This window comes from Ornithorhynchus anatinus, chromosome 7 (genome assembly GCF_004115215.2).
Source record: "Ornithorhynchus anatinus isolate Pmale09 chromosome 7, mOrnAna1.pri.v4, whole genome shotgun sequence".
Taxonomy (NCBI): domain Eukaryota; kingdom Metazoa; phylum Chordata; class Mammalia; order Monotremata; family Ornithorhynchidae; genus Ornithorhynchus; species Ornithorhynchus anatinus.
Window position 1 is genome coordinate 55063576 of NC_041734.1, and position 71821 is coordinate 55135396.

At 45.9% G+C, this 71821-nt stretch overlaps 1 protein-coding gene across 1 annotated transcript; it reads left to right on the forward strand.

Annotated features, from left to right (window-relative positions):
- The first annotated feature begins 7065 nt into the window (after positions 1–7065).
- Positions 7066–56671, forward strand: TSPAN2 (tetraspanin 2). The gene is made up of 8 exons (XM_029069868.2): positions 7066–7225; positions 29346–29448; positions 37096–37193; positions 43376–43450; positions 46239–46337; positions 48339–48410; positions 49288–49371; positions 55198–56671. Exons 1-8 carry the CDS (start codon positions 7157–7159, stop codon positions 55261–55263), a joined length of 666 nt encoding a protein of 221 aa, XP_028925701.1. The 5' UTR covers positions 7066–7156; the 3' UTR covers positions 55264–56671.
- The last annotated feature ends 15150 nt before the right edge of the window (positions 56672–71821 follow it).

A 71821-nucleotide genomic window follows, 5' to 3' on the forward strand; every position in this document is an offset into this window, starting at 1 on the left:
ATTTGGGAATGGCTTCTCATTTCACCTGTCACTCTTTCCCTGGGTGAATCCAAGCTAGGGCCTAAGTATGCCATGCCTCTGTTTCCCCTTCCGTTCAATGATGAAAAGAATAGTGGCTGGTTTGTGATGTGCTTGTAAGAAACTCAGAAAAGTCCCATCCTCCCAAAACCATACAAATCTATGAACAAGATCGGGAGGTGGCCGATATTAACTTCAAGTCACCAGGGGAAGATCGACATAGCCTATCAAACAGTAATATTGATCGAGTGACTATTGGCCACAGAACATTGCGCTAAGCCCTGGGGAGAGCACAGTAGTGTTTGTAAACATGGTCTCTGTCCTCAAGGATTTTACAATCTATCGGGAAAGATGGACCTGAAAGTAATTTACAGAGAAGAGGAAGAAGGATGAAAAAGTGCCTGAACTAGAGGTGTATGTGTATGTAAAGGGTATGTGAGATATACAAAAGTGCTATGGGAGGTTGTGAGTACACAAGTGCTCGGGATAGCATAGAAATGCTGTAGGGGCCTTTGGCGGAACACAGCCGGGGGAGAGTAGAAACTAAGACGCCTCCTAGATGAGATGCAATTTGGGGGCCCAGGTGAGAGTTTTGAATATGGGAAGAGCTATGGTCTGTCATAGTTGCAGGGAGGGGGAGTTTCAGGCAGAGGGAAAGTTGAGGGCAAGAGTTGGCAGGGGGATCAATCAGTCAATCCAATGGTAGCTATTGTGCATTTACTGTGTGCAGAACACTGTACTAAGTGCTTGGGAGAGTACAATATAACAGAGTTGGTAGACCCGTTCCCTGCCCATGAGTTTATAGTCTAGAGAGGGAGACAGGGATTAATGTAAGTGCTGTGGGGCCGAGGGAAGGGTGAATAAAGGGAGCAAATCCAAGTATAAGAGAAAGGTGTGGGAGGAGAGGGGGAGAGATGATATTGAGGCAGGGTGAATAGGTTAGCTAGAGAGAATCCGGGATCTACTGGGGGAAGACATTGATTAAAGTAGGAAAGAGAACTGAGTGCTTTAAAGCCAATGGTCAGGAACTTTTGCTTGATGTGGACAGGAATGGGTAATCATTACAGGTTTTTGAAGAGTGGGTAGCTGAAGGCAGAACATTATAGGAATATATGGACACAAGAATCAAGTATAAACTAGAAAAGGGAGAGAGACTGGAGGCAGAGAGAGCAGTGGCTGATGCAGTAGTCAACAGGGAAAAAGCTTTCCATCACCTTGCCCCCTCCTACCTCACCTCCCTTCTCTCTTTCTACTGCCCACCCGTACACTCCGCTCCTCTGCCGGTCACCTTCTCACCGTCCCCCGTTCATGCCTGTCCCCCCGTCGACCCCTAGCCCACGTCCTACCGCTGTCCTGGAATGCCCTCCCTCCACCAAACTCTCTTCCCCTCTTCAGAGCTCATCTCCTCCAGGAGAGCTTCCCAGACTGAGTCGCCCCTTTCCCTCTGCTCCTCCTCCCCTCCCCTCCCCTTCCCCTCAGCACTGTGCATATTTGTATATATTATTTATTACCCTATTTAGTTTGTTAATGAGGTGTTTATCTCCATAATTCTATTTATCTTGATGATGTTGTTTTGTTTTGTTTTGTTCTGTTTTGCTTTGCTGTCTGTCTCCCCCGTTTAGACTGTGAGCTGGTCATTGGGCAGGGATTGTCTCTATCTGTTGCTGAACTGTACATTTCAAGCGCTTAGGACAGTGCTCTGCACATAGTAAGTGCTCAATAAATACTACTGAATGAATGAATAATTTCCTGCACCACCAGGGTGGCCTTTGGATGGAGAGGAAGGGACAGATCTTAGAAATGTTGTGGGGTGAAAAAAAAAAAAAAGACAGGATTTATTCACAGAAATTGAAAGAGAGGGTGGACTCAAGGGTTATGCCAAGATAGTGGGTTTTAGGGATGAGGAGGATGGTAATATATAGCCAAGATCACCCACTCCCAAACTGGACTCCTAAAGGCATTTCACCAGGCTGTCCCCCTTCTCTGCCCCACTTAAGACCTAGAACTCAGAATCTCCTACCCGGTAGAGGGATGGTCCATGCCAAGGTCGGGAAAGCCAAACACTGCAGTCTAATGAAACCTCTGGATGAGACATTCAGTGATTGAGTACCACAAGCATCCTCCTTAGAAAAAGAAAAGGTTGAGCCATATGCTTAGGATAAAAGCTCTGCTTCTCCTTTCCCTAGCCTTGTTTCCCTGTGGCTTCTGTCCATTTCTCGAGGGCAAGAAGAAGGGTGACCCCCATTGTACTTCCCCAAGGACAAAGAAGATGCATTCAAGTATTGACTTTTCTATTTCATGCTGAAATATTCATACAATTCAACTTCCTCCTAAATCCTTATTTCTCCTTCTGCTCCCCCTCTTTCAATCAATTATTCATGCATAATTTTGTCTGCCAGTCTCTCGCATTACTTTTAAGATTTCCCGAGGATCCGGGGCACGTGTCTTGCCTCTGTTGTACACTCTCAAGTGCTTAGTACTCAATACTAAACTACTTGTGGGCAGGGAATTTACCTACCGTCTCTGTTGTAGTGTACTCTCCAAAGCACTCAGTAGAGTGTTCTGCACATAGTAAACACTCAATACTAAACTACTTGTGGGCAGGGAACTTCAGCTGCATGGCTCAATGGCAAGAGCATGGGCTTGGGAGCCAGAGGTCGTGGGTTCTAATCCCGGCTCCGCCACTTGTCAGCTGTGTGACTTTGGGCAAGTCACTTCACTTCTCTGTGCTTCAGTTCCCTCATCTGTAAAATGGGGATGAAGACTCTGAGCCCCATGTGGGACAACCTGATTACCTTGTATCTACTCCAGAGCTTAGAACAGTGCTCGGCACATAATAATAATAATGTTGGTATTTGTTAAGCGCTTACTATGTGCAGAGCCCTTTTCTAAGTGCTGGGGTAGATACAGGGTAATCAGGTTGTCCCACGTGAGGCTCACAGTCTTCATCCCCATTTTACAGATGAGGGAACTGAGACACAGAGAAGTTAAGTGACTTGCCCACAGTCACACAGCTGACAAGTGGCGGAGCCGGGCGCTTAACAAATACCAACATTATCATTTTATTATTATTCAGCACTTAGAACAGTGCTTGGCACATAGTAAGCCCTTAACAGATACCATCATTATTATTACTATCTCTGTTGTATTATACTCTCCAAAGCACTTAGTACAGTGCTCTGTACCTAGTAAGCACTCAGTAAGTACCATCGATGGACTGATGATTACCACTCGATCGATGAGTACAGAGTTCTGCGCACAGAGGCTCCATAAATTCATTCAGTCGTATTTATTGAGCTCCTACTGTGTGCAAAGCACCCTACTAAGCGCTTGATAAGTACCTCTGATTGATTGATTGGGCCAGTCCAACAATTTAAGGAGTTATTTCCCTCCTCCCACCCTAATCCCGGACTGTGGGAGAGGCAGGATGTTGTAATTGTAAGCAACCTTGCAAAAGCATCTCGCAACCCAAGTGGTCACCATGGAAACGACAAAAAGCCCGCTGGATCTCCCAGTTTGTGCCAGCAGGGCTGGGTCTTCGGATTGAGGGAGAGCCGAGAAGCGGCCTGGCGGACTGATAGTCACAAGGTCATGGTTTCTAATCCCGGCTCTTACACTTGTCCGCTACGCGACCTTGGGCAAGTCACTTCACTCCTCTGGGCCTCAGTTACCTCATCCGTAAAATGGGGATCGAAGCTGTGAGCCCACGTGGGACAAGGGGCTGTGTCCAACCTGAATTCCTTATATAATAATATTGATGGCATTTGTTAAGCGCTTATTATGTGCGAAACACTGTTCTAAACGCTGGGGGGGATACAAGGTGATTAGATTGTCCCACCTGGGGCTCACAGTCTTCATCCCCATTTTACAGATGAGGTAACTGAGGCCCAGAGAAGTGAAGTGAGTTGCCCAAAGTCACACAGCTGATAAGTGGCGGAGCGGGAATTAGAACCCATGACCTCTGACTCCTAAACACGTGCTCTTTCCACTGAGCCACGCTGCTTCTTCTTTTAAAAATCAGGTCTCACGAGTGTTGGTATTTGTTAAGTGCTTACTATGTGCAGAGCACTGTTCTAAGCACTGGGGTAGGTACAGGGTAATCAGGTTGTCCCACATGAGGCTCACAGTTAATCCCCATTTTACAGATGAGGGCACTGAGGCAGAGAGAAGTTGAGTGACTCGCCCACGGTCACACAGCTGACAAGTGGAGGAGCCGGGATTAGAACCCACGACCTCTGACTCCCAAGCCCGGCGCTTTCAACTGAGCTTCGCTGCTTCTCTGTCAATCCATCCCGGCGCTTAGTCCAGCGCTTACAACGGTGCTTGGGACATAGTAAGCGCTCAACAAATGCCATCATTATTATTACAGCGCCGGGCACATAGTAAGTGCTTAACAAATAGCATCAGTATTATTGTTATTATTGGCTCAGTGGAAAGAGCACGGGTTTGGGAGTCAGAGGTCGTGAGTTCTAGTCCCGGCTCCTCCACTTGTCATCTGTGTGACCATAGGCAAGTCACTCAACTTCTCTGTGCCTCAGTGACCTCATCTGGAAAATGGGGATGAAGACTGTGAGCCCCACGTGGGACAACCTGATTCCCTTGTATCTACCCCGGCGCTTAGAACAGCTCTTGGCACCTAGTAAGCGCCTAACAAATGTCATCATCATCATCATCGTCATTATTATTATTATTATCATTACTCTCCCGGCGCATCCGCCTGGGTATAGGGGCCCAGACCCCGACCTTTGTGTCCGTGCAATGGAGACGCTGGGGAGGCCGCGGGTGACCGATTGTCCCCCCACAAAGCCTCGGCCTGGTCACTTGCTTTGCTCGTGGCTCAGTGGAAAGAACCTGGGCTTGGGAGCCAGAGGTCATGGGTTCGAATCCCAGCTCTGCCGCTCGTCAGCTGTGTGACTGTGGGCAAGTCACTTCACTTCTCTGTGCCTCAGTTCCCTCATCTGTAAAATGGGGATTAACTGCGAGCCTCACGTGGGACAACCTGATGACCCTGTATCTCTTAGAACAGTGCTCTGCACATAGTAAGCACTTAACAAATACCAACATTGGCTCAGGGGAAAGAGCACGGGCTTTGGAGTCAGAGGTCATGGGTTCGAATCCCAGCTCGGCCACTTGTCAGCTGTGTGACTGTGGGCAAGTCACTTAGCTTCTCGGTGCCTCAGTGACCTCATCTGTAAAATGGGGATTAAGACTGTGAGCCCCACGTGGGATAACCTGATTCCCCTCTGTCCACCCCAGCGCTTCGAACAGGGCTCGGCCCATAGTAAGCGCTTAACAAATACCGACATTATTATTATTATTATCATTGCTGGACGAAACCCGGCCCCGGAGGCACGGCTGGACCTCTCCTGGACGCCACAGCCTGCGGGGCACGGACCTGGGGGTCATTTCTTCATTCCTTCATTCCTTCATTCGTATTTATTGAGCGCTTACTGTGTGCAGAGCACTGGACTAAGCCCTTGGAATATACGATTCGGCAACAGAGTCGGAGGTCGTGGGTTCTAATCCCGGCTCCGCCTCTTGTCAGCTGTGTGATTTGGGGCAAGTCAAGCAGCGTGGCTCAGTGGAAAGAGTCCGGGCTTGGGAGTCGAAGGTCGTGGGTTCTAATTCCGACCCCGCCACTTGTCAGCTGTGTAACTTTGGGCAAGTCAGCTCACTTCTCTGTGCCTCCGTTCCCTTATCTGGAAAATGGGGATGAAGACTGTGAGTCCCAGGTGGGACAACCTGATTGCCTTGTAAACCACCGCCCCCTCCAAGTACTTAGAACAGTGCTTCACACATTATAATTGCTTAACAAATGCCATCATTATTATTATTATTATTATTATTATTCACTTCTCTGGGCCTCAGTGACCTCATCTGTAAAGGGGGGATTAAGACTGGGAGCCCCACGTTGGGACAACCTGGTGGCCTTGTATCCCCTCCAGCGCTTAGGACAGTGCTCGGCACATAGTAAGCGCTTAACAAACGCCGTCATCATTATTATCATTATTCACTTCTCTGGGCCTCAGTGACCTCATCTGGAAAAGGGGGGTTGAAGCCTGGGAGCCCCACGTTGGGACAACCTGATAATAATGGCATTTGTTAAGCGCTTGCTATGTGCCGAGCACCGTTCTCAGCGCTGGGGGAGATACAGGCTCATCAGGTTGTCCCACGTGAGGCTCACAGTTTAATCCCCATTTTACAGATGAGGTCACTGAGGTCCAGAGAAGTGAAGTTGGTATTTGTATTTGTTGAGCGCTTACTATGTGCAGAGCACCGTTCTCAGCGCTGGGGGAGATACAGGCTCATCAGGTTGTCCACGTGAGGCTCACAGTTTAATCCCTATTTTACAGATGAGGTCACTGAGGTCCAGAGAATTGAAGTTGTTATTTGTATTTGTTGAGCGCTTACTATGTGCAGAGCACCGTTCTAAGCGCTGGGGGAGATACAGGCTCATCAGGTTGTCCCACGTGAGGCTCGCAGTTAATCCCCATTTTACAGATGAGGTCACTGAGGTCCAGAGAAGTGAAGTTGGTATTTGTATTTGTTGAGCGCCTACTACGTGCGGAGCACCGTTCTGAACGCTGGGGGAGCCACCAGGGAATCAGGTTGTCCCACGTGGGGCTCACAGTCTTCATCCCCATTTTCCAGATGAGGTCACGGAGGCCCAGAGAAGCGACCTGCCCACAGTCACCCAGCCGACAAGCGGCGGAGCCGGGATTCGAATCCATGATCTCTGACTCCCCAGCCCGGGTTCTTTCCACCGAGCCCCGCCGCTTGACTTGCCCCCGGCCCAGCGCCTAGAACAGTGCTTCGCACAGAGTAAGCGCTTAGCAAATGTCGTTATTATCATTATTAGCCCCCTCCCCTTTCGTCTGTCGGTGGCCCCTGCGCGTTGCCCCCGCCCTCGGAGCTCGGCCCCGCCCCTCCCTCCCTCCCTCTCTCTCTGTGTCTCCGGAGCGGCGGCCGCCCCCTCCTCCTGCTCGTCCTCGTCCTCCCTGCTCCTCCCTGCTCCTCCCGGTGCTCGTCCTCCTCCTCGTCCTCGTCCTCCTCGTCCTCCCCCTCGTCGTCGATCCTCGTCTCGTCCCGGTCCGCCGGCGGGCGGCGGGCGCTGAGCTGGCGGTGTCGGCGCCGCACCATGGGGCGCCTCGGCGGCGGCCTGAGGTGCATCAAGTACCTGCTGCTCGCCTTCAACCTGCTCTTCTGGGTGAGAGACGGCGGGACCGACGGCAAGGGGGCTGCGGGCACAGGCTGGGGGGCTGCGGGGGCTGGGGTTAGGGGCAAGGGGCAAGGGCTGCGGGGGCTGGGGTTAGGGGCAAGGGCTGCGGGGGCGCCATCTGGGACTAGGGGCAGGGGCGGCAGGGGCGGCAGGGGCGGCAGGGGCACAGGGTAAAGGTCGAGGGCAGGGAGAAGGGGTCGTCCGAGGAGCGCTGGGGGCCGAGACCTCCGCCGCCCGCCCCACTTTGCCCCGCGGAGGGCGCCGCCCGGGGGGGGAGGGGGGAAGCCGTGGCTGCGATCCAAGGAGCCCCCTCCTCCTCCTCCTCTCTCCTCCTCCCTTCTCCTTCTCTCCTCCTCCTCCTCCTCCTTTCTCCTCCTCCCTTTTCCTTCTCTCCTCCTCCTCCCTCCTCCTCTTCCTCCTCCCCTTTTCCTCTCCTCCTCCCCTCCTCCTCTTCTCCTTCTCCCCTCTTCTCCTCCTCCCTCGTCCTCCTCCTCCCCTCTTCTCCCCCTCCTCCTCCCCTTCTCCCCTCCTCCTCCTCCTCCTCATCCCCTTCTCCCCCCCTCCTCCTCCTCCTCATCCCCTTCTCCCCCCCTCCTCCTCCTCCTCATCCCCTTCTCCCCTCCTCCTCCTCCTCCTCCTCTTCCTTCCCCCCTCTCCCCTCCTCCTCCTCCTCCTCCTCTTCTCCTCCTCCCCTTCTTCCCTCCTCCTCCTCTCCTCCTCTTCTCCTCTCCTCCTCTTCTCCTCCTCTCCTCCTCCTCTTCTCCTCCCCGCCTCTTCTCCTTTTCTCCTCTCCTCCTCCTCTCCTCCCCTCCTCCTCCTCTTCTCCTCCTTCTCCTCTCTTCTCTCCTCCTCCTCCTCTTCCTCCTCCCCTCCTCGTCCTCCTCCTCGTGTGCGCTGCGCCCCGCGAGCCCGGGGGAACGAGAGGGACAGGGAGAGGAAAAGCGCGTTGTGTCGGTGTTTGCTTTTTCGCAGCGCAGCCCCTGGGAGGTCTCAGCTGTTTCTCCTCCCCCCCCCCCCGCCCCGCAACCCGGGCAGCCAGGAAGGCCCCCAGAAGGCAAGGGGCGGGGAAGGGGGGAACCCTTGGTGGCAGGAGGGGACAGGACAGGACCGTGGGAGAAATGCCTATCGAGACCACCCTGCCCAGACTCCCTGCGGAGCGCTCTCCGTTCTCCCGAGAGCAGGGGCTGCCCTCTGCAAGTATCAGTGTCAGTATCTAGAGGCTTGATTAACACCCCTCAAAAAAGAACAGATTCATTCGTCCAGTCAGTCGTATTTTTTGAGCGCACACTGGGTGCAGAGCACTGTACTGAGCGCTTGGAAAGTATGCTCTCCCGGCCCTCGAGGAGCCTACGGACAAAGGTGGAAAGGCGATCTGACCCCGGAGCTGCGGTAGAGTCCGGGAACTTGTGCTAATTCTGGGAAAGGGCAGTCCCTAATCACTGAGTTCACTGACGATGTACAAATTGTTACTAATCTCCCGGATCTTGTCTGGCTCTGGGTGGAGACTGGGCCTCCAGTTTATTGGAGGCCCAGAGTGAGTGGCATCTTCTAGCTCCAGACAGCCAGCCCCCAAACCCTGCAGTCTCCCCGAGTAATTATTCTCCAAATTCATTAAGCAGCTTTCCAGGAAAAATTCGGATTTCTTTTGTTTGGGGCTGATTTTTTTCTTTTTCGAGGATGCGGGTCCCAGTGATGGAAAGCATTGCAGCCCAAGCACTTAGTAGAATGCCCTGCACATAGGAAATGCTCTGTAGATATCGATCGATCGACTGGTTGACTCCTAGGTCATTCAACTAGCCCGAGGCACAACTGGAATTAGGATTAAGAGAATTTGGTTTCCCAAGGGCCCCATCCCAGGCTGTGATCCTGAGAAAAGGGTTTAGGGGTTAGCATGTACGTGGTCTGCTATCAAACCAGCCTCCTCCACTTGCGAATGAAGAGCCACTGTTAACAGCTGACTGCTCGACTGGGCTCGGCTCACCTCCGCCAAAATCATCCTGGCAGATGCGACACCGTGAAGGTGAATTCCCAGGAACTCCACATTCCAACCCGGTCTGGGTTAACCTCTGCTGCTGACTCCAAGCAGCGTGGTTAGGGAATGGGGTGGCTCACGTTGCTACCTCCCAAAGTAGCTGAAGTCCACGATTTCAGCCCATCTAGGCATCAGCACTAACCTTATTTTAGAACTCAGAGCACCCACTGTTCTTTCAAGATGTTTCTGTTTAATTTTCACAGGATTTGGGGAACAGATATGGTTGCCAAATCACTGGGCCTGATTTTGTACAACTTGCTCTGATTTTCTAAGGCTTTAATCCATCGATCGTATTTATTGAGCATTTACTGTGTGCAGAGCACTCTTCTAAGTGCTTGAGAGAACAGTTGATAGTTACTTCATGTTAGCCAAGACTGAGCCGAGGAAAACGCAGGAACTACAGGGATTCTCCTGGGTAGGAGAAGGCCATTGTGTTGTATTGGAAAGGATGTGGATTAGGAATCAGGAAACCCAGCATTCTAATAATAATAATTGTGGTATTTGATACCGCTTGTTAGATGCCAAGTGTGTTAAGCCATAGGGTAGATATAGGATAATCAGGTCCCACGTGGGGATCACAGAGTAAAGTAGGACGGAGAACAGGTATTGAATCTCATTTTGCAGATGAGGGAACTGAGGCACAGAGAAGTTTAGTGAGTTGCCCAGATCACATAGCAGGGAAGTAGCAGAGCCAGGATTAAAAGCCAGAGCCTCTGACTCCCAGGCCTGTGCTCTTTCTTTTGGGCAATGCTGATTCCCTCTTCTAGACTTGATTTAATCACTGATCTTCTGGGTGCTACTAGGCAGGCCCTGTATCCTCTCTGTGTCTCAGTTTCTTCATCTTTAAAATGGTGGTAATAATCCCTGCCCTTTCTGCCTCAAAGAGTTGTGGTGAGAACAAATGAGATGTGATGTGAAACTGCCTTGGGCATAAGTGTGATATCCATTCCCACAGAGTAGTAGTAATAACAATAATAATAATAATAGTAACATTTCTTGAGTGGCCACTTGGTGTGGTACACTTGGGAAGCGGCAGAATAACAAAATGACACATTCTGCACCCCCAAGGAGCTTACATTCAAATGAGGGAGACAAACCTAAAATATTCACTCAACTGGTCTAAGTAAATAAAGTGAGCAGACATTTATACATAAATGCTACAGAGAGTGTTTCTTAGTAAGTTCTTAAGTGCTGGGTTGGCTGGGGGGATAAGAAGGGCCAGGGACGCTGAGAAATTCATCAGGGAAGATCTGTTAGAGGAGGTGGGATTTTAGGAGGGTTTTGATTAGAAGGACAGCTTGAGATCTGTCTGAGGTGAGGAGGAAGAAAGTTCCAGACTGGGGAAGTGATGTGAGCTAGGGAATGGAGGCTGAAGAGTCAAGAGTGAGGTACAGGTAGATGGTTTTTGTTTTCGTTTTTCTAATAATTGTGGTATTTGTTAAGTGCTTACTCTAGGTGCCAGATACTGTACTAAGCACTGGGATGGATACAGGCAAATTGGGTTAGACACAGTCCCTGTCCCACCTGGGGCTCACAGTCTTAACTCCCATTGTACAGATGAGGTAGCTGAGGCCCAGAGAAGTGAAGTGACTTGCCCGAGGTCAGACAGCAGACAAGTGACAGAGCCAGGATTAGAATGCAGGTCCTCCGACTCTTGCTCTTTCCACTGGGCCATGCTACTTCTCTATTCCCAAGAATGTCTTGATCAATCCAATTTGCTTGTATCTATCCCAGTGCTTAGTACAGTGACTGGCACATAGTAAGTACTTAACAAATACTTTAATTATTAATTATTATTATTAATAGTAAGTGAGAGGGCAGATAGGTAAGGTGAAGCCAGATGGTGAGGAGTTTTGAGGCCAATTTTGAGGAGTTTTTGTGTGATGCAGAGAGAGAACTGTGGAAGGTTTTGAGAGGAGGAGAAATGTGGGCTGATACTTGAGGAAAGTGATTCACGTAGCAGCCTGTAGTATATTAGAGGGGGAAGTCTGGAGGCTGGGAAGTTATTGAGGAGTGTAATGTAAAAGCTTAACTAAGACAAGACCAGAGCTTTTATTAGGGTGGTAACACTTTGGGTGGATCCAGGATATACTGGAAAAAAATGATAGGATTAGGCAGTAGGGTTGGATGAGAGTGAAAACTTGAGATCGACACCAAGGTTGTGGGCTTCTGGGATAGAGTAGTGTTGTCCACTGAGATGGATAAGCTAAGGGGAGGAGTAGGTTTCAGGGAAAAGATGAGGAGTTCTGTTTTAGACATGTTGAATTTGAGGTGCCAGGCAGACACCCATGTGAAGATGTCCTGCAGGTAAAAGGATTACAGATTAGTGAGAGGTCAGGGTTAGAGAAAGATGGATGTGGGAGGCACCCACATAAAGGTGGTGGTTGAGGGTTTATGAGCAGCTGAGCTCTCCAAAGGAGAGGTGATCGGCGTTAGGTAGAGTCCTTTGGATCTGGCTATAAGAGGTTCATTGAAGAATGCAGACACGGGAATGAAGGGGTCAATGTCCGAACAGTAGAGTCGAGAAGACAGTTTGTGAAGAGGGAATTAAGGCAAAGGATGTATAGGTCCTGTTCTAGGAATCTGGTTAGAAAAGAGAACCAGGAGATGGGACCGCAGCTAGAGGGTATCATGGGATCAAGAGGGAGCTTTTTAAAAACAGACTTCCTAAAAATTAGATGAGTTTAAAAGGCAATCAATTCATCGTTGATATTTACTGAGCACCTGCTCTGTGCAGAGCACTGAACTAAATGCTTGAGGACTTGAGAAACACAATCCCTGCCCTGCAGGAATTTACAGATTAGGCAGGGAGAAGGCCAAGGGCAGAGAACCATTGGAGGTTGAGAGGTTGAAGAGGTGAGGGGAGGAAAGTAGGAACAAGTGATTTTTGGAGGTGGGAGGGTTTGTTTTTATGAGATGTTCTTCCCCTTGACTCTATTTATTGCCATTGTTCTTGTCTGTCTGTCTCCCCCGATTAGACTGTAAGCCTGTCAAACGGCAGGGACTGTCTCTGTCTGTTGCCGACTTGTTCATTCCAAGCGCTTAGTACAGTGCTCTGCACATAGTAAGCGCTCAATAAATACTATTGAATGAATGAATATAGAGTCAGAAGCGCAGATAGAGGGGGTGGATTTAAGGAGCACTTAGGATATAGCTGGGAAGCAAGAAGAAGTGTTCCAAGGGGTGATGTGGAGAGTCTCACAGAGAAGTCTCCACATTGGCCCATTCCATGGAATCACACAGCAGTAGTGACTAGCTACTTCTCAGTGGCCATTATGCACATTTGCCATCAGCTTCCTCGCTTCATAAAGAGAGAGCTCTTCAGTCTGTGTATTTTTCCCTCAACTCCGTCATCAAATCTGGGCTGCGTTGCCACAGCAAAGTGGAATGCTAAAGCAAATACTTCAGTAATTTGGGGAAGAGCACTTAATATATGCCCCACCCACAGCCCCACAGCACTTTTGTAAATATCTGTAATCTATTCATATTAATGTCTTTCTCCCCCCCCCCCCGAAATGTGAGCTTCTTGTGGCCAAGGTAACGTGTCTACCAACTCTGTCTTACTGTACACTCCCACGCAATTAAGGTGGCGTTCTACACACAGTAAGTGCTCAATAAACACTATTGATTGAAGAGCCTTTGGGGGAGAATGAATTATCCAGCTAATGACCTCATCTGTTTATTTCCCTGCACTCTGGAGACCCAGATGTAAAAAGCCTTGATCTGGTTACAAAGTGTTGCTTTCCTGGAGCAAAGTGTACTGTGTTTGGGGGAGGGATTTGTGGTGGGCACTGGCAGTTGTCTTCCTAGAGAGAAGTTAGCTGTAGATGTAAAACTGTTACATGTACACTTGCCCTGGCTCTTCCTCATGAAGTGCCTTTTTGAGGTAGGCTCATTTGTCAGCCACATAACTTCCTTTTCAAGATCTCAACGGTAGGCCCTGTCTGTGAACAGCAAGGGCCAGCGGGCAGGCATTTTCTGATCCATAGTTTACCAGTACCTTCACGGACTCCTTCGGGAAGTTGAGTTTAGGTTTCCCTAGGCTGCGATCCTGGTTTTATAAGCGTTCAGTTGTGTCCTGCCAGTCCTTACAGAGTAATCCCTCCGAGAAAGCTTCTAATTTGAATTCACTGTGGATTGTTTTCAAAAGCAACAAACACCAAATGAATCTCTGATATCATACTCCGTCTCCAACAAACACACCCCTCCCAAAATTTGGCCAGGCTAAATTCTAACCTCACCATCAGATAGGACAAAGTATTCTTGTGCCCTTGATGAAAATCACCTTTTTTTCCCCTCGTTGCCTAGCAATAGAAAATAAACCACTTTGAACCTCCCCAGCCGCTTAGGTTGGTTTTAACGAAAACCCTGGGACCTGTTTATTCCTTAGGGTTGTTATATTGTGAGCTTTTTCCTAGCATTGTGCTGCTGGCCGTGCTGAAGCCGCAAGCTGCTGCTCTACATTCTGACCCAACAGGAAACAGGGTTTCTCTTTGTTGAAAGCTCAGCACCATATATGGCAAATGTGAAGCCGTTACATTCGACTAAGCTTTATGGGGCCTACTAGGTGAAGTCATTTATCTTGGTGACTTGAGGGGGAAGGAGGCTTGTGCCCTGGATAACCAAGGACTGGGGAGGAGAATGGCTCCATTGAAGAGTCATTTTCCTTCCACTGCCACCCAGTTGCAGTTAAAGCGGGAGACTGTCCCCGTCTGCATTAGAGCTGTGACTTTGCAGTGAACTTAGTGAAATAAACTGCCCCCCAAAAGGGTATTTCTGAGCTGTCATTCACTTCCACATGACAATCTCATGATTCAAAGCTACGATAATAATTTTGGTCCTTGTTAGGCTCTCACTATGTGCCGAACACTGTGCTAGGTGCTTGGGGAAGAAACGAGATAATCAGGATGGACTCAGTCTGTCCCCTTGGGGCTCACAGCCTAAGTAGGAGGGAGGACTGGTATTCAACCCCCATTTTACAGATGGGGAGGAACAGAGCGATTAAGTGCCCAAAGTCACTCAGCGGACAAGTGGCAGAGTCAGGATTAGAACCCAGGTCCTCCGACTCCCAGGCTTGTGCTCTTTCCATTTGGCCGTGCTGCCGAGTATGTGCTGGGAGAGGTCTGTTCTACCTGTAGGGTAGAGAGGGGAAGGAGAATTTTTTTTAAAATGGTATTTGTTAAGAGCTTAATAGGTGCCAGGAACTGTACCAAGTGCTAGATTAGTAGATACCACCTAATCAGGTTGGACACAGTCCTTGTCCCACATGGGGTTTACAGTCTTAATCCCATTTTGCAGATGAGGAAACGGAGTCACAGACAAGTGAAATGACTCGTCCAAGATCACACAGCAGACAAGTGGTGGAGCCGAGACTAGAACCCAGGTCCTTCTAACTCCCTGGTCCGTGCTCTATCCACCAGGCCATTGCTGCTTCTCATCACTTGCAGCCATACACACCCCAGCTTCAGTGCAAAGCATGCTTCCAATTCTTAAGTCTGCCTGACAGCCAGTGGCTGCCATCCGCTGCCGTCCAGCTGGACCATTTGGGTCACTGAGTTAAGATGGAGGAGTGCATACTGGGGACTGCAGGAACCTGGAGTCACCCCTCTTCCCACTGATACAACTCCCCCCTCTTCCCTCCACCCCGGGGAGCAAAGGTGGTGGAGAAAGATGTTGTCAGGTAGATGAAGAGTTCCGCCTAACCCTGCTGAGATGTACTGCTCACCCTGGGACATAGTGATCTTTTCAGGCAGCAAACTGACACGGAAAGCCCTCCCTCTCTCGTCAGCAGCCGTAATTGGGTCACCTGAGCCTCCGTCCAGTCTTAGAATAATAATAATATTTCTAAAGTTCTTACTACATACCACGCAGTATACTAAGCACCGGGTTGGATACAGGCAAATTGAGTTGGACGCAGTCCCTGTCCCGAATAGGGCTCACAGTCTTAAGCCCCATTTTGCTTGCAGTTGAGATAACTGTGACACAGAGAAGCAAAGTGACTCGTCCAAGGTCACACAGCAGATAAGTGGTGGAGTCGGGATTAGAATCCAGGTCCTTCTGTCTCCCAGACCTATGCCTCTGTCTAGTCAGCCACGCTATTTAGAAACCCTGGGACATTCTGCCTGTGTGGCAAAATCAAATGTTGTTCGCTAAAGACCGAGACTGCGTGGATCACAGTGGAATTACTGTTCTTGTGCCAGGAGCTGTCGACGAACTCGGCCTGTCCTGAGCCCATGGGTTCACCACCGTCAGGAAAGTTCATGGGCTGTAGCTGCTGGAAAGAGGGAGAAAATCTCCTGGCTAAACAGGAGTGGACTTGTTGGTTTGTTTTCATTTGCCAATGCTTTCAGACCTTCCCTAGCCTCTTTTTTCTAATGGGGGATGGTGGAGTTGAAGGCTTTTATTTTTAATTGTAATAACTGTGGTATTTGTTAAGCACTTACTATGTGCCAAGCACTGTACTAAGAGCTGAGGTAGATACAAGCATATTAGGTGGAACACAGTCCCTCTCCCACGTGGGGCTCAGTCTCAATCCCCAGTTTACAGATGAGGTAACTGAGACACAGAGAAGTGAAGTGGCTTGCCCAAGGCCACAGAACAGACATATGGGGGGGCCGGGATTAGAACCCATGACCCTTTGACTCCCAGGCCTGTGCTGTATGCATTTCACTCTGAAATGGTATTTGCCAAGCACTTGCACTAAGCACTTTCCAGAACATGGGAATTGTGAGGAGGAATACCAAAGAAAAGTATAAGGATTGGCAAATGGGACGGCAGATCATCCTGGTGGAAGAAGAAAAGAACCTGGAGTCAGAAGACCCGAGGTTCTAATCCCACCTCTGCCCCTGGCCTGCAGTGTGTCTTTGGACAAGTCACAGCGTCTTTGAGCCTCAATTTCTTTATCTTTCAATGGAGATAAGATATCTGCTCAACTGTCAGTTCTGGGTGGGAATGATAACTGTATCTGATCTGATTATATTTATCTACCCCAGAACTTAGCACAAAGCCTGGCACTTAGTAAGAACTTATTAAATACCGTACATAAATAAGGGAGCCTTAGAACAAAGAGACTGTGGTCCAAAAATGGGCATAAAAGTGGGACTAAGTGGAGAACACGAGATGATGCATATATTCTACCATTTCCCCTTTCTGTAATTTATTGTAATGTCTGTAGCCCCTCTGGACTGCAAACTCCTTGTGGCATGGATCAGATCTACCAACTCTGTTGCGTTGGACTTTCCCAAGTGCTTGCTTAGTACATTGCTCTGCACATAATATTCAATACAATTGATATATGGATAAAATGCGTGGGCTGTGAGAAGTGGCATGACATATTGGAAAGAGCATAGACTTTGCCACTTGCCTACTGTGTGACTGTGGGAAATCACTTAATATCTCTAGGCCTCTATTTCCTCACCTCTAAAATGGAGTATAAATATATGTTCTCTCACTCCTATAAATTGGATTCCCCTTTGTGGGACAGGGACTCTGTGCAACCTGACTATTTTGTACCTAATCCAGTGCTTAGTACAGTGCTTGGCATATATAAAGCACTTAAAGGTATTATTATTATTTTTATTGTTATTAGAATGGTGAAGAAAGCAAAGAGAAGAGTTACAGGAAAGAGCAGAATGCTTGAGGACTTAGATATGGTATTGGAGCTTTAAGTGCAAGTTGAGGAAAGAGCATCTCTTGAAGAGAAAGCACATAATCAAAGAAATGAGATGAGAAAGTCATTTTAGCAACGTCACTTTGCATGCCTACAGAGAGAAGAGATGAGAGTCAGAGGAACAGGCACAAGAGGCCACAGTAGCTGAGGTCTGATTATTTGCATCTTGGATTTATTTTTTTGCAAGGTGAATGTCAATTCTGGGTTGCCTGTATTTTCTCTGTAAGGCCAATTTGCATATTGCTTTCTTTAATTCTGCAGAGGATTAAAATGAAGGGGAAACAACTTGTTGCTTCAAAATTTTGGAAGTTCAAGAAGGTCTGTCACCCGAAACAAAAAATATACTATCCAGGGTTAGAAGGCCAGACTACTTGTATTGAGATTCCCATTTTACAGAGAAACAAATTTTCATCATTCAATATTGCTTTATGTTGTCTTTTTTTCATTATAGAGTCTTTAATATTATCCAGGGTAAGGGCCCTGGTAATCAATTCAAATATCACAGGGAAGCAGTTTAGTCAAGTGGCGCAATCCCCAGAGTAAGAATCGAGGATCTGGCTCAATCCCCAGAGTAAGAGGCCTAGGCCTGGCTCTGCTCCTCTCTCGACAGTGAGTACAACTGTCACTCGGTTCTTGTAAGGCATTTTATGGACACTGAAGTTCCAGATGCAGTTCACTCCCATTGTTCCTCTGTCTGTAATATTCTGATTTAGATGCTTCATAAAAACATCCATGTCCCCTGGAAAAGTGGGGTGTCACTGGCACTTTGCCTACCCAGTGGTAGGGGCATTAGGAGAGGAATAGTTTTCCTCTCCCTCTCCTCCACCCCACACCAATGCTGGTCTCTATGCAGTATCACCAACTCGAAAGGAAACAGAACACAGACAAGTGGAAATTCTAGGGGCCCAGGCCACTTTATGCATTTGCCCTAACTCCACGTCACGGCCAGTGGCTGGGAGCTGGGCCTTGCCCCACATGGAAGCATGGCTCTCCAGGGTCCTTTGCTGTTTTAATATGCCTGAGTTATTATTGAGGGGAGGGACAATGTCTCCTGAGTCCCCTCATTATAATGCAGGTATAATGGATATGGTTAGCCAATATTTTCTAATGGATTTCACACCTCAGTTACTTTTTACACGATCTTATTTCTTAACAGTAAGAATCTCAAGTGAATTAGCCCATAGTTCATAGTTTTAAAGGAGACCCCCCCACAAAGGACTTGCTCTTTTAATGACTTTTTTCTTCTCAGTGATAAGTTTTTACTAAACGTAGAAGTCAGTTCCCCAAAATTTAACTACAGTAAGTTCTCTACATCCTCACCTACATTATCCACCCTGTGTATTATATTAGGTGGCAGATTTCTAACTTTCATAGGAATAATAATAATAATGATAATTACGGTATTTAAGTGCTTACTATGTGCCAGGCACTGTTCTAAGCACTGGAATGGATAAAAGATAATCAGGTTGGACACAGTCCGTGTCCCACATAGGGTTCACAGTCTTAACCCCCATTTTACAGATGAGGGAACTGAGGTAAAGAAAAGTTACTTGCCCCAGGTCACAAAGCAGACAAGTAGTGGAGCCAGTATTAGAACTCATGAATTGTGTGCATAAGAAATGCCTTTGTTTATCAGATCCGTGATCCATCCAGTCTCTGACAGTGTCCACAGAATGCCTTACAAGAACCAAGTGACAGTTGTAGTCACTGGCATCCATCCCACATCCAGGCATATATCCAAATCCTTCTTGAACCTTCCAGTATTTTTCAGCTAGAAAGTATACAGAGCACTGAGGGATGAAAAGAGGTCAGGATTAAAAGGGTCTATACTGTAAATTCCTTGTGGGCAGAGAATGTGTCTGTTTATTGTTATATTGTACTCTCCTGAGTGCTTAGTACAGTGCTCTGCACGCAGTAAGCCCTCAAAAAATACAATTGAATGAATGAGACTTCGGAAATTAGAGAGGCATGAATTCTTGTCTTACAGAATTTACAGACTTGAGCAGAAAAAGTGAAATTGCAAATCCAAGTCACTTCTTAATAATAATAATAATAATGTTGGTATTTGTTAAGCGCTTACTATGTGCCGAGCACTGTTCTAAGCGCTGGGGTAGACATAGGGGAATCAGGTTGTCCCACGTGGGGCTCACAGTCTTAATCCCCATTTTACAGATGAGGGAACTGAGGCACAGAGAAGTTAAGTGACTTGCCCACAGTCACACAGCCGACAAGTGGCAGAGCTGGGATTTGAACTCATGAGCCCTGACTCCAAAGCCCGTGCTCTTTCCACCGAGCCACGCTGCTTCTCAGCTGCTTCTTCTTACTACTATGGGACAGCAAAGCCTCTGGTTTTCTTTCCAGTGTCTCATCTGCTGCTGCAGAGATTTTGTAGCCAACCATCTTTTGAACCATTTGCTAGAGACTGGTGTCAAATAAAATTTTCATTTAAATCAGGTTGTTCTGCAGTGTGCTTATTTCCCCCCCTCCTGAGCCACCTGGAGAAAAGACTTGACAATACTGTAATAAATTTTTAAAATTATAATTTATTTCACGGATATGATTTAATTAAATTCAAATTAAATGTTTTTAAATAGATTTAAATTTAAATGACTTAAATATGTGATGTATTTGTTTATAAATAAATGCTGTCATAAATAAGTAACTACTGTAATAAAGCAGTGGCTTTCGGCAGAAAGTCAGGCTGACATAGATTTTTGTTTTCATAGTACACAAAATGTAGTGTATTGTAATCAGCTGCCCTAGAACTGCTTTACACATAATCAGTTCTTGTTACACCTTGGTGGTCTAGCAATTCTCTGAGATTTTGTTTCTCGTGTTTTAGTCCTACCACAAAGGGTTGGGTTGTGAACCATTATCTGTTCTGTCTGTTCCATTGAGTGAAAAGGAGGTGTTACTTTCTCTCTCTCACTTTCTTCCATTTCTCCTCCTAGGGTCTGAACTCTCTGATGCACAGAGCTCACTTTGCCCTCACCCTGATCTCAGCATTCGCGTTTCCGACCAGGGCCCCTCTCACCCTGTCAATCACAACCTGCTGGGTGGAACTCTTACAGCAGAGCAGAATCAGGACTGGAGATGTAGATTTGGGAGTGATCCATATACAGGTAGTAATTGAAGCCATGGAGGCTGTTGGATTTGGCAAGAAGATAATTGGTGACCTTTGAGAGGGCAGTTTCTGTGGAGAGAAAGGGACAGAAGCCAGATTGGAAGCAATCAAGGAGAGAATTGGAGGAGAGGAAGTGGAAGCAGCAGGTGTAAACCTCCCACTCAAGAAGTTTGGACAGGAGTGGTAGGAAGGAGATGGGGTAGTAGCTGGAGGGAGCCATGAGGTCAAGGGAGGGGTTTGTTTTTTGTTTTTTTTCAGGATGGAGGAGAAATAGGCATGTTTGAAAGCAGTGGAGAAGTAACCAAGCAGGATCACTATCCATAACGCTGTTTTTTCTTTGTGGAATCATGGATACGTATGGAAATAGAGAAGCGGCGTGGCCTAGTGGATAGAGCAAGGGCTTGGGAATCAGGAGGATAAGGGTTTTAATCCCGGCTCTGCCACTTGTCTACTGTGTGATCTTGGGTAAGTCACTTCTCTCTGCTTCAGTTACCTCATCTATAAAATGGGGATTAAGACTGTGAGCCCCATGTGGGACATGGACTGTGTCCAAGCTGATTACCATGTATCTACTCCAGTGCTTAGAATTTAACAAATACAAAAAAAAAGAAGTCTCTTAGCTGAAGCTAAGAGTCTCACATCATGAGTTTTTTCAAAAGAAGACTAGTGGTGAGGCTAATACTATGGTATTTGTTCAGAGCTTACTATGTGCCAGGCACTGTACTAAGAACTGGGGTAGATTCAAGCTAATCAAGTTAAACACCGTCTGTGTCCCACATGGGACTCGTACTATTAATCCACTTTTCTACAGATAAGGTAACTGGGGCAGACAGAAGTTACGTGAGTTGACCAAGGTCACACAGTAGACAAGTAGCAAAGTCAGGATTAGAATCCAGGTCCTTCTGACTCCCAGGCCCGTGCTATATCCTCTGCTTCTCATATTCTTGTTCTCCCTCCTACTTAGACTGTGAGACCTATGTGGGACCTGGACTATTTATGTCCTGATTATCTGCTATCTTCCCCACCCCTTAATACAATGCGTGACAGCGCTTTACAAATTCCATAATTATCATTATATGGTGCTGCAGATTATCTTCCTGAATCATTGCTCGGTCCACTTCTCTCCTCAAATTCCTCCATTGGCTCCCTTTTTCTCATTGGAGCAAACAAAAACTCCTCACATTCATCTTTGAGACTCTCCGCCCACTGACCCCACCTTACCTGTCTCTTCACCTCCCTGGCCATTACCCAACTCGTGGGCTTCATTCCTCCCAAGGCAACCTTCTAGCTGTATGTTGCTCTTGAACCTCCCTACTTTGTTCCTTGCCCACACAGTTTCCCCAGCATGGAATTCCCACCCTCCCTACATCAGACAGATCACAGCTCTCCCTCCATCCCAGTATCACAGCTCTCCCTACATCCTAATCCCTCCTAAAATCCCACCTCCTCCAACAGACTTTCTCTAAGTAATATTCCAATGCACAACGTCTTGTATAGATGTCCAATATGATCACTTTAGTAAATATTTTTATGTTCATCTTCCTGTTAGCATGTAAGCTTTTTTGATACCATATCATGTATCTTGTACATCATAAGCAGTGTGGTCTAGTGGATAGAGCACGGGTCTGGGAGTCAGAAGGATTGGGGGTCTAATCCCTTGCCACTATATGTCTGCTCTGTGACTTTGGGCAAGTCACTTCACTTCTCTATTCCTCAGTTACCTCATCTATAAAATGGGGGATAAGACTATGGGCCCCAGGAGGGACAGGGACTGTGCTCCACCTGATTAGCTTGTATCTACCCCAGCACTTACTACAGTGCCCAACACATAGTAAGGGCTTAACAAATACCAATTAAAAAAAAACACCTAATTAGTGGACTGCACCAAAAGGGTACTTAAATGATACTACTACTAAATAATAATAATGGTACTTTTTAATCATATTATGTGCTAAGCACCGAGGTAAATACGAGTTAATCAGGGTGGACACAATCCCTGTCCCAGATTAGGCTCATGCCTTTAATCCCCATATTTTACAGGAGGTTACTGAGGCACAGAGAAGTTAAATGACTTGCCTAAGGTCATACAGTAGACAAATGGTGGAGTTAGGATTAGATCCCAGGACCTTCTGACTCCCAGGCCCGTGCTTTATCCACTACATCATGCTGCTTCTCTATGACTGATGGAGCGAAATGATCAGAGAAGGGATTAATCAAGGAGTGCTTCCTAATAAAGGAAGTAATTTTTATAAGACTCTGAAGGTGGGAAGCATTGTGGTTTGGTGGTCCTGACTTGGGAGGGAGTTCCATGACCAGGGGAAGACATGAGTAATTAATCAGCCATGGGGGAGTCAAGAGTGAGATACGGGTTAGAAGGCTAGCTTGGGAAGAGAGAAGAATGTGAGCTGGAGCTGGAAAAGGGAACGAATAGGTAGGGAGACAGCTGGTGGAAAGCCTTAAATCTAATGGTCAGGAGTTCCCGTTTGATGTGGCAAACTACTGGAGGCTCTGGAGGAGGGGGTTGATGGGTTCTGAATGGAATTTTAAGAAACTGAGTAAACGAAGAAAGCACCTTCTGAAATTAAATGTTTAAAATGGAAAAAGAAAAGTCATTTCTCCCCTTGATTTTCATTTTTAGTCTTTGCCAGGATTGGTAGCCAGCAGGTTATTATAGCAGGAAGCTCAGGGGGGCAATTGGAACATTGTATCAAATATAATAATTGGAGCAGAGGCCAGTCTCCAGCTTCTTCAAGGAAAAGCTCATAATGCAACCCTCAGTGGTTTGGAGGCTGTGGGAAGTATCTTTCTGCAGCAGCCTGCTCTGCAAGTGGAACCTCCTGCAGCATCTCTGAGCCACCCCCTTCCCTGCCTGGAACAGGGTGGGAAGGGAAATTCTGACAGTAGACAAGTGACAAAAGGAGGCAGTTGAAGATGCATTAGATTGTAAGCTTCCTGAGGTTAGGACCAGCATTTATTGCATTTGATTTTTTTAAATATTTGTTAATCACTTACTATATGCCAGGCACTGTTCTAAGCACTGGGGGAGATACAGGCTTATCAGGTTGGATAGTCATTTCCCATATGGGACTCATAGTCTTAATCCCCATTTTACAGATATTGTAACTGAGGCACAGAAAAGTTAAGTGACTTACCCAGGGTAACACAACAGACAAGTGGCAGCTTCGGGATTCAAACCCAGGGCTTTCTGATTCATTCGTTCATTCAGTTGCATTTAATGAGTGCTTACTGTGTACAGAGCACTGTATTAAGCACTTGGGAGAGTACAGTACAACAATAAACAGACATACTCCCTGTCCACAATAAGCGTACAGTCTAGAGGTGGGGGAAACAGACATGGATACAAATAAAGAAATTACAGATATGTACATAAGTGCTATGGGGCTGACTCCCAAGCCTGGGCTCTCTCCACTAGGCCACACTGCTTCTCACGCTGCTTCTGGTGTCCACTTCTTAGTACCATGCTTTGCACGTAGTAGGCGATCAATAAGTATTACTTACCCAGTGAAGGTGTTCTTAGCACTTGACTTATTTGACAAGTCACTGTACCCTGCTATTGCCACTAATGAAGTATTCTGGGCTGGGTAGGCCATTGGTCTGAGCCAGGAATGACATGTCTTATGTTCTTATTTCTGATATTATCCTGATGCCCTCTGGAGACTGATGCTGCAGAATATCCTTTTGCATATGCTAATAATTGTGGAGGAGTAGGAATATAAAGTTCACCCCACAGAGACTCCCTATTGCTCTCTTTTCATAGCTGGGGAAAATGGTGTAATATTTTTACACAGATTTTTTCACTGGGTAGAGCTTACTGTTTATATATTATCTGGCCACAGGTGCACCACACTACTTTTTCAGTGGGAGGTGTTTGGTTTCAACAGCATGTAACTTTGGGATGTAGAGATCCAATCAGTTGTGGATGTTCTCTGAAAGTGCCTCATAAAGACATTTCCTTTGATTTCCATGACCCTGATTGTTCTATATCATCCTTGCCACCGTTCAAAAATGTTTTAATAAAGATACCTTACTGTGCTTTCTTATAGCAAGGATGGAGGCCTTCTGCACAGCCAAAACTATACCGATTCACCCTGGGAATGTCCCAGAAAGATTCTACAATCCATTCATTTGTACATAAATTAGAGGTTTGCTGTTGAGTTGAAGTAAAGAAGATAAAATGAATCGGCTCAACAAACCCTTACTTATTAGCAGAGCAAAGGAGGTGTTTCATATTTCTGGTGATTCATAACCTCTCCAGGCCAACTCGACATCACTGTATTTACATTTCTAGCCACTGGGCCTACTTTATGGGGAATCCTCCATAGAAGGGGAGAAACCTCTAGTTAACTAAAAAAAGAAAGCTTTAGAGGTCCTCGTGTGACTCTGACAAAGGAATCATTATTACAGAAGAGTTGATTCAGTTCTTTCTGGAAACCTGCTTAATCAAGCTTAGTGAATGAATAATGTCCACTTTTCTAGGCTTTCCAAGTCATGCCTGGAGTTCTTCCATATGCTTTTTGACTTTTTGAATATGAAAAATTATATCTAAAAAGACATGTGCTTGCAATTTTTAATTTCATAGCCTGCAAATCTGCTGGAATATGGTTAGCTACTGAAATTTCCATTGAACCAGCTCCCTATGAATGGCCTGTGGAAATACACAGTAGTCTCCAGTGCTTTTGTTTTTTCTGTTCCTTTCCCCTGACAGTTCTGGGACTATCATCTTCTGGATATAAGTCTGGTGGAGAAATCAGAGGGAATAGGGTGAGATTCCTCAATAGGTAGGGCCTCAGAGTCTGAGGGGCAGAGGTCTGCAAGAGACTCTTAACTGCTGTTTGTTTGGGGTGTCAGCAAGTAGTGGTAGACTTTTTTTTTTTAATTCTCCCCTCTCCATGAATCTTTGCCCAGCCAAGATGTTCACTCTCCTGAAGCTATTGTTAGTGTTTGCCAAGCACTCTGTGAGATAATCTCTTCCCTCTCTTATAGAAACATGTGAACTAGGGTACCCAACAGACAAAGAACCCTGGTCCCTCTAAATACAGAAGAAGAAGGAGTGAGGTGATTTGGTAGACAGGTGGGGAAGGGATCAGTTCAGATAAAACTGTAAGACTGCACGGTACAGATTCTGAAAAGCCATCGGTTCAAATGCAGCGATTAGTCACTCTCTAGGCCTTTCTTTGATATCTTTGATTCATTTGCCCCACAGTTTTCCTACTCCGTTTTTAAGTGATGGAAGCACAATTCTCCTTCGCATAGTTTTGTCCATTCAATTTTCAAATGTTGACCCTTGCAGGAGGGCTTTGGGAGACAACTAGACATCAAAGTAGGCAGTGCTCTGCACCTAGTAAGTTCTCAAAAAATACCACTGATTGATCCTTTATGTGTGAATCATGACCTAGTGACAAGAGAATGGGCCTGGGAGTCAAAGGATGTGGGTTCTTAATCCTGGCTCCGCCACTTGTCTGCTGTGTGACCTTGGGCAAGTCCCTTAACTTCTCCGTACTTCAGTTACCTTATCTGTAAATAGAGATTAAGACTGTGAGCCCCATGAGGGATAGGGACTATGCCCAACCTGATTACCTTGTATTTACCCTAGTGCTTAGAATAGTGCTTGGCATGTAGTAAGTGCTTAACAAATACCATAATAATTATTATTGTTGTTATTATTATTTTTGAATCGCGACCCCAGTGGCCACAACCGAGGTAAACAAACTATAGGTTTTACTTGGCCATGATGAAGAGACAGAAATACTTCTCTAAAGAGCAGCATTTCTGTTCATACTTTTCTGCAGGAGCTCAACAGCGATGAGAGCTGGAAGCAGCAGACAGATTGTTAATTTCCAGTCACACTTGCTTTGTTCTTGACTAGATTGTGATCAGAATGAATTTTTATCAATCTACGTCATGGTAGATTTGATGAGCCCCACTGAGAACTGGCTCTTTTTTTCATTTTTTTGTTTATTTGTTTTTTATGGCATTTGTTAAGCATGTACTATGTGCCAGGCACTGTTCTTAGCGCGGGGTAGATACAAGGTAATCAGGTTGGGCGTGGTCTGTATCCTGCGTAGGGCTCACAGTCTTAATCCCCATTTTACAGATGAGGTAACCGAGGCATAGAGAAGTTAAGTGACTTGCCCAAGGTCACACAGCAGACAAGTGGTGGAATTGGGATTAGAACTCAAGTCCTTCTGACTCCGAGGCCCATGCTCTATCCACTAGGCCATACTGTTGCACTGATTTTCATATGTTGTCTGCATTAAATGTTTGGAAATTATCAGAACCGGGCAAGAACCAAGTTATCAGTGGATACTTGTTTACAAATATCATCTTCCAGGAAATTCCCTTTTGTCCTTCATCTAAAGTAAAGGCCCAGGTTCTAACTTTACCATACGTACCCTTACTCAGACCAAAGAACAGGTCATCCCAGGCTCCTTGCCTTCTGAATGACGATAAAATTTCTTCCAGTCACAGTTTCCTTTACCCAGAGGGAAATCCATGTGGTTTAGAGGAAAGGAGCTGGTCTCTCATTGCCCAGTGGCTTTAAATTGCAACCTCTCTTCTAATTTTCCATTCTGCATCAAATGTGTTTCCACCAGTGCTGAATAAACGTGTTCCGTCTGGGTGGAATTATTCCAGACAGCTATAAATTACAGTGTGTGTGTGTGTATATGGAGATTCCAAAAATGTGGCCTCGTGGCGGGATCTCCCTGGGACTTGCCATGTTCTCCTCTTCCTCCTTCTCCCCAGGCTGTTCAGGGTCTGTAGGTTTTGGCTTCAAGCCTGATTCAATAGCAGTTGTTCTGCTTTGTATTTGGAAACTTTGCTTTTCCCCAAAATAGCTGCAGAGGCTAAATCTGTTGGTTTTGGCTGTGAGGCTTTGTCTGGCGGGGTTGATCTGAGCAGCCTTGCACCATTGCCCAGAGGGGCTCTCCCCTCGGGCACCAGTCCCGAAGTGACCAAGTGACCGTAACAAGCAGAGCGGGCTTGGGGGAATCTTTCTGATTAAGCTTGACCAACTGGATTCTGATGTTCTCCCTCTTCCTGGCGTTTGAAAGCGAATCATCATTATCTTTGTCACCAATACAATCAGCGTCCCACTGACACCCTTAAAAAATAAATCCTCCAGAGATCCCCAAAGGATCTTGAAAACAAGCCCGGTCACCTCACTTAGCTACCCCTTCCATTATCCAATTGATTCTTTCCTCTTAGTATTGGAAAATGTTAGTTATTACATACTGGAGAGTCCAACTGCTGAGCTTCTGCTTCAGGCAGATTTTCTCACTCCTTCTGAGAATCCTGAGACTCTTCACATGCAGAGGCTGTGAATTCTCCCTTCCCCACCCCACACCTCTTCCGATCCCACATTTCTCTTCCACTGATCCCTCCTTGCAGTAGTTTGACTTGTGGGGCAGAGGTGAAGCTCTTCGCCTTCAATTTTTTAGAGTACTAGAGCTTTCATATGAAGGATGGTGCATGGAGATAATATAGTTAGAGTGTATATTAAGGTATTACTCTGTGTTGAGCACTGGGGAAGTTACAAAATAATCAGACCGGACCTACCCCTTGTCACAAAAGTGGTTCACGATCTAAGAGGAAGGGGCAAGAGAGGAAATGTGACTTTGGAGGTAGCAGGGCCTGGGATGGAGAGACGGGCAATTCGGGTCTGAGTCCCAGCTCCATCCCTAGCCTACTGCATGACCTTGGACAAGTCACTTAACTTTCTGGGTTTCAGTTCCCTCCACTGTAAAATGGGGATAAGACAGGTTGGGAAGCCCTATGTGGAACAGGGATTGTGTTCCATCCTGTTACTTGCTATCTACTTCAGGGTTTATTTTATGTTTTTTTAGTGGTATTTGTTAAGTCTTTACTATGTGCCAGGCCCTGTTCTAAGCACTGGGGTAGGTACAAGGTAATCAGCTTGGACACAGTCCATGTCCCCCATGGGCCTCACAACCTTATTCCCTATTTTATAGATGAGGTAACTGAGGCACAGAGAAGTGAAGTGACTTGCCCAAGGTCACGCAACAGACAGGTGGCAGCCCCGTGGCAGCCCTGGGACTAAAAGTCCTTCTGACTTCCAGGCTCTTGCTTTAACCCCCAAGGCCACGCTCCTTCCATGTATGTTTAGCACAAAGCAGTGCTTAATAAATGCCACGTTTGTCCACCATCACACAACAGGCCCATGGCAGAGCTAAAGCTAGGGTCTCCTGCTTAACAGTCCTGCATTTTCTGTTAGGCCACCAATGCCTCCCAAGAGGTGACATCTTGTGTTTGCTTTTTCTGCCAAATTAGAGAGGGCATTTGCAGAGAGGAGGCTGTGAGCTTGGAACGGCCTCAACCAGCCTGGCCGGCCACTCTGACCAGTCTGGAGAGGTTAGTTGTATGTTGACAGGAACGTTTTCCAGCTTTAGTTCTAAAATTCAGCCTCCCCAAAGCCTTCAGAATTTGGTGGAGGAAAGGAAGTGAAGTGATTGCTCTACCATCTGCTGACTCTGCCCCAGCTGCCCCTCAGCCAGTAGCTAAGACTCTGCTTTGGGTAACTCGGCAGGCAGACTGAAAACACCTCTCACTGAAGTTAATCAGTCGTATTTATTGAGTGCTTACTGTGTGCGGAGTACTGTCCTAAGTGCTTGGGAAAATGCAGTGTAACAGAGTCGGTAGACACGTTCCCAAGTGACTTTCATCGGGAGCGTAGGTCAACAACGGTAATCTGACTGGACACTCTCTGCCTATAAAATCATGACTGGTCAATGCCAGGACATGAAAACCATAGATAGAGTGGGTGTTGTGGACTAAAGAGTTAATAAAACCTACTTTGGAGGAAACTCTCTAAACAGAGATTGCAAATTCCTAAAATAACTACCTTTAGTGGGTGGGTTTGTTTTCTTCCGATACAGAAATGTCTAAATTGATGTATAATGGAAGGAAACAGGGTTCTCTCTCAGGACCCTGGGTTTTGCCTTTCTCACGGGGACCCAGATCTAAAACCCCATCCAGGAATACTTCTCATTTTGTGATGAACCTGTATGACTGCTGCCCAAGCTGCTATAGCTGAGTGAAGAAGCTTTTGCACGGTGAGAAGCCTAGGAATGTTGAATGAAAGAGTAAGCAGGCAACTCTAACATAGAAAGATGCTTTAGCTTTCCAAGCTGCAATTTGAATTCTCCACAAAATGTGAGCTGACCTTACATGCCCTCTCCAGGTTTTCAAATACTTTCCAAACCTTTACAAAGTAAATACGAAGATGTCGTTGTTTGCCTTTCAGTTGGCAGGATCTGCTGTTATTGCCTTCGGCCTGTGGCTTCGGTTTGGCGGTGTGGTAAAGGATTTATCTTCAGGAGACAAATCCCCAGAATATTTCTATATGGGTAAGTGAACTCAAGCTTCCTGTACTCAGCCCTGCTGATTTTTGACTAATGTATAGTTCTTCTGAAGTCGGAACGCTGAGTTTGTTTTTTGCTTTTTTTAATGGTATTTGTTAAACTTGTATTCTGTGCCAGGCAGTGGACTAAAGCACTGGGGTAGATGGAAGGTAATCAGGTTGGACACAGTCTCGGCCCCACGAGGGGCTCGCTGACTTAATCCCCATTTTGCAGTTGAGGGAACTGAGGCACAAAGAAGTTAAGTGACTTGCTTAAGGTTGTACAGCAGACGTGGCAGAGCTGGTATTAGAACCCAGGCCCTCTGACTCCCAAGCCCTTGCTCTTTCCACTAGATTATGCTGCTTCTCAGATGGGTCTCATGTGTTCACTTACTAAGTGCTTGAAAGGAAATGTCTAGGACACACCAGGGGCACAGTGACTAAACAACAGGATGCAAACCTGGCAGCCAGTGGTTCTACTGCTCTCCTTCGGTCTTATTGGGTGACCTTGAATAATCCTGCCTCATGATTGCCTTTCTGTCAATAGCAACCCCAAACTCACTTTCAAACCTATGTAAAGAATGGCCAAGGAGAGATTGCAAAACACTGAATAACGTTTAAAAAAATGCTTTATGGCAGGTTGAAACTAAAGCTCTGAGACTGTTTGAGCTAGTAAAAGCTTTTGAGTATTAATTAGCTGTTAAATCTCTTCTGAACAGTGCTCTACATAGCCTGTATATGGACTCTTCTCATTCTGTTCCATTTCATGAGCCACATTTCCAAAATGTATGTGTATTCAGTTCGGTTGGTCCAGTAGCGATTGTCAGTCCTAGGTGATTTTTTCTAAAAAAAAATTGAATATCATCAATACTCGGTGTTATTTTTCTTTTTTTGTTGTTGACCTCACTCTATTTTGGCCTTTCCTTTTTCCCTCTCTCTTTTTTGAAAGTATTTGTTATCATGGTATCACTTGTTTGGTTTTTTTTTTTTTGTTTTCTTTCTCCTGCCCCATCTTTATGTATCTTTGTATTTCTCCTTTTCCTTCCTCCACAAAGCAGAGGGCAGGATAGTTAGCTCAAGATGGGTGCTTCCTTGGGTGTAGGCAGTTCAGAGTGTGCTCATTCCAATCTGTCAACATAACATGCCTGCTCCTTAGCTGGAGGGTTGAAGGAGCCACAATCACCTCTCCCCTCTCCTCCTGCCCCCAGGCGTGGCATAGCTGGGAAGAAAGTATTGGGAATCAAGAGCAATGAGGTCAGACCTCTGAAAGTCAAACATTTCCTGTTTCGAGATTTCCTTGTTTAGAAAATATCAGCTGAGCAGCTGACCCATCCCACTGGGGAGAAGGGAGCAATAGACCTCAAGAGGTTTTTGTTCCCCGCACCTGTATTTCCACGTGTAAAACCAGGGCAGCATAATTTATCCCACAGACCCATTCCCTAAGAAGGATAGTAGATGTTTCCAAGCGAATATGTACTAAGCTGATTTCTAGATACCCAACAGGACTGGCCAAGGCCCAAGTTCCTGAGAAGTCCCAAGCATTCCTGATCCTCTGAGCAAGGGGATTTGATCTGTCCACCAGAGATCACTTTTAACTGCAAAAGCAAATGGGGTGTTTTGCCTCTGCCAAGCCAGGCTACAATTTCTTGCATAGACAAGGTTGATTTGCTATTGTAACTTTACGGGCCATTCTCTAGCTGATGTGTTGTTCATCTGGCCTTTACTGGAAGGTGGTAGGGATAAACACTGGGACTGCCCAAGTGGTCATATTTTTGTCATTTTGTGTTCCTGGCCACGGGCGCCAGGAATTCCCAGCATTCAGTTCTGCTGTGAACTGCCCTTAAGGGCCAAAGCCTGTTTCTCTCTCCCTCTACTCCCACCCCCTCCCCTAGTCCCTCTTGGTGGCTAGCCCCTAAACAAGGAAAGCAGATTGCTCATTGTAGCAGAAAAGTTTTGGCTCGGAATTCGGAAGCCTTTCCCTAACTTACTTTATGAGAAACGCTTAAAAACAATTTTCCAAGCAGAGGAGCAAAGAATGCCAAATGTTGGTAAACAGACTTGCTAAGAGACTGGCCTAGAACTGATCAAGAGAATGATCAGAAACTAAATGGTGAGAATCCCACAGTGCACAGGCGCCGATGCATTTCACCTAAGAGGTCTGGTCATCGTGCCCAGACTGTGACTCACCCATGTTTGTTTTTATAAATAATAAAAAATGATTTTGCTTAGCAGTTAGCGATTCTAAGTTTGTAGTTGGGAAACTGAGGCCCAGAGTTATTGTGATCTAGAACACACCCAGTGGGTCAGGAATGAGCCGTGGTCAGAAGCCAGGTCTTATGGGTAAAAGCCAAAACCATCCACTAAAGGGAAAAAGTCACTGAAACCATGTTTCCTTCTGTTTTGAAAAATAAGTTCACAAGGCAGGAGATGTATTTTTTTGTAGCAATGAAGTGAGTTAATCAAAAAACAAGATATAATTCACAGTATTTAAGGAAGTATGAGTTGGAAAACAGGACTGTATTGGAAAATCCAGAAATCAGTAAGAGCTCTCACTGAATACAGCAGGGCTCCCTTTACTAATCAGTAGGATGAATATTCTCAGCAAAATCCCATCCCAAAGCAGTACAGTCCTACCCGTTAAGAACTCATTGCCACTCTATTAAAGTGTGTTTATATGAGCTGCTCGTTAAAATGGCCTTTTGAGGAAATTCTACATGTCTGTGGCCTTCCCATCTGTGTGCTGAAGAACTGGTTGTGATCCCTTCAGTCCTTGAGAAGCTATAAAGGCAGCACATGCTTTAGTATATGAAGTCATGTCTGCAGCAGAGGATATTAGCAGAATTTCTCCATGAGGAGGGTGCCCGGGCCTGGCACAACTAGGTCTCATATGTTGCAGCTGTCTCTTTCAGTCCTGTATCCCAAAACCAAGCTGGGTTTTGATTGGGCCTAGGTGTCGTGGCTTAGTGGAAAGAGTCTGGGCTAGGGAATCAGAGGACGCAGGTTCTGATCCCAGCTCTGCCCCGTGTCTGCTGTGTCCGTTGGACAAGCCACTTAACTTCTCTGTGCCTCAGTTGCCTCATCTGTAAAATGGGGATTAAGACTGTGAGCCCCACATGGGATAGCCTGATTACCTTATATCTAGCCCAGTGTGGAGTGCTTGGCACATAGTAAGCACTTAACAAATACCATCATTATTATTATGTGATCTGATTCTGAATCTTGCTGGGAAGGGTAATCCCACCTTTTTAAGAGTCTAATGTAATCCCAAGACTCAAAATTTCACTCCTTTTAAGACCAAAAGTTGGTGAGGAGTGTGGACGGGCATAGTTCCGTGTAAAGGAGCACATAGAAAGAGATGGGACACAAGTAGCTTGGATGCCAAGGGATGGAGCAGGTGCTTTCATCCTCTGTTTTCATTAGAAACAAAATAATATCTTGATTTTTTTTTCCCCCTAACTCGATCTCAGACCTTAAACCTATTGAAGTTCTGATTCCCAAGGAACCTTTCTAAATAATGAGAAGCAGCGTGGCCTAGTGGAAAGAGTTCAGCCCTAGGAGTCAGAGGACCTGGGTTCTAATCCCAGCTCTATCACTTGTCTGCCGTATGACCTTAGGCAAGTCACTTCACTTCTCTGTGCCTCTGTTATCTATCAGTCAGTCAGTCAATGGTATTTACTGAGTGTTTACTGTGTGCAGAGCACTGTACTAGGCACTTGGGAGAGTACAATATAACAAAATTGGTAAGCACATTCCTTGCCCATAATAAGCTAACAGTCTAGGAGAAACTAAATGACAGGGAAGCAGTGTGGCTTAGTGGATAGAGTCTGGGCCTGGGAATCAGAAGGACTTGGGTTTTAATCCAGGCTCTACCACGTATATGCTGTGTGACCTTGGGCAAGTCACTTAACCTCTCTGTGCCTCAGTTACCCCATCGGCAAAATGAGGATTAAGACTGTGAGCCACGCTTGGGTCATGAACTGTGCCCAACCTGATTATCTTATATCTACCCCAGCATTTAGTTCAGCCCCTGGCACTTGGTAAGCACTTAAGAAATACCATAAAAATAAATAAAATTACGAAGAGATGTTTTTTAAGCTTGGGCATGTCTAAGAGGTAGGGATTAAAATTGACCTTATTTGGTGAAGGTGGGGACAGATAAGGTGGGTAGGGGTGGGGCCTCTAAGGTAAGTGGCCAAAAAGGCAAGAGAGAGAAAGAGGAGTGGAAAAGAGGGCAGGAGGGTGGAGTAGAGAAGGAGAGAGGAAGAGAGAGAGAAAAAATATCATGGTATATGTTAAGCGCTTTCTATGTGCCAAGCACTGTTTTAAGTGCTGGGGTAGACACAAGGTAATCAGGTTGTCCCACGTGGGGCTTATAGTCTTAATCCCCATTTTACAAATAAGGGAACTGAGGCACAGAGAAGTTAAGTGGGTTTGCCCAAGGCCACACAGCAGACAAGTGGTGGAGGCGGGATTAGAATCCACATCCTCTGACTCTCAAGCCCATGCTCTTGCCCCTAAGCCATGCAGCATCTCTTAAGAAAGAAAGAAAAAGATAGACAAGTGGGACCCAGTGAAAGTATAGAGGAGGGGACATAGAGGAAGATAAAACAGAGGGACACACTCACACACAGAAACACAAACACACACACACTCCACCTGACCCCACCCATTCACCAAGCCTGCTTCTGTTTCCTCTGCTGAGTTCCACCACAGCCCATTAGAATCACTGTTGTGGCTGCTAAGGAGGAAGGTTGGGCATCCTGACTTCTCCTCCTCCATCTCTCTGATAATGCCCTCACCCCCATGATGTCAGATGTCATCTTGCCACTCCAACCAAAAATGGGGTCCCACTTGTGGCTTTTCAGATAGCAAGTAAAACCCTCCCAAAATTGTGATTATCCTACATTATGAAAGTTGTCTAGTCACTTTATGAAAGCTACTGAAATGCATGAAGAAGGGGAAGAAAAAGGAGCTGTTTTAAAATGCAGTGTTTATATAAACAAGGCTTTTGGTGCACTTTGAAGTAAGCTAACATGCCCTACTTTCTGAAGAACAAAATTATTTTGATGCCATACTGAAGATTGTCTTTAAAGAGAGAGATCTGAAGCAGAAAGGAAATCGATGACATGGTTACAGGTGGGAAGGGGTTAGGAAGAATTCAGATAATAGTTTTTGCTAGAGAATTGTATTAATTACAGTGCTGCTTCTGGGAGCTACTTTAATTTGCATTTATACAATAAACCTGCTTGATAATAATAACAATGATATTTTAAGCTTTTCCACTGTCAAAATTAAAGTTGGATTTAGGGAAAATGAGCCTCAGACAGAGCAAGTGACAGAGTCTAAGTTAACAAACATATCAAATTCAGGCATGTTGTTAGAGAATAAGATTACATAAAAAAGTTCATATCTTGAAATTATACTCACTGGGGAATCACCTTAAATGGACTTGTATACATCTTAACCAAAATTTGCCTGTAACTGTAAAACAGAAAAGGGAGAAAGATAGTTGATATGAGAAACAAGTGGATAATACAGTGAAAAGGAGCAGAGGCTTTAACTGAATTATCTAGATAATTATTTACAAATTATACAGATTATTTTACTCCAAAAAAATTTAAATTATCTCGATTCGTGGGGCCTGAAATATCTGGATAATGCAAGCCAAAGTCTCGGGTTTAGCCGGGTTTAGAACCCAGGGCCTTCTGACTCCCAGGCTCGTGCTCTATCCACTGAGCAACACTGCTTCACAGACCATCAACATCATTTCTGTGGTTTTGTGATCTGGAGCATTTGCATATGCAGACTCGTACTGTGTCCTTTGACACTCTTTACTGAGCCCAGCATATTGTGGGAACTCTGTGAGAATAGCAGGCGTTAATCTTTCCCAGCACAGAACTCTTAAAAAGGCTATGGGTAGCTGCACTCTGGGTATAGTTTGCCTCTGTGGGAAATAGCCCTCTCCTCCTGGAACATCTCAGATGCTGTAAATCCTCAGTGAAGGATGAGGGGATTGTAATTTAAGCCATGCTCCCCGTCCCCTCCCCATCAGACCTAGCCTTTGCTTTTCATCAAATGCCCACTGGGCTCTCTAACCCCACCTGGGCCACTCTCCACAGGACACTTGTCTTTCCTAAAAAAGGAAGAGGAAAGAATGTCAAAGCATGAGCTGCAGGCAATGAGGAGCTTATTCTGGCAATAGGAGAGAGGCACATGCCCATTCTCTAGAGCAGATGGTGTTAATAGCATTTGTGTTTATATGACACCATTCTCTTCAAAGCCAGAAGTGCTGATGAGAAAAGTCTCACAGTTCAACATAATAGTGCCTTTTGTCCTTTTATCGTGTAGTTTCCTGGCCATCATTAGTATCAACAGTATAGTTCTAACCTAACCTTCATTCCACATTTTTTGGGTACCTGGAAGGATACCAGATGGTTTAGCATTCCAAACGCCAACCAGAGTTCTGCAAACATATGTGGCCTAGGTCAGAGCAGTGCTTTCAGATGTGACTCATACAAATCGATTCTTAAAGGTTCAGCCACCGAACCAGGTAGGAATCTAAATGTAATTAAAAATCTTCAGCATGCTCCAGTCACTCCAATTCTAGAAGTCAGCAAGAGAAGGAAGATGATAGTTTTATTTTGTCGCCGGCTTTGATTTCTGCACTTCCCCAGATGTATTTTTCACTTGGGCATTTTGATCTTTCTTTGACTGTACTTTTTTCATCTCTTCGGTGCTAACCCTAGAGTGGTCGTTCACCTTGTTTTATGTTAGAATGGGTTTCTGGACTGGTCTGCCCAGTACAGGCTCGACCGCAGATGCTTTTATGCCCGGTATTTTTAAGTGTGTGACCTCTCTCTGTCTCGGCTCCTGCCACTGAGTTCCATGGTTTGGAGGTGGTGCCCAGGATCTGAGGAACCTGGGAAGAGATCGCAATGGCTCGGGAGAAGGGGGCTTTGGAAGGGACAAGTCTAGTGTCATATGAACCGGGCCAGCTTCCGCAAAAGGGTCTCTATACCTCCATCTTGTTTCACTTTTGGACTGCGTATCTGACATAACACATGTAACACTGGGTACGCTTGTGTGTCCGGTATCCTCTAGGGCTACGGTAGCCACCGCACCTAAACCATACCTGATGCCATTCAGCCTTTGCTTCTCTCTCACTTCCTCCTGGTAAACTGGCAATTTTTCCAGCCTCCTGGCCTAGACTTCAAACCATTAAAATGATCCTAATGTCCCATGAAGCAGCATGGCTTAGTGGATAGAGCACAGGCCTGGGAGTCAGAAGAGCCTGGATTCTAATCCCAGCTCCCCCACATGCCTGCTGTGAGACCTTGGACAGTCAGTTAACTTCTCTGGGCCTCGCTTACCTCATCTGTAATATGGGGATTAAGAGCATGAGCACCATGTGGGACAGAGACTGTGTCCAACTTGATTACCTTGTATCTACTCCAGCGCTTAGAACAATGCTTGGCACACAGTAAGCGCTTAACAGTACCATTATTATTATGATATGGTCCTGAAAAAACAGCCACTTCCAAGGATACCTCTAGCTGGGAAAGCTTCGGAGAATTCTCCTTTGCTTTCCTCTTGGTACATTTGTTGGCTTGAAGTTTTCCCTTCCCTGCTCTCTGGGTTTGCTTTTTGCCTGTAGGACTGTACGTGCTGGTTGGAGCCGGGGCCCTGATGGTGACGGTGGGTCTCTTTGGATGCTGCGGAGCTGTCCGGGAATCCCAGTGCCTGCTCGGATCGGTAAGCCAAGGGCACGGAGATTGGAGGAGAGGGGAAAGGAGAAGATTGTCCTTTGGAACTCAGTGGCCAAATCTGCATAGCCCAGGGGAGTTTTTTGAGCAGCTCATCTCAAACCTACCTCCAGGCAGAACGAGGCCTTGGACCAAGCAGACCTCCGGGGAGGACCTCCAGCAAGCCTGCTGGGTGGACAGACTCTTCCCTCCTGAGCCCAGCTTCTTGCTTTGCCATTCTGTATGCCTGCCTTGCAGCCACTGGTAAATGGGGAGCTTCTCTTCCAGGATCCCATTCTTTCCCTCTCAGCTCTTCCATTGCTGCTCAAGCAAGAGGCCCCTGACCCTCCCAAACACCCTTGCTGCAAAGCCATCTCACTCCCTTCTCAGGTCTCTCAGACCCTGGGTGCCATCTCCCACTGTCTCTCAGAACCTTGACCTCCCTTCTCACTCTCTTGCCATGCTCCCCGAGGGAGGGAAGGAGAAAGGAGAGATAGTGCAAAGAGCGTGTGGAGCTCTTCCAAGTGCTTAGTGGAGGACTCTGCACACAGTAGCTGCTCAATAACCTAGAGGTTGGGGTCCCTGCCACTGCAGACGGAAGTCTGCTCCCAATCCCCCTGACTGCTGCCCCACTGTCCCTGAGACTCCCTCAGTCCTCTTCCTTCCTAGGAGAGGAGCTTGAAGATCACGTCTGCGGGGTCCTTTCACTCCAGCCTGGGCTCGGAGAGGCCTGGTAACTCTCTGAATTAGTTCTAATACTAATTGTGTTATTTGCTAAGCGCTTTCCACACATGAAGCACCGAACTAAGTGCTGGGGAAGATAAGTGACAATCCAGTTGGTCATAAGCCCTGCCCCATGCAGGCTCACAGTTCAAGGGAGAGAGAGAGAGCAGATATTTAATCCCCATTTTACAGATGAGGAAACTGAGGCACAGGGAAGTAATTTGCCCAAGATCGTACAGCAGGCAAGTGGCAGAGCCAAGATTAGAACTCAGGGTCCCTAACTCCCAGGCTAATGCTTTTTTCCACTAGGCCATGCTACTTCCCTGGAACATTCTAGAGTCAAGCCCGAGGACGCATACATTTATCTAACAATTTTCTGATGTATAAGTTGCAGCAGTATCTGCCGTAGAGCATCCTGTCTCCACTGTGTTGAGAACAGAGTTGGGGAATCGTAGGTTTATGGAAGTTTTCTTCAAATGGTTACATTCAGTTCTCCCTTAATGTGAAGCCTGCTTGACTGCAAGCCCTGGCATTAAGGAAAAGCCACACTGTCAAAATCACCCTTTCCCCTGCCCCACTCAAGAACCATTTCTTCCAACACCGGGGCACACCGAATCTAAACAGGCTCACAGCATTCTAGCCAAACCACATAGTTGAAAGATGATAGAGTCTCCCCTCAGGAACGGCAGATGAGACTTCAGAGACGAAGCTCATTATGGGCCGGGAGAGCATCTATAGTAATAGTAATAATAACTGTGGTATTTGTTAACTGTGTACTATGTGCAAAATACTGTTCTAAGCTCTGGGGTAGATACAAGGTAATCAGGTGGCACTTGCATCTAGGATTTAGATCAGGTGCAGGCAGGATTCTACCTGGAGTTCAGTTGTCACCCCACTGTGCAGGGGTTAAAAAACAGTGCAGAAGACGTGAGTACATTAGGTTCTAGACCTCTGTTGCTCTTGGTGCCTGAGGTTCCAGACTCTTGAGCTTCTAGGTTCTTAAAGTTTCCATCTACTGAGTTTCTGGCCTCTTGGAGTTCCAGTATCCTGAGGTTCTGGACCCGTGAGGTTCTAGATTCTTGAGGTTCTAGACTCCCGAGGCCCTGAGTTCACGGCCTATTGGGTTTTGAGGTTCTGGGTCACTGAGGTTCTAGATTCCTGAGGTTGTAGGTCCCCTGAGGTTCTAGGTTCGGTCCAGCCTCTGGAGGTTCTAGAATCCTGAGTTCCCATCTCCTGGGTTTCTGGTCTACTGGGGTTCTGAGGTTCTAGACTCCTGAGTTGTAGGTCCCCTGAGATTCTAGGTTCATTCCAGCCTTGTGAGGTTCTGAATTACAGAGGTTCTAGATTCCTGAGGCCCCAGTTTACAGACTCCTGCATTTCTGGACTCTTGGGGCTCTGAGGTTCTAGGCCCCCTGAGGTTCTAGATCATCGAGGTTCTAGTTCTAGAGTTTTTAGACTCATGATGTTTTAGACTGCTGAGGCTCTAGGTCTCTGAGGTTCTAGACTACTGAGGTTCTAGATTTATTCTAGGTCGACGAGGTTCTAGGTTCATTCCATCCTCCTTCAGTTGAGGTCCCTGAGGTTCTGAACTATTGATGTTCTAGGCTCCTGGGGCCCTAGGTTCCAGGGTCCTGAGTTTCTGGCCTCTTGGGGTTCCAGCACCCTGAGACTCCAGCTCCTGAGGTACCAGGCTCTTGAGGTCTTAAGGTTCTAGGTTCCTGAGGTACTGGACTCCTGTGGTTCTAGGTTCCTTAGGTTCCAGGCTCCTGAGGTTCTGGACTCCTGAGGTTCCAACTTCCTGAGTTCCCAGGCTCCTAAAGCTTTGGGATCCTGAGGTTCCAAGTTCTCGAGGTTCTGGGTTCTCAAGGTTCTGGGCTCCTGAGGTTCCAGGTTCCTGAGGTTCCAGGCTCCTGAAGTTCCTAGCTCCTGAGTCTCTGACAGTCCCTGTCCCACATGGGACTCATAGTCTTCATTCCCATTTTATAGGTGAGGTAACTGAAGCACAGAGAAATGAAGTGACTTGCCCAGATCACACAGCAGACAAGTTGGCAGAGCTGGGATTAGATTAGAACCCCAGTCCTTCTAACTCCCAGGCCCTTTAGGCCATGCTGTTTACCAACTCTGTTATACTGTACTTTCCCAAGTGCTTAGTACAGTGCTTTGCACACATTAAGCACTCAATAAATACCATTGATTGATTGAGAATCTATGCATTAAATTGAAATCTATGCATTAAATTGATTATAGTGATAGCGGCTTGTGCCGTGCCAAACACACTCTCCGCTGCCAGTCACGTTCCTGCTGGAGCATGGAGTAAGCAGGCAGAAGGGCCTGTGATCTTTGCCCACGTTAACCAGCTTCAGGTAGATCAGGGACTAGAACCCAGATCTCCTGAGTTCCAGATCAGTGCCCTTCGCACGGGACCGATAGCAGGGCTGCATCATGAAAACACACGATATGGCAGAACTCGATATACTTGTTTTGCCCCTCAAGTCTCAGCCAGTGAACAAGCTATTCTATTGAATTAGGAACCATGTTATGATTTACAAGAACAGCTCTTCTGTGCAAAGTCAGTAACTGAGCAAAATACCCCTCTGGAGGATTCATCTAATGAGCTGTCTTTTAAAAGCAAGAATAAAATCATTCTAGTGAATATGCTACGAGTAGGGTCACACCACCTGAGATGAGAGAGAATGGAATTTCTCCATTTCCCCATAAGGGAGACAGATCCTGCAGTCTTTATTGGATGCTTTCTATATTGGAGCCAACCTTTGGGTTTTTTTGCAAAGTTGTTTCTTATGTGAGCCACTTTGGACACTTGATACTCCACCCCCATAGTACTTATGTACGTATCTTTAAATTACATATTGTAAATTCTTTATTCATGTTAATGTGTGTCTCCCCCTCTAGACTGTAAGACAGTTATGAGCAGGGAACATGTCTGTTAATTCAGTTGTACTGTACTCTCCCAAGCGATTAGTACAGTGCTCTGCACATAGTAAGTGCTCAATAAATACGACTGATTGATAGAACCACCGTATGTTTGAAGTGATGTCTGTGCCTGGTTGACACTTCCTGTTAGTATCTCCTTTTACCAATACCTTTTAGTAGGGTTCTCCAATCAATCAATCAATCAGTATATTAATGTCTGAGACATGAAAATAAATAAGTTAAGGATATGTGCAGAAGTGTTATGGGGATGAGGGAGGGGTGAATACCAAGTGCCCAAAGGATACATATCCAAGTTCTCCTCCTTGGTTATAGTCATCGGCTAGGTTAAATTGTGCTAGGACTTGGCAGCTTAACACCGACTCCTACGGGAAGCAACATGGTGTCCAGCATGGGCCTGGGAGGCAGAAGGTTATGTGTTCTAAACTTGCCTCTGCCTCTTGTCTGCTGTGGGACCTTGGGTAAGTCACTTCACTTCTCTATGTCTCAGTTACCTCATCTGTAAAATGGGGTTTGAGACTGTGACCCCCCACGTGGGACAGGGATTGTGTCCAACCCGATTTGCACTACAGTACTTAGTACAGTGCCTGGCTCATAGTAAGTGCTTAACAAATACCATTATTTTGAGAAGCAACATGGCATTGTGGATAGAGCATGGGCCTGGGAGTTAGAAGAACCTGGGTTCTAATCCCGGCTCAGCCACTCGCCTGCTGCATGACCTTGGACAAGACATTTAACTTCTCTGTGCCTCAGTTATGCCATCTGTAAAATGGGGATTGAGACTGTTAGCCTCACATAGGACACGGACTGTGTCCAACCCAATTTGCTTGAATCCACCCCAGCGCTTAGTACAGTGTCATGCACATAATAAGCGCTTAAGAAATCCCATAATTATTATTATCGTTATTATTATTATGGGCATCACCCAGAACCTATAGCCATAGAGAAGTAGCAAGGCCTAATGGATAGAGCACGAGCCTGTGAGTCAGAAGGACCTGGGTTCTAATCCCAGCTCTGCTACTTGTCTGCTGAATGACCTTGGGTAAGTCATTTAACTTCTCTGTGCCTGTTACCCCATCTTAAAATGGAGACTAAGACTGTGAGCCCCATATGGGACAGGGACTGTAACCAACCCGATTTGTTTGTATCCACACCAGCACTTAATACAATGCCTGGCACATAGTAAGTGCTTAATAGAGACTGCAATTATTATTATTATTATCATCAATCATCATTATTATCATCATAGCTCTGAGACTCAGAGGAGTAATCCTGAAGAAGTATGACTCCCCCATCCTGTACCCAGTCCTTGGCACATAGTAAGCGCTTAAAAATACCATTATTATTAGTACCCACATAACCCATCCCCTTCTAGTCTTACACCTCCTCCTCCACTTATTTTCTCTGTGTTCAAGATGATGGCAGTGGAAGTGTGAACAGCTGTTAGAAGCTTGGACTTCTTCTGGGATTAGTTAAGTACTGATCACTGGACTGTGGTGATGAACTGTGCGGTGAAAAAGAGGCCCTAGCAAAAAATATAGTCAGAGCAAATCTTCTTCCCCACAGTCTTCCATTCCCTCCTCCTCCTCCTCAAGTAGAAGTAGTAATTGTATTTATTTAAGAGCTTACTCTGAAAAGCACTGTACTAGGCTCTGGGGACAAAATCCAAGAAGGAGGGAGAGACACGGTCTCCCGCCCCCCCAAGGGGTTCACAGTCTAAGAATGAAGAGGGGATTAGGGGACTGGTGACAGATACATATAGAAAGGGAAACAAAAATATGAAGGGCAAAGATAAAGACTCAGTGGCACAGATCCAGGAAATCCCGGAAACCACACTCTCACACACTCAGGAAGGACCGGACACTTGCTTTCCTCCTCTATGCCAGTCTTCTCACTGTACCTCTATCTTATCTATCTCGCCGCCAACTCCTCACCCACCTCCTGCCTCTGGCCTGGAATGCCCTCCCTCCCTCAAATCCGACAACTACTCTCCCCCTCTTCAAAGCCATATTGAAGGCACATCTCCTCCCAGAGGCCTTCCCTGACTAAGCCCTCCTTTCCTCTTCTCCCACTCTTTTCTGCATCACCCTAACACGCTGTTTTTATTGATCCCCCCTCCCAGCCCCACGGCACTTATGTACATATCTGTAATTTACTTATACTAATTTCTGTCTCTCCCCCTAGACTGTAAGCTCATTGCAGGCAGGAATGTGACTGTTTATTGTTATATTCTACTCTCCCAAGTGCTTAGTACAGTGTTCTGCTCACAGTAAGCACTCAATAAGTATTGAATGAATGAATGCTGGAGCACTGCCTCAATCAGTGGTATTTATTGAATGCTTTTTGTATGCAGAGCGCTGTACTAAGCACTTGGGAGAGTACAATACGACAAGTTGGTAGACACATTCCTGGCCCACAATGAGCTTCCTCTGCAGGGTTCTGGGAATCCGGTCTAGAGAGGAAATGGTGTCCAAAGCGAAATATGTCTCACTGATCAAGTCTGTCTTCATCTTTTTACAGTTTTTCACCTGCCTCCTGGTGATATTTGCTGCTGAAGTTACTATTGGAGTATTTGCATTTCTGGGGAAAGGGATGGTAAGTAAAAATGGCCTTAATAGTCTGTATTTAAAGCACCCTTCTCGAGGGCTCCAGTGTAAAATCATCAGGATCCACATGAAATTAAGGAACCCACATCTCATTCAAATCTGTCTCTATCCGCACACGGCAAGCATGTGTTTTGAAACAATTTTTTTCCACTGAAAAAACATGCTGTTGACCCAGATCTGCATGAGGTAAATCTAATGTTTGTCCCAGATCAACAGTGTGGGAAAGATGCTGTGAGGTATTGTTTGTGGAGGCTTGGAACAACAAACCCCCTCCAGAGCTCACGCTGAGAACCCTGCTGCTGTTAGCCTGCCTACCCCAAGGCAGAGGAGTTTGGGGCTTTTCTCTGTCTCTGCCCCCATGGCTTACCTAAAAGTCTGGGCAGGAGGACAGTGGGTTAAGGGGAACAACACAGGCCCCCTCCCAACCTTCATAGACAACAACTAACAGGCCGTCCCCAGGCCTAATTAGGAGGCACAAACAGCAGCATATCATTGCAAGCCCCTCTGCCCTTGTCCACATGGAATTAAACAAAAAAGCCTTTCAGACCATCTAGAATGAAGAGAAATGACTAAGCAAGAATTGGTTTTACTCTTCCTTTGGCTCAGTTGGGAAAGGGCTTTGCCCAGGCATCACTGAGAAACATGCGAATTGATCTAATCCCGGCTCTGCCACTGGTCTGCTCTGTGACCTTGGGCTAGTCACTTCACTTCTCTGAGCCTCAGTAACCTCATCTGTAAAATGGAGATTGAGACTGTGAGCTCCACGTGGGACAGGGACTGTGTCCAACCTGATTTGCTTGTATCCACCCCTGTGCTTAGTACAGTGCCTGGCACATAGTAAGTGCTTAACAAATACCATAATTATTATGTTTCCCTAAACGAGAATTAGTTTGCCCTGAACAGTCACGGAGATGATCCGGGATTATCTCCAACTTGTTGAGGTGAGGGTGTTCTGTTCCCTGCTAGGCTCTTGATCCCCCTCATGGTTGATTCTAATGGAGATTACTCTTTAGGATGTTTCCAGCAGAATAAGATCTGATGAATGTTATTGGGGGAAGTTTTGTTTTTTTTTAATGTACAATGTGAAAGAGACAGTTAACTCTAAATCAGTCCTGTCCACTACCTGAGTGCCATCATTGTCCATATCAATCAGTCATTGGTATTTTTGAGCACTTATTGTGTGCAGAGTACTGGTACTAAGTGTGTGGGAAAGTACAATACAACAGAGTTGGTAGATGTGATCCCTGCCCAGAAAATGCATGCAATCTATGAGGAGCAGCGTGGCTTAGTGGAAAGAGCATGGGCTTGGGAGTCGAGGTTGGGGTTCTAATCCCGGCTCCTCCACCTTTCAGCTTTGTGACTTTGGGCAAGACACTTCACTTCTCTGTGCCTCGGCTACCTCATCTGTAAAATGGGGATTAAGACTGTGAGCCCCACGTGGGACAACCTGATTACCTTGTATCTACTCCAGTGCTTAGAACAGTGCTTGGCACATTATAAGCACTTAAACAAATACCATCATTATTATTATTACAGGGGTAGTCAGGCATTAAAGTAAATTTCAAAAGGGGGAAATAGTTGATTATAAGGATCTGTCCATAAATGTTGTAAGACTAGAGTGAATGCTTAAAGGGCACGATTGCCAAACACACAAAGGAGAGCTTCTCACAAGAGCTGTGAGGCACAGACCCTATCCAAATGAAGACTGAGGTGTTTCTTCTCACCCGCAAAGTAAAGAAAAGGGGATAAAGAAAAGGGGAAAGAGAGTTATCTGATTGGGATTGTTTGAAGTGTAGGACTGCTTGGAGGCAGGGAGATGGACTAGATGAACTCTCTCAAGATCCCTTTCAGCCCTGGAATTCTATGGCCTTATGTGGGCAAAGGATCCCATAAAGAAAAAGTCTTTATCTTCATTATCTCTTGTGATGGGCCGGCCCCACTGCCATGTTGTACAGAGCCAAAAAGGAGCCGAATAGAAGAAGAAATGTTTCCGCTTCATGAAAACTGTGATTGGTTATTATTACTGGATAACCGTCCATTCCAACATGCCTGGGAAAGCCTCAGCTCTGGGAACTTCCCATTATCCCTGGTAGTTGCCAATAAAATTTTGTAAAATCCAGGCTGAGAGCTGTGGGTCTTAGAGCTGGAGCTGAAAAATGGTGGGGAAGCATATTTCTATTTTAAACTCGCTCCTTTCAAAGTCCTTCATTTTTGAGGGACAGCAGAGAGCCAGGGCCCTCTCCCCACCATCCTTACTACCTGGAATACCAGACTTGAAGTAAAGAATCCACCACCGTCACTGTCCCGTGCCCTCCCCGGCTGACGCACTTCCCAGAAAAACACTGGATTCAATCAGAATTTCCAGATCTTTACGAGGCAGTCATAGCTATTCTTAAAAGTGGTCACCTTTGTTATTGTACATTTCAACCTCAAAATACATGTGTGGAACTCCAGAAACTTATTCTGGCACACTGGGTGCTTGGTTGACAAGTTCCTTTCAACTGTAAGCTCCTTTTGAGCGGGAATCGTGTCTACCAACTCTTTATATTGTACTCTCCCAAGTGCTTAGTACAGTGCTCTGCACACAGTATGCGCTCAATAAATGCCGTTGATTGATTGATTGATTCATTCATTCATTAGTAGCCACATAAAATGCAACCAAGCTTAAGGAATGCAGTTGCACATGTAAACTATTTTTGCTTCGGGAATAAGGAATTGACTTGGATTTCAGAGAAATGTTAGAAACCACCCGTTGAATTTGATTGTCATTTCTTCAGGCTATCCATGAAGTTCAGGCTATGTATGAGGAAGCATATAATGAGTACCTGAAAGATGAGGGAAAAGGAAACCAGACTCTCATTGCCTTCCACTCCTCTGTAAGTATTTTCAGCAACTTCCTACTCCCATGTTTGCATCAATTAGAAAAGCTTTAACCTGAATTGACTATCCGGAAACATGAACGATGAAAAGAAGCAGAGCAAATTTACATTTTGCAGCTGTGTTTCTTGAAATGTGATTTCTGCTTTTCTCCCTCACAAATTTCAGTGAAATTCCTGCCGGGCCATTACTAGGTTCTGGGAGTCCTATGATCTTCTGGACTGCCCCCCTCCTCCCTTTACCAACAAGTTTGAGATTGACAGGGAAAAGTGTACCTATATGCACTAAATCAATCAATGGTGTTTATTGAGTGCTTACTGGGTGCAGAGCACTATACTGCTCCGAGAAGCAGCACGTGGCTTAGTGGAAAGAGCCCGGATTTGGGAATCAGAGATCGTGGGTTCTAATCTCAGCTCTGCCACTTATTAGCTGTGTGATTTGGGCAAGTTACTTCACTTCTCTTTGCCTCAGTTACCTCATCTGTAAAATGGGGAATAGGACAGTGAGCCCCACATGGGACAACCTGATTACCTTGTATCTACCCCAGCACTTAGAACAGTGCTTGGCACGTAGTAAGCACTTAACAAATGCCATCATTATTATTATTATTACTACTAAGTTCTTGGGAGAGTACACTAGAGTCAGTGTGCTGTGCTGGGAATTGCCTGAAGATGTGCCTGAAGAGGCACAGTGGTGGTCTCCTAATAATAATAATAATAATAATAATATTTGTTTAGTGCTTACTATGTGCCAAGCACTGTTCTAAGCACTGGGGAAGATACAAGGTAATCAGGTTGGATACAGTCCCTGTCCCACATGGGGCTCACAGTCTTAATCCCCATTTTAAAGATGCCTCAGTTACATAGAGGAGAAGTGACTTGCCCAAGGTCACACAGTGGACATATGGTGGAGCCAGGATTAGAACCCACATCCTCTGACTTCCAGGCTCTGGCTCCTTCCACTAGACCAGGCTGCTTCCGGAGCAGAGTTCATCTGCCCCAGTTAAAGAGCCTTTTTACTGCCTCCTCTTTGTAGCGCTAGTTACTGATTGTTCAGGAACAGACTGTTATTACTCTTAGCCTCTGAAGTTCTTTGTTTTATGTACGTGTTAAGTGCTTACTATGTGCCAGGCACTGTACTAAGCACTGGGGCATCTACAAGCTAATCAGGTAGGATACAGTCCATGTCCCATTTTACAGATGCAGGTAACTGAAGCCCAGAGAAGTTGTGACTTCCCCAAGGTCACACAGCAGCAGGTGGCAGAGCCAGGATTAGAACTTGGGTCTTTCTGACTCCTAAGCCTGTGCTCTTAACCACTACGCCATGCTACCTTTGAGACATCCATAGATGTGGCCTGGACTGAACTGGGTGTGCCACAGAGAACAGCCGTTGGCAGCTTTACAAACCTTTGCAACAATTGCCCAAGTAAAGATAATTTTCCACCGTTAAAACTTGATATCACACAGGCTTCAAAGTGGCCACTGGGGGAAAAACACCTAGGTATGGTAATCTAATCCTTTGCCTCTGGGACAAAAAGTGTACTGGAACAATTTCAGAACTGCTTCTCAGGATTGAAGTCATTACTTAAGCTCATTCAGAATTTAACCTCGGCTCATGTACAGAATAAGTCAGCTTATTTCAGCCCAGCAGGGTTTCTGAATACCTGGAGAGGGGGAATTTAGGCTGCACTTGACAGGTGACTTCCTGGTTGATTAAGTGCCCCTGATTCATCTTGTGCCATAAACGTTCTTTGCAACTTCAGAGAATATCTTCTTGCAACGTGATTCGGTTGGGGCTTTAATTTTTCCCTTGTAAATTTAACTTCCCAAATGCCGGCCCATTTCTCATTTGACTCCATCCTTCCTTTCTCTTTCCATTTATTTGAGTAACCGCTACATTGACATATTGCAACCTTGCCTTCTACGCCATTGGCAAAGTTGCCCGTGCTTAATCGACACTCTTTTCTGCTTTTCCTAAAAGTCTCTTTTCTGACTCTCTAGCTTCAGTGCTGTGGTAAGGGAAGTCCAGAGCACGTACAACCCACATGTCCAAAGGAACTCCAGAGGCATAAAGTGAGTTTCCTCTGTTTGGTTTGCTTCCCTACTGACCTGTCTTTGCAGCAAGGCCTCTGGTGTGAAATTAGTCGTCAGTAACAGCTCAGAAAACTAGGACTGGGACACAGAAGCTAGTGTGTGTCCCCGCTCCCCGCTCTGAGGCCCTGGGAGACATTCTGCCCTTAGATCCAACCTCCCTAGGTGCCCATTGAGAAATAATGATTGGCTGTGTTGCTGATAAGCTGGCAGACGGGCCTGCCTCTTACAATGCACGTAAGTTATGTGTCCCCTCTCCTTAGCTAATGGTAGGGAAAGCCAAGGAGAGAGAGAAAGAAGGAAGAAAGAAGGAAAGAAAAGAAAGAGAAGGGAACTCAGAAGCAGATAAAGTTAACCCTGCCAGGTGGGAGGAAACCTAATAATAGTAACTGTGGTATTTGTTAAGCATTTACTATGTGCCAAGCACTGTACTAAGCTCTGATGTAGATACAAAATAAAGCTTCTATTTGATGCCCATTTCTCCTGGGAACCATTTTCCTTCTTCTGGAAAGGTGCCAGTGGTGAGACAGGGCTATCGCTTGATATGATCCTCTACCCTTGCTCATAAGTGCTTTTCAACCTCAGTGGTTGGCACGGGTCATGATTAGGAAAAACTAAGGACTAGCAAGTGGATACCTTTTTTTCGGCAACCTGCTTGGCCACTTAACCCATCAAGGAAGGGTAGTTTCTAAATCAGAGGAGTGAGTCGGGCGGGCGGGAACTGAGATTTCAGAAGGTCCAGGGTTTTTCCCTTCCACATCAAGATATTTATCAGAAAAAAGGAGTCATGGGGGGACATGTTCCCAAATCATTCTCTGATAATGAAATTCCATTGTTATTCCTATCTTTTTCAAACTAGAATTGCCTAGTTGAAATTCACAGTGTAATCGATGCTAAACTTCAGCTGGTTGGAATTGTGGGAATTGGAATTGCCAGTGTCACGGTAAGGACATGTTTGAATATATTGCCCCATGGTGGGGTTCTGGTCTGGGTGTGTAAGCCCGCTGTGACCTTGTCCAGTCCAAATCATTTGAGTTGTCAGATAAGAGTATGCTTAATACAGTGCTCTGCATATAGTAAGTGCTCAATAAATATGATCAATCGATTGAGTGTCTTATTAATGTTTTTCATGTGCTACCTCTGGAGATTTAGTTCAAAGGATTTTGCATCCTCATACTCGGCACCCCTTGGAAAAACTCCCCTCCCTAAATGTGGAACACATCTGGGATCGGGACTGAATTTTCTGGATGAAAACTCTCCATAGAACAGAAGTTCTAAGTCGTTCAGTAGCACTGTGGAGCCAAAGCAGTTTTGGAATGCCCCCCATCCAGATGCATTGGAAACTCTAGAAGCTTTCAATTCATCATTTCACCTGAGATCTAGAAGCTGATTTCTGTCTACTTATTTTGAAAGCATTATTATCCGGGGATGATTTTTCAGGAAATTCTCATGTGAAAGCTAATTTATCAGATTAGGTGATTTTCATTAGCAGTGATGAGTAAAAAACAGTTTTTCAGGGGCTCTACCCACTCACTAGTCAATCAGTTAAAATAATTTGTTGAACACCTACTGCATGCAAAGCACTGTACTGAGCACTTTGGAGAGTATAGTAGAATTAGTAGACATAATCTCTGCCTTCAAGAAATTGATGATCGTAATGGGGGAAACAGATCAAAATCAATTGCAGGAAAGAGGAAGAAATAAAGTAAATATATATACCTAAGTGTTATGAGGTTGAGGAGCTTGGAAGGGCTGAAGTCACAGGTCTCTAGTGGGGGTGACAGATTAAAATAAATTGCAGCTAGAATGAAGCAATAAAATATAGATGTACCTAAGTGTTATGAAGTAGAGGGGCTTGGAAGGGCTGAAGTGACAGTGGGGGAGAATTTAAAGTGGTGAGATTAGAAACTCATCTGAGAAGGACCCCTCAAGGAGATGTGATTTTAGAGAGACTTTGAAGATGATGGAGAGATGGGGAGTGCACTAGTCCATTGGATGCGAAATGGGAGGGAGTTCCAGAAAAGGGAAAGTTGCAGACAAAATGCTGGCAATGGGGAGAGGCAAGAACGAGACAAATGGTGAATAGGTTAGCTTGAGAAAACTGAAGCTTGCAAGCCGGGGTGTAGTGGGAGAAGAGTGTGAATAAATAAGGGTGACGGGAGCTGATGGAAGGCCTTAAGGCCGAGGCGGTAGAGCAGAAAGTCAGCAGAGTTGAAGAATGAGAGAAATCGGGGCTAAAGATGATAGAGAATGCACCTAGTGGACCTACTGATCAATAGACCTAGAAAGCTGTGGTAACAAATCCAGCTCTGGAGTAATTTTGAGTTTGGCTCTCAATTAGATCTGTAAATATACAGATTTTAGGGATAAACTACTGTTTATGCAGGGGAGAGACACAGTTGGACGCAGGAAAAAATCATACACAGAGTTGAAGACACCTAGAACGAGGAGATGATTGATTAACTGAGTGATTAGTGGGAAATTTGGTCCCACAGAGACATGGACCTGCCCCTATGGGTGATGGCAAGACTGTGGTAGAGAGAGCGGGGAGTGCCCAAGGAGCAGCTGGCAAGGAGAGGGCTTACCTACATCCCCAGAGCCCTTTTCATTGCAACTGTGTTCTCGACTGTAGCTTGTCGTGGGCAGGGAACATATCTACCTACTCTGTCATATTGTATACTGCCAAATGCTTAGTACAGTGCTCCGCACATAGTAAGTGCTGAATAAATACGATTCATCAATGGCTCAGAGGCGAGGACAGATGGGCGAGAAATATGATGGTGAAGAGGGAGCCACTTGTGAGTCAGTCAGAGCATAGAGAGGCAGTCAATCGGTCATATTTGAGTGTTTACTGTGTGCAGGGTACTGTACTTTGGGAGACTACAATTTCCACTGAATTGATTGGTGGAAATGTAATTTCATTGACAAATAGTCAGGAAACCACCAGAATATCTATGATGATTTAATTAAAATTAGTGTTGCATCGATTAAAAGTTAGTGCCTGGTGCATAGTAAGCGCTTAACAAATAGCATAATTATTTTAAGTTGATAAATGTGATGAGTGGGCCTTTGACATACCTGGACATCCTCTGGGTGTTAAAATAAATTGTGACAGGCTGAAGGATGGCCAAGTTTTTCCTCATATGGTACTGTTTTCCATTAATTGTTTTGTTTAAGAAGCCTATTGCATCAAGATAGCCTGATTAGCTTCTAGGAAGTTATTTGTGGCAAGAGTAATGGCAATGAGAACAGGCAGCGTGGAGAAGCAGCAATGACCTAGTGATAGAACATGGACTCGGGAGTCGGAAGGACCTAGCTTCTAATCCTGGTTCTGCCACTTGGCTGCTGTGAGACCTTGGACAAGTCATTTGACTTCTCTGGCCCTCAGTTACCTTGTCTGTAAAATGGGGGATAAGACTGTGAGTTTCACGCGGGACGGGGACTATGTCCAACCTGATTGAAGTGTACTAAGCATTTGAGCGCTGTACTAAGCATTTGGGAGAATACTAAACTTGAGAGAGTACAATATAGTTGGTAGACCCATTCCCTGCCCACAACAAGCTCACAGTCTAGAGGGAGAGACAGGCATGTTGTGGGGCCGAGGGAAGGGTGAATAAAGGGAGCAAATCAGAGTGGCGCAGAAGGGAGTGGGAAAAGAGGGCTTAGTCAGGGAAGGCCTCCTGGAGGAGATGTGCCTTCAATAAGGCTTTGAAGGTGTGGAGAGTAATTGTTGGATATGAAAAGGGAGGGCTTTCCAGGCCAGAGGCAGCATGTGGGCGAGAGGTCGGTAGCGAGATAGATAGTTGAGGTCGAGATACAAAGAGTAGGATGGCATTAGAGGAGCAAAGTGTGCGGGCTGGGTCGTAGTGAGGTGAGGTAGGAGGGCAAGGTGATTAAGCCAGATACACAGGTATCAACAAGGCCTCATGTCACATGAATATAAACGCGACCCACTTCTTTAATGTGTTTTCTTCCTCTTAGATATTTGAAACAAGGGAGTGTCAGACTTCGTGGTAGTAGAAATAGTATTTATTAAGCACTTACTCTGTGCAGAGCGCTCTTCTAAACACTGAGAAAGAATACATAGGCAGAAATTAGTCACGGTCCCTGCCCCTTGAGGGGCTTGAATCCAAGATGCCACTCTCCCCGGAGTCTTCTACTTCTGTCACTTCTAGGTTGGAGAACTGAGGAATCAGTTCGGTAGCCACTAGGTGTCTTCACTGATGCGCAGATATATTGGAAAGGGAAAAGGGAAGTCAAGGTGCATCCCCCAGCCAGGTGTTTTTCACTCTACATTTAATACTCATTTAATATTTACGAGAAGCAGTGTGGCTCAGTGGAAACAGCCCGGCCTTGGGAGTCAGAAGTCATGGTTCGAATCCCGGCTTTGCCTCGTCAGCTGTGTGACTGTGGGCAAGTCACTATACTTTTTGTGCCTCGGTTACCTCATCTGCAAAATGGGGATTAGGACTGTGAGCCTCACGTGGGACAACCTGATTACCCTGTATCTACCCCAGCACTTAGAACAGTGCTCTGCACATAGTAAGCGCTTAGCAAATACCAACATTATTATTATTATTAATATTCCTGCAACACTTACACACTCAGAAGCCAGTTTTCTGGGTATATGGTTAAAAAAAATCTTCACAGGCTATCTCAAATGGAATTAACACCATGGCACAAAGATTTAGTCTTCTTCTTGGCGATGCCATCAGAGTTGAGATTTGAAACTGGCATTCATGCTGAGAAATGTGCTGGAAATTCTTGTAACTTTACAGTTGTTTTTTTATGGTATTTTTAAGTGCTTACAGTGCTTTTTTTTAAAGTGCTTTTATAGTGCTTCCAGGCACTAGAGAAGTAGCGTGGCTCAGTGGAAAGAGCCTGGGCTTGGGAGTTAGAGGTCATGGGTTTGAATCCCGGCTCTGCCACTTGTAGCTGTGTGACTGTGGGCAAGTCATTTAACTTCTCTGTGCCTCAGTTACCTCATTTGTAAAATGGGGATTAAGACTGTGAGCCTCATGTGGGACAACCTGATTACCCTGAATCTACCCCAGCGCTTAGAACAGTGCTCTGCACAAAGTAAGCGCTTAACAAATACCAACATTATTAAATACTGAAGTAGATACGTGGTAATCAGGTTGGACACAGTCTATGTCTACATGGGGTTCACAGTCTTAATACAGTGCCTGGCACATAGTTAAGTGCTTAACAGATACCATCATTATTATGAATTCCCATTTTGCAGATAAGGTAACAGGCACAGAGAAATGAAGTGACTTGCCCAAGGTCACAGCACAGACAAAGTGGCAGAGTGGGATTAGAATCCAGGTCCTTCTGACTTCCAGGCTTGTGTTCTATCCACTAGGCCACGCTGCTTCTCAACTACTTCTCAGTTCAGCGTAGCAAAAATCCAAACCTCTGTCCCTGGAGGGCTATTTAAATCAGTCGGTGATACTTACTGAGCATTTACATGTGCAAACACTGAACTAAGTGGTTGGGAGAGTATAATACAACAGAGTTGGTAAATATGGTCCCTGCCCACAGGAATTTACAGTCTAAAGGGGGAGATAGGCATTAATGTAAATAAATTACCGATATGTATGTAAGGTGAATTATCAAGTGATTAAAGGGTACAGATTCAAGAACATAGGTATCCATGAAGGGAGAAGGAGTAGAGAAAAAGAAGACTTAATGGAGGAAGACCTATTGGAGATGTGATTTTAATAAGGCTTTGAAGGTGGGCAGAGTGGTGATCTGGCATATATGGAGGGAGAGGGAGTTCCAAGTCAGAGGAAGGTTGTGAGAAAGGGGTCGGCGAGATACATGAGATCAAGGCACAGTAAACAAGCAGGTGCTAGAAGAGTGAAGACCATGAGGTTTTAAAGAAGAAGGGCCTATGTGGATCTTTTTCATGAGGCTTTGTTATTTACTCTGGCTCAATCACCTTATTTAGGTGGCCCTAGTCTAAGTCAACCTGAATGCTGGGGCTGTCTTTTTTTTTTAATGATTTTTTTTTGTGCTCACTATGTGCCAGGCACTGTTCTAAGCGCTGGGGTAGAAACAAGATGATCAGGTTGGACAGAGTCCCTGTTCCAAATGGGGCTCACAGTCTTATTCCCCATTTTACAGATGAGGTAACTGAGGCACAGAGAAGTCAAGTGACTTACCCAAGGTCACATAGCAGACAAGAGCCATGATTAGAGGCTAGGTCATTCTGACTCCCAGGTCCATGTTCTATCCACTGGGTCATGCTGCTTCTCCACGCCGCCTGTTCTCATTGCCATTACTCTTGCCACAAATAACTTCCTAGAAGTGATCAGTCTATCCTGATGCAGTAGGCTTCTTAAACACAAAATTAATGCATGGCAGTACCATATGAGAAAAACTTGGCCATCCTTCAGCATGTCACAATTTATTTTAACACCCAGAGGATGTCCAGGTATGTCAAAGGCCCACTCATCACACTTATCAACCTAAAATAATTGTGGTATTTGTTCAGAGCTTACTGTGCACTGGGCACTATCTTATAATCGATGCAACACTAATTTAATTAAATCATCATAGGTATTCTGGTGGTTTCCTGACTCTGTCAACAAAATTACATTTCCATGAATCAGTTATTCAGTGCTTAAAATTATTTCTTGCTAAACTCAGCGCTGGGGAGAGTTCTATAGAGTTGGTAGACACAGCGCAACTCCCAAGGAGTTTATAATCTAGCAAAGAAATTGGACATTTGGAAATGGCTAACCTGTCCTGCCTTCTATTCCAGATCTTTGGAATGATATCAAGTATGGTGCTTTGTTGTGCAATCCGCAGCTCCAGAGACATAATATAGCACTTTCCTGCATGAATACTACGTACGAGAACTTTCATACTAAATGCCACAAAGCAATGTCTTCATTCCTGGTTTTAATAATTGAAAGACACGTAAGGTCTAAAAAGAACTTGGTTTTAACTGTATATTTGCACATTTAATATACGTGTAATTGATATTCTGTTTGCAGTGTGGGTGAGTATATAATGTGTACCGGTGAGCTTTCATTTTTTTATGGTATTTGTTAAGCGCTTACTATGTGCCAGGCACTGTACTGAGCATTTTTCACATGTACACTTCGTGTTTGGTGCATGCAGTATGCTCCTTAAAACTCTGTTTAGGTTGAATTCCTGTTATTATTGTCATATAGGGACAAAGGACTATTTTTAAAAAAGGGCTTTAATCAGCTTTCAAAACTTGATACAAAAGAACTGAGGAAAGAAACTTAGTGAGTCAGGTGATATGAATCTGAGCAGAGCAGACTGCACGGTGAATACAATAAACTTCCGAAATTGAGAGCTTTATTTGATTAATCAGTAGTGAATGTGGCACCATGGAGGGTGGATTTCACCAGGTTTATTTCAGATTTGGTTCCATGCCAATATCGCATTTTAAAAGCAAAAGAGCTCTAAAAATACTATTAAAATGACATTTGAATTTAAATGTCATCATTTCCTCAAGTTACAGAAAACCTTTAAGTAGTGGCCTTTTCAGATAAATCTGGGCCTTTGTGAGGCTAAGATATGTGATGGGTTTTTTTAAGGGAAGGACCCTTGTTTTTATAAGGATGCACGTATAAATAGCACTTCAATAGTTTTCTGTTTGCTTCTATTGCACTACCACCGTTTTTAAATGATTTTTATACCAAATTTCTAACCCTGTTGTTTGGGTTAAGTCAAGAATTTCAAGCAAGAAATCTGGCTAATACAAATTGTAAGAGAACTGGTGTACTGGGCCTTTGGTGGTCACTTTTGGGGTGTGCATGTGTTTTTTTTAATAGTACTGTTTTTGTAAAATACCTCACAGCTTGAGTTTACATATTTTTCATAATTACTTTTGTATTTTTCTTATTTATTCAATCAGTGAACTCTTCTCTTTAATGAACTAAATAGTCCACAAGGTTTCCCCCATCCACTGAAAATAAAAGTCAAAGGTTTGAAACTTGTATACTATTTAATGGGCTTCACTGCCCTAGGAGAGAACAGTTTCTCCTACATTGGTATTCAGAGCAGGTCTAAGACACAGATTTTGAAAAACATGGTAAAAAACCCATATGAAAATTGGACATGGTCCCTGGCCTTCAGGAGGTTCAAAGGTAAGAATAAGGATGGATCAGGGGGTTGGTGATAAACACATTAAGATGGATGAAACAATATGAGACAAAGATGATGATAAATAAAAAAAGCAGTAAGGCATTGTGGCTAGAGAAGCAGAGTTGTCAGACTTGTCGTTTCTCAATAAGTCAATCAGGCAGTGGTATTCATTGAGCGCTTACTGTGTGCAGAGCACTGTACTAGGTGCTTGGGAGAATGCAATAGAAACTTAGTAGATACGTTCCCTGCCCACCAGAAGCTTACAGGCTAGAGGGAGAAGCCTCTCAAGCCAACAGTCATGATGGTCAGAGCCCCAGCCATGACTACAGCGTTCCCATCGTTCTGGAAGTTGAGAAGGCCTCTCGCCACCGGAGTCTCCTCTCTCTTTCTGATCTGGAGGCCAGAGTCAACGGGATTCCTGGGGATGAGGAGTTGGGCAGGTATAGCCTCTCTTCCCCGCAGCCAGCCCTGGAGCTCTGGTGTGAGGAGAAAACCCAGCAAACATCCAACTCGACCCCTCACTTTTGGGGTAGGCTTGTGTTTTAATCAAAGATCAGAATCTAAATTGACATGTTTATCAAAACTTTGATAACCTCACCTGCTGAGCAGCATAGATTTAAAGAGCCAGCGGTCATGCAAAAGCATGAGGGACATCAGGAGGTGTTTACTAAGGATGTGCAGGCAGTGGTGGCTTGAGAGGGACATGTGCAGTGAAGCATAATAATGCTGGTATTTGTTAAATGTGCAGAGCACTGTTCTAAGCGCTGAGGTAGATACAGGATAATCAAGTTGTCCCATGTGAGGCTCACAGTTATCCCCATTGTACAGATGAGGGAACTTAGGCCCAGAGAAGTTGTGACTTGCCCACAGTCACACAAGCTGACAAGTGGCAGAGCCGGGATTCGAACCCATTACCTCTGTCTCTCAAAGCTCGGGCTCTTTCCACTGAGCCACGCTGCTTCCCAAGCAGCAGACACATCATCTCTTCCCTCCCACCCCATCATTTGATCTCATGATGCAGCACATACCTTGTGACTTCATTACACTGTAGGTCTACACAGCAAAGAAATAATAATAATAATGACTGGTATTTAAAAGTGCATATATGTGTCAAGCACTATACTGAGCTCTAAGACAGACACAAAATAATCAGGCCAGACACAGTCCCTTCCCACATGGAGTTCACAGTCTACCTATGGAGCACATTTGGGAGCCCCTCATGCTAAATAACTGTGCCCACTCACTCTGAACTTGGGCAGCAACTGACTGCCCACTGAGCCCTGGGAGGATGAGCTAAGTCAGGTGCTAGGATGGGGAGGTGGAGAACAGAAGCAGGCCTTCCTCCAGATGTGGCAGGGGCAGAACCAGAGAAGCAGCATGGCCTAGTGGATAAAGCATGGGACTGGAAGTCAGAAGGACCTGGGTTCTAATCCCAGCTCCACCACTTGGCGTGGCTTAGTGGAAAGAGCGCGGGCTTGGGAGTCAGAGGACGTGCGTTCTAATCCCGCCTCCGCCACTTGTCTGCTGTGTGACCTTGGGCAAGTCACTTCACTTCTCTGTGCCTCAGTTACCTCATCTGTAAAATGGGCATTAAAAGTGTGAGCCCCACGTGAGACAACCTGATTACTGTGTATGTACCCCAGTGCTTAGAACAGTGCTTGACACATAGTAAGCGCTTAACAAATACCATTATTATTATTATTTCATTTCTCTATGCCTTAGTTATCTGATCTTAAAATGGGGGGTTAAGACTGTGAGCCCCATGTGGGACATGGACTGTGTCCAAACTCATTAACGTGTATATACCCTAGCACATAATGCCTGGGACATAGCAAGCAATTAATAAATGCCACTAAAGAGAAAAAAACTGTGCCCACCAGTTGCTGTGGGTTTAGGAGAGGGAGGCACCAGTCAGGAAATGTCTCTGGATTACTGGGGTGGAGCAGCTGAATGCCCCTGCCTTCCTGACCCCAGCCCTAGAGCCAGTCTCAGAGGAGGGACCCTCCGGCCCCCAAGCTCACAGGGTGCAGCACTGAATCCCCTCGACCTCTGGCCCCTCCCCAGGGCATCCCTCTGAGCCCGGGCCAAGGGCCAGGATGACCACTGCGGCAGCTGCAGGCCCTTAGAAGCTCAGGGGTCAGCAGGGTCCAGGGACAGAGGTCTCGGTCCCAGGGATGAGGTCAGATGAATAGGTCGATCAATCAGTAAAATTCAGTAAGCAACTGGGTCTGTACTAAGCACTGTGCTAAATGCTTGAGAGAAGACACTGCCTTCAGGAAGCTTACAGTCTAGCAAGAGAGACTGACACTAAAATAAATAGGAGGAAGTATTCACGTATAAAGAGATGTGCCAAAGCGTTGGGGAGGGGACATCCAGGTCCTTCGGTGGGAAAAGAAAGGACGGAAAAGTCATGGAAGGTAGGTCCTGGGCTAGTGTCCCCGCCAGGCTCTGTGCCCTCTTTGGTGCCCGGACTCCAGGGCTGGGTTAGGGCTTGGACTCCAGCTCTCTGCTCTCCCGCTCTGTCATGTTTGTGTTTGCTGCTGCTCCTGGTGCAGCCCACCAGGCCCTGGCTACCTCCATCCCTTAGCCGATCTTTCCTGCTGCCCTGGAGAGGTGGAAGGAAAGGGGGCTCGTGGGAGGAAAATCATTGCTCCTGTGGTGTCTTAATAAGTAGGCTTAACAGACTAAACTTTTCCAAGACGCTTTCATTTTCTGGGTCAGTGAGAGGGGAGTGATGTTGGCAAGGGACTTGAATGGTCGGTCCCTTGTTCCTGCAGTTGCAGCCGTGGCCAATCCCCCACCCAGGGGCCCAAGTAGGAGACCCCAGCCAGGGCTGCCCAAACACCGAGCAAGACAGTAGGCGAGCGGCAACGGCTGGGCTTTGGGGTAGGATGCGTCCGGGCAGAGGGTCCAGAAAGTGGTGGGGACAGCCGCCAAAGGAATCCGCCGAGCTTTTCCTTGGGTGGTATAAGGCAGTTGCAGAGCCCCGAAGCACCTCTGCTCCACACCAACTTCAAGCTGACCTCGCCCACCTGCCAGTTTCCTCTCCAACCCTCACCGGTAAACACCAATAGACCCCCGAGCAGGGCCATATCCAAGCTTCCCGCTTTCCCCTCAGCAGGGCCAAGTCCTTCCTCTCAACTCCTGCTCCCTTCAAGCTAGCCCAGCAGCCTGGCTTCCAGTGGCCAGGGTCTCCTTCTTGAGCCATGCATCAGCTTTTCACCACCCACCACTGCCCAGCCCCTCCGCCCTGCTCCTTTACCACCCCACCCAGCAAGGATCTAGTGGTGCCTAAATTGTTTGGCCCTTTTTTTGAACAAACTTTGTTCCAGAATAGATTTTATTTAGGGAGGGAGGATCACCAAAAAACTAAATGAATATGGCTGCCACGTGTGTGCAACGTCAGAAGGGAAGAAGGGGGATACCACACTTGTGCAGAAGCCATCTTTCCTTGGTTTGGCTTGAGGCACCGTCTTATTGATGTCTCAAGCCACAGCCATTTTGAATGTGTCAGGAAACACACTGCCACCCATGGAGGTCCTCAAGGCTCAGTTCTGGGCCCCCTTCTATTCTCCATTTAAAATCCCTCCTTCAGGGAGTTCATTAGCTCCTATGTTCTCAATTCTGACCTCTCCACCAATGACTTCCAAATCTACTCCAGTCCCCACCTCTCTCTTCAAATTTGCATTTCCCATGACTAAAGCTCCACTTAGATGTCCTGCCAATACCTCAAAACGAACATGTCCAACACTGAACTTCTCATCTTCCCACCCAGACCCTCTCCTCTCCCCAGCTTTCCCATCACTGTTGAAAACACCATCATCCTGTCTCACACTTCTACAACCTTGGTGTCATTCCTCTCACTGACCTAGAATTTCCCCCGCACCTTTTATATCAGACAGACCACTATTCTCCCCATCTTCGAAGCCTTACTAAAATCATAACTCCACCAGTATGCCTTCCTGACTAACCCCTCAACTCCCTCATCAATAAATCAATTGTATTTATTGAGTGCTTACTGTGTGCAAAGCACTCTACTAAGCACTTGGGAGAATACAACACAACATACACATTCTCTGCCCACTACGAGCTTCCCCAGTTTATTTTTTTCCTCTCTGCATTACTTGTAAACTTGAGTGATACTTTGATATTCACTTTTATACTCACCCCCATCTCCAACCCCATATCATTTATGTACCTATCTAGTTTATAAAGTATTTATACTTTCTACTCTGCCTCTTCCTGTATTTGTAACTTCTTTTAATGTCTGTCTCCCCCTTGAGATGGTAAGCTCCTTTGTAAGCAGGGATCATGTCGACCAATTCCACTATATTGTACTGTTCCAAGTGCTTAGTAAAGTGCTCAGCATATAATAAGTGCTCAATAAATAACTGTTGATTTTTGATCATTCTTGACTCATCTTTCTCATTTAACCTAAATAGTCTGTCACTAAATTCTGTCGATTCTATCTTCAGACATCTCTAGAATCCTCCACTTCCTCTCCGTCGACACCACCGCCATGCACTTGCAAGCACTTGTCAGATCCAGCCTCAACTACATCAGCCTCCTTGCTGACCTCCCTGCTTCCTTCCAGTCTCTCTGCTTCACTCTGCTGCCTGGATCATTTTTCTAATACATCGTTTTGTGCACACATGCACACTCCTCAAAAACCTCCAGCGGTTGCCTATCACCACATCAAGCAGAAACTCCTCCTCTTTAAAGCTTTAAGGCACTCAATCAGTTCTCTTCCTGCTACCTAACCTCAATCCTCTCCCAGTATAACCCTCACACTTCCCTCCTTTTACACCAACCTACTAGTTGTGCATCCATCTTCTCACCTTGGCTTCACGGACTCTGTCCTCTCCTGGTTCTCCTCTTACCTCTCTGGCCGATCATTCTCGGTCTCCTACGCTGGAGCCTCCTCCCCCTCCCATCCTTTAACTGTTGGAGTTCCTCAAGGGTCAGTTCTTGGCCCTCTTCTGTTCTCCATTTACACTCACTCCCTCGGTGAACTCATCCGCTCTCACGGCTTTGACTACCATCTCTACGCAGATGACACGCAGATCTACATCTCCGCCCCTGTCCTCTCCCCCTCCCTTCAGGCTCGCATCTCCTCCTGCCTCCGGGACGTCTCCACCTGGATGTCGGCCCGCCACCTAAAACTCAACATGAGCAAGACTGAGCTCCTCATCTTCCCTCCCAAACCCGGTCCGCTCCCAGACTTCTCTATCACCGTGGATGGCACGACCATCCTTCCCGTCCCGCAGGCCCGCAATCTCGGTGTCATCCTTGACTCGTCCCTCTTGTTCACCCCACACATCCTATCCGTTACCAAGACCTGCCGGTTTCACCTCTACAATATCGCCAAGATCCGCCCTTTCCTCTCCACCCAAACGGCTACCTTACTGTTACGGGCTCTCGTTATATCCCGGCTAGACTACTGTGTCAGCCTTCTCTCTGACCTCCCTTCCTCCTCTCTCGCCCCGCTCCGGTCTATTCTTCACTCCGCTGCCCGGCTCATCTTCCTGCAGAAACGATCTGGGCATGTCACTCCCCTTCTTAAACAACTCCAGTGGTTGCCTGTCGACCTCCGCTCCAAACAAAAACTCCTCACTCTAGGCTTCAAGGCTCTCCATCACCTTGCCCCTTCCTACCTCTCCTCCCTTCTCTCTTTCTACCGCCCACCCCGCACGCTCCGCTCCTCTGCCGCCCACCTCCTCACCGTCCCTCGGTCTCGCCTATCCCGCCGTCGACCCCTGGGTCACGTCCTCCCGCGGTCCTGGAACGCCCTCCCTCCTCACCTCCGCCAAACTGATTCTCTTTCCCTCTTCAAAACCTTACTTTAAAATCACCTCCTCCAAGAGGCGTTCCCAGACTGAGCTCCTCTTCCCCCTCTACTCCCTCTGCCATCCCCCCTTTACCTCTCCACAGCTAAAGCTGCAGTGCTTTAAAGCCGCAGCTGCGCCACAGTGTGGCGCAGTGGAAAGAGCACGGGCTTTGGAATCAGGGCTCATGAGTTCGAATCCCAGCTCTGCCACTTGTCGGCTGTGTGACTGTGGGCAAGTCACTTAACTTCTCTGTGCCTCAGTTCCCTCATCTGTAAAATGGGGATTAAGACTGTGAGCCCCACGTGGGACAACCTGATTCCCCTATGTCTACCCCAGCGCTTAGAACAGTGCTCGGCACATAGGAAGCGCTTAACAAATACCAACATTAATTAATTAATTAAAGCCTCATTTTCCCCTTTTCCCTCTGCTCCTCCACCTCTCCCTTCCCACCCCCACAGCACTGTAGTCGTCCGCTCGACTGTATATATTTTCGTTACCCTATTTATTTTGTTAATGAATTGTACATCGCCTTGATTCTATTTAGTTGCCATTGTTTTTACGAGATGTTCTTCCCCTTGACGCTGTTTAGTGCCATTGTTCTCGTCTGTCCGTCTCCCCCGATTAGACTGTAAGCCCGTCAAACGGCAGGGACTGTCTCTATCTGTTGCCGACTTGTTCATCCCAAGCGCTTAGTACAGTGTTCTGCACATAGTAAGCACTCAATAAATACTATTGAATGAATCTTGACTCTTTCACCTTCACCACCTTGCTCACCCCTACCCTCCTACCTGGAACTCCCCTTTATGACTTCCATACCTTTTCTATATGCTTTTTTTTTTTGCTGCTGCTTTTAACTTCTGGGGATATGAGCCATTTTGGGGAACAGCACTGTTGTGCTACTGTATAGTTGTCAACACCTCTATGCATCTGTCAATTTGAGTTTAAACCTAAAGATTTCCTCCCTTTTGAATGTAAGCTCATTGTGGATGGGGAACATGTCTACCAAGTCTTTTTTATTGTACTCTCCCAAGAGTGCTCTGTACACATAAAACACTAAATAAATACCATTGACTGCTTTAGAACAAGAGAGACCTATGTAGACTCAGTCACTCTTGGTGGAATGCTTTTTAAATTAAATTCTTTACATACTGTATTGGAAATACATGTTTGTAACTAGGTTGAATACTACTGAAAGCTCCCAATGTGATTTCTTAGAACTTCACAGGCACTCATTGTTGTTTATGGTATTCATGTTCATTCAGCTGTCATTTTCAATAATAATAATAGTGGTATTTGTACAGTGCTTATGTGCCAAGCACTGTTCTAACTGCTAGGATAGAAGATCATCAAGTCAGACACAGTCTCTGTTCCTCACTGGGCTCACAGTCTAAGCAGTGTTATGCTTTTTTAATCCCTTTTTAGAAGTGGTTGTATTGTCTTGGTCAATGTGTGGATCTTGGGAATCCATTAATGCAGGTTACATGATTTTCTATGGATAATTCTTCATTTAGCACTTACATTTAATATCCCTTTTTTCTGGAACCTCATACATTTTTCAGTTTTTCAGTAAATAGAAAGTAACAGGATGAAATAGCTGAATAATAGGGATTTGTATAAATGCATGTGCTAATTTTAAAAATTGACATGGTGCCTGGTTTACAAACTGAGGGGGGCAGAGGTGACGCCACAGATGGAAAGATTGAAACGATAACGATAGCGATGACAAAGACAACAGTAAAAACCAGGAGAATTAGCAGACAGAACGCTTCAAGGAATGGTTCTTAGGCTTCTCATCGCCCAGGTGGGTCACCCCCATATAACTTGGCAATCACCTGCCACAGCTTTCCTGGCTTTCTTAAGGCTCGGACACTTGGGGTGCAGCCGGGTCCGTTCGCCCCTCCCAGGGGCTCAGGTCTCACGACTGGCAGGGTGGTGGGAGACGGGGAGGAAGGGACAGGTGGCACCATCACCAGCTCCATACAGTTTCTGGCCTTTAAATCAGAAAATGGTATTCACACACCTTGCTTTTGGAGAGGGATGATGTGCACAGCCAAATCATCTTCCTGGTCATCTCTTAACCAAAATAGCTCCCAGCGTTGGTCCAGGCTCTCCCCCCTGCCCCAATCATTCTTATATTAAGGCAGGGGTTGGAATTGCCGGGCTTTCTGCTTCAAAAATGCATTTGAGCAACTGTTTTCCTGCCGCCTGCCCAACATTTCTGTGGCCCCCTCACTCAAAACAGGGAAACGTGATGATATCTGTTGTCCTTGTAGCAAATTTTCCCTTTTGGCCTTACCTCCCGATTCCCTTCTCCAGTCTGTGGGAGAGGGGTGCAAATGACAGCTGAGGTCTAGAGCCTGTAACTCTGCCGAGGGCCATGAATCCACAGGCACCTGCCAGGCTGGGCCCTGTTTCCCCTCCCTTGTAAAATGCAAAAAACAAAAAAATACTGCACATGGCCTAGTGGATAGAGCATGGGCCTGGGAATCGGAAGGACCTTTGCTCCTCCACTTGTCTGGTATGTGACTTTGGGCAAGTCACTTCACTTCTCGGTCCCTCAGTTCCCTCATTTGTAAAATGGGGATAAAGACTTTGAGTCTTATAAGGAATAGGGACCGCATCTAACCTGATTTTCTCGTATAATAATAATAATGATAATTGTGGTATTTGTTAAGCGAGGCACTGTACTAAGCACTGGAGTGGATACAAGCAAATTGGGTTGGACACAGTCCTGTTCCCACTTGGGGCTCACAGTCTCAATCCCCATTTTACTGAGGAACTGAGAAGTGAAGTGTCTTGCCCAAGGTCACACAGTAGACAAGAGGCTGAGCCGGGATTAGAACGCAGGTCCTTCTGTCTCCCAGGCCTGTGCTCTACCTTGCACCTATCCCAGCACTTAGTGCCTGGAACATAGTAAGTGCATAGCAAATACCATTATTATTATTATTGTTTTACTTTTTCACTATAGTAACTGGCTACATGGACTTTGGGCATGACTGCTGACCGCAGCACGAATTCCACTGTCCACAGAATTGTTATGTATCAGAGTTTCCATCACCAACCCCTCCTTATGTCTGAGATGCCGGCTATTCAAGTGTTTGGGTTTGCCTTTCCTCTGCCTCTGGGCCTTTTACTGGTGGAAACATTGGCCAACGCTGCCTGGGGCGGGCATTGTTTGAAAGGATGTTTACAATGGAAAAATCCATTTTTTGAGCCAATTCCACTCAGTGCAAATGTACATTTTGTACCAACCTAATGTTAGCTGGGATCGTCCCCTATGTCACGAGTCATTAGTCCTGCTTCAGTGCATGCCCTTGGAATCCCGATAGTAGACAATCCACCCAATTAGCCCCCACTTCCTTCCTATCAGATTTTTCCAGACCCAGAGCCCTGACACTTACCTCTGCTGCTCTGAATACGCTCAACCCTTTTCAGCCATTCCTTATAACTATAATTAAAGCCACTAATAACAAGGTTAAGAAACAGCCCGCTTCTGCCTAGGCCATTAAGAACCACGTGGAGTCTGATTTATTTTCTTAAACCAACATCGGTTTTGCTCCTTGCTGATCCACCCACTGCCAGTTGCGAGGAAAATATTCCGACAAACCTCAGACTACGGAAATGTTGTTTTTCACCTAGGACCGATTTCACTGCCTGCTGCTTACTTGGAGGAGTCAATTTTGTACTGGCATTAGAGAAGGAAATGCTGCTGAAACAGGAATTCTTGGAATCACTGTTACTAAACCGGTTATTAGGCTAGGGAACCGTGGACATAGATTTCCTCCCAGTCTCCTCAAGTAGTTCTGATTTTCCTCTGTCCAGCAAGAATGTGTCTTCATGAGATGTGCATGTCTTGGGAAATGTTCAGAAGCAAGTAGGGGTTTTTCCCCAGATATTCATAGTTTAGACTCTGAATGCTGCCAATGCCTGAGCTACAGTAGAGCTACATGAAATAAAACTCATCAGCTGGGCCATGAATCGCTAGTCTGGCCTACCAGACTACCCCATAAACTCTCATTCCACCTCATTAAGGTGATTGGCAGAGAGTATTTGGGGATTTTTCCACCCCCTCCTCTCCCCCCATCCCCATCTCTGCCCCTTTTCTCAGGCCAGAATATAGGCAAACTGTCAGCGGGGTTGAAAAGAAGGGCATGAGGCTGCCAGCAACCTTAGGGGGCAACTTTCAATCACCAAGACTCTCGGGCCAATCAGAATGCTTATTAGCAGAGGCATAGATCCCAAGAGCACAGAATGGTGGAGTTAATGAGAGCCCATCCGGCGGGGCAGAGAGGGAACGAAATTTAAAGGTGGAACCTCCAATCATTTACCTCCTCTGCACCCTGAACAAGTGGCTCCGCGTCATCTTCATTGCCCTTGGGCACTGCATCCTCTAGAGTGGAAGCTCCTGGGAGGCAGTGAGCATGTCTACCAACTCTGTTGTAGTGTTCGCTGCTAAGCATTAAGTCCAGTGCTCTACACACAGCTCTCAGTAAATACTATGGATTGATCGATCGATTGACTGATTTAAGGAAAACCCTGATGGCCGACAAAGGATGCTGCCAAGTTTGAGCCTAGATTTACTTTAGTGCAAACAAATACACCCTGCTCGGTGGGTCAGTCAGACATTACATTTTATCATTCTGCCAACCACTAGAAAACTGCCAGGATAAGTGGAATTCCTGTTTTGGGATTTATGGTCCTAGAAAGGGGAGTTTAGCAGAAGTGTGGAGCTGAGCCACTGCAAAAGCAGTAGTGCAGTTTCCACTATCTAATCTTGGCTTTGTCTTTATCCCTCTGGCCACTCTTTCTCAGTCTCTTTTGCCAGCTGCTCCTCTGCCTCTCTTCAGATTCAGTTCTGGGTCCCTTAATATTCTCCACCTCCACCCGCTCCCTTGGGGAACTCATTCACTGAATGAATGAATTCACTCCCATGACTTCAACTCCCATCTCTACATGAATGATTCCCAAAACTCTCTCTCCAGCCCAGACTTCTCTGCAGTCTCACATTTCCTCCTGCCTTCAGGACATCTCTACGTGGATTGTCCCAGTGACACCTCAGATTTAACATGGCCAAAATAGAATGCACCTCTTTACTATAGACACCACCATCCTCCCGTCTTGCAAGTCCAGAGCCTTAGCATTATCCTCAATTCATCTCGCTCATTCAATCCAGATATTCAGTCTGTTACCAAATCCTGTCAGTTCCAACTTCACAACATCTCTAAAATCTGCCCTTTCCTCTCCATCCATCCTGCTACCATGTTAATCCAAGCACTTATCCTAAACCACCTTCATTACTGCATCAGCCTCCTTGCTCTGATCTCCCTACCTCCTGTTTTACCCCACACCAGTCAATCCTTCACTCTGCTGCCCAGATCATTTTTCTGAAGAAGCTTTCAGTCCTCAACTCCCCTCTACTCAAAATCCAATTTGATGCCTGTCGATCTCCACAGTGAATAGAAGCTCTTTACCCTCAGCTTTAAGGCACTTATTCAACTCTTCCCCTCCCATCTTTGCCGATCTCCTACCGAGACCCACCCTGTACACTTCGCTCCTCTAATGCCAACCTACTTGCTGTACTTTGACCTCATCTGTCTCACCACTCACCCCCTGCCCCCCATCCTCCCTCTGGTCTGAAACTCCCATCGCCATTCACATCTTACAGACCACCACTCTCTCCATTTTCAAAGCCCTGCTAAATCACATCTCCTCCAAGGAGTCTTCCCTGAATGAGCCCTTATTTCCCCTATTCTCCTTCCTTTTGGCATTGCCTATGAACTACAGTCTGTCCCCTTTAAGCACTTGAAAATTACCCTGCGCCTTTCCCCATAAGGCTTAAGTACTTTTCCTTATCCTCTATTTCCCCGATCTGTAATTTATTTTAATGTCTTTCACCCTCTCTAGGCTAAAAACTCCTTGTGAGTAAGAATCATGTCTAAGAACTCTGTTGTATTGTAGAGAAGCAGCATAGTTTAGTGGCAAAAGCACGGGCTTGGGGGTCGGGGTTGTGGGTTTTAATCCCAGCTCCTCCACTTATCAGATGTGGGACTTTGGGCAAGTCATTTAACTTCTCTATGCCCCAGTTACCTCATCTGTAAAATGGGGATTAAGACTCTGAGCCCCATGTGGGACAACCTGATTACCCTGTATCTACCTCAGCACTTAGAACAGTTCTTGGCATATAATGAGCACTTAACAAATACCATTAAAATTATTGTTATCATTACTCTCCCAAGTACTTTGTACAGGCTCTGCATACATTAAATGCTCCATAAATATATCTGAATGATTGATTGGCTGATTGATTTACTCCCTGATGTTCCCAATGCTATTTCCCATTTTTGCTGACTCTAGACTAGGGCTGCCTGAGGGTGGGAGTGAGGGAGGGAATGAAGGAAGGAATAAGTATTGTCAAACCCATTATACACATGGGAAAACTGAGGCAGAAAGAAATGACATCTGATGTCACATAATCACTGGCAGAGCTGACCACAAGAGCTCTTGTCTCCTAACCCTAGTTCCAGGCTGGGGAGAAGGCCATTCTTGGGTTCCAGGATCCAGCTGATGACCCCACTATTTCAGGGGAAGGTGAAGCCCTGGCTAATGCCTGCACTAGGCCAGAGGTTTAGTGACTCTTTCTGAGCCTGGTCCTCAGCTAGGTCTTCAGTTCAGGTCTCATGTTAGCAAGAAGAAGAGGATCCCGACACCACTCTGTTCCCAGAAAGCTCCATACTGCTGGGAAGGGCTCGACGGGAAGGTTCTCCTCTAATTCTTCCCTTTAGCCCATCCTCAAATTCATTCATTCAATCAATTGTATTTATTGAGCGCTTACTATGTGTGGACCATTGTACTAAGCACTTGAGAGAGGACGCTAGAGCGATAAACAGACACATTCTCTGCCCACAGTGAGCTTACAGCCTAGGCTAACCCTGGGGCTCCAAGAGGGCATGCCAGCTTCTCTGGGGGAAGAGCCGATTCTGAGGCTGAGAGGTCAAATAGACCCCCTCGTTTCGTTCCTCTAATCCCGTCTCCATTTCCCCCGGGCTAGCCAAGCAGGCTGCAGAAGCTCTCTTTGCTTTTGTAGCCAGAGTGTCCTGCTGGGAGGAGCAGAAGAGTGAACCCCACCAAAGACGATCACCCCACCCACGCCCCGTAGCCTCAGTGGAATTGGCACGTGCCACTGTGATGAACCAAGAAACAAAAGGTGAATTTCAAACACTCTGAGGGCACCACTGCCCCGAAATGGCTGTTGAATATTAACTGAAGGTTGAGATTAAAACTTGGAATTGTGCTCCCTCGCAGTCCCCCCAAAGTCCTCTCATGGCAGGTGTCAGTCTTTAATGAAACCAGAAACCAAAATCGTCCAGGAGCCTTCATCTATGTCAGGGCTAAGGAAGACAACTCCTAGTATAATTTGGCTCTGAAAGGATTTAGGCTTCCACGTGTAAAATGATCATTGCCTATTTACTGAGCTTTGGAAATTGACCTTTCAGAGTATAACTTTCATAGGTTAGGTTGCCCACCAAATTAATTAAATTAGAGAAATGTGGTCGAATATTATTGTGTAATGGATATTGGCAGACTTGGGGAAGGATTATTTTGAAAGTTCATGTCTGGAGAAGATACAGAAAAGAGTAACCAAAGCGATCAGTGGGTGGAACAGCTTCCAGATGAGACTAGTCTCGAAAGATGAAGGCTGAGAAGAGACATGATTCAATTTGGCAAAATCATGAAGGGTGTGTGGGGTGAACATGGGATTGTTGTGCACCAAATCCCAAAAGTCTAGGACTGTGGGACACTCACTGAAGTTTGAAGGCAGTTGCTTCCAAAGAAATGAAAGGAAAAGCATTTAAAATCTTGGTGGTAAATATTTGTTCCCAAGGAAACATTGTTGACCAAAATCATCATTAAGTTTAGGAAAGGTCTGGAAAATTCCTGGAAAAAAGGTCCGTATTGGATTATTAGTGTATTAAAATCACTACTGAAATAATTTGTTGAGCACTACTGTGTGCAGAATAATAATAGTAATGGCATCTATTAAACACTTATTATGTGTCAAGCTCAATTCTAAGTGCTGGGGTAGATGAAATCTAATCAGGTTGGACACAGTCCCTCTCCCACAGGGGGCTCACGTTATTAATCCCCTTTTCATAGATGAGGTAACTGAAACACAGAGAAGTGAAGTGACTTGCCCAAGGTCAAACAACAGACAAATGGCAGAGGTACAGTTAGAACCCAGGTCCTGCTGACTCCCAGGCCCGTGCTCTAGCCACTAGGTTATGTTGCTTCTCCTAACATTGCACAACACTGTAATGGTTTCTGGGGGGAAATCCAAAAGAAGTGAAATATTCCTGCCCTCATCTTTTTTTTAAATGGTATTTGTTAAGTGCTTACCATGTGCCAGGCGCAGTACTAAGCATAGGGGTAGATACAAGAGAATTGTGTTGGACACAATCCCTGTACCACCTAGGGCTCACCATCTTAACCCACTTTTTACAGATGAGGTAACAGGCACAGAGAAGTGAAATCATTTGCCCAAGGTCACACAACAGACAAGGGACAGAGCTGGGATTAGAACCCAGGTCCTTCTGACTCCCAGGTCTGTGTTCTATCCATTAAGCCACACTGCTTCTCATGGTATTTATGATTTAATGAAACACTATAGGAATAAATTGATGAATATAACATGAATAAGAGAAACTGTGTCTCAATAATTGACACAAGTGAATAATTTTTTAAAAAAGACAGATATGAGTATTGAGGTAGACAAAGAGTTGGACAGCCAGGATAAAGGGGGAATAAATTAAGAAATGCATTCTAGAAGAAGTGAGTTTTAAAGAAGCTTTTAAACGAGATGAGGAGCATGGTTTGGTCAAGTGAGGAGGGAGGAATTTAAGGCAAGGGGAAAAGCTGGAGTAAATAGAAGAGAAGGGAGAGCAATGAACAGTTAAGGGATTTGTTTGAGAGGAGCAAACAGGAAGACTTGGAGTGTAACAGTAGAAAGGAGCTAAACAAGGAGCCAACTAAAAGCATTAAAACCAATCGTCATACCAGAGAAGCAGCGTGGCTCAATGGAAAGAGCCCGGGCTTGGGAGTCAGAGGTCATGGGTTTGAATCCCAGCTCTGCCACTTGTCAACTGTGTGACTGTGGGCAAGTCACTTAACTTCTCTGTGCCTCAGTTACCTCATCTGTAAAATGGGGATTAACTTTGAGCCTCATGTGGGACACAACCTGATTACCCTCTATCTACCCCAGTGCTTAGAACAGTGCTCTGCACATACTAAGCGCTTAACAAATACCAACATTATTATTATAGCATCATCTTCCACATGAAACTGAAGCTCCCGGCCACTGGCTTCAAGGATCTCCCCCAGCTCTCTCCTTACATATCTGTTTTCCTCACCCAGGCCTCTCCCCTACCTCTTGCCTTATACATC

Excerpts from the sequence above, each read along its gene's own strand:
- TSPAN2 (XM_029069868.2), top strand. The coding sequence starts at position 7,157 with ATGGGGCGCCTCGGCGGCGGCCTGAGGTGCATCAAGTACCTGCTGCTC. Across the intron at positions 29,449-37,095 it reads CCCAGAATATTTCTATATGG|GACTGTACGTGCTGGTTGGA; the intron begins GTAAGTGAACTC and ends TTTTGCCTGTAG. Across the intron at positions 48,411-49,287 it reads AGGAACTCCAGAGGCATAAA|AATTGCCTAGTTGAAATTCA; the intron begins GTGAGTTTCCTC and ends TTTTCAAACTAG.